The sequence below is a fragment of the Lolium rigidum genome, chromosome 2 (genome assembly GCF_022539505.1).
Source record: "Lolium rigidum isolate FL_2022 chromosome 2, APGP_CSIRO_Lrig_0.1, whole genome shotgun sequence".
Taxonomy (NCBI): Eukaryota; Viridiplantae; Streptophyta; class Magnoliopsida; order Poales; family Poaceae; genus Lolium; species Lolium rigidum.
This window is the reverse complement of record NC_061509.1, coordinates 224868528-224940616: the sequence shown is the minus strand read 5'-3', so window position 1 is coordinate 224940616 and position 72089 is coordinate 224868528. Positions and strand designations below refer to the sequence as shown.

Genomic DNA, 72089 nt, shown 5'->3' with positions numbered 1-72089 from the left:
CTAGTCTAGAGATCCTAGAGAGCTGTCAGGGGTGACATGCCCGACCGGGGGTGGTCAGGGTGTTACAACCTATATATGGTTAAGTGTGCTAGTGCTTTAGTGATGGTGATTTTGATAATTAAACTTAATGGGAAAATGCCTAATAACCTAACAATATCTAATGTAGACTTATCGCTTAAAATAATTTTTTTTATTTTAAACAACAAACTCTCTTAGAAAAAAACTCTCTTAGAAAGGACACTACAAAGTGCTCTCTCCATATCGGTTTAATAGTCTTACACCTGTAATGGCCATTTATTCGATATATATGTTATAAATTACATAACGCAAAATATATACCATTAAAAGTATAGCAACTATAATTTTCTATAGATATTTTTCGTAATATATACCTCATATTTGTTATTAGTCAAATTAATAACTTAGATTACGAGTACAAGACTAGTAAATTGGTAAGACTATTTATAGTAGGAGTAACTTAGCTAGTAAGAGCAATTCCAATAGTGTAGCCAGCTGCTGGCTATAAGCCAAGTGCCATGTCATCTATAGCCAACTTAGAGCTAACATATACAATAGTGAGCTATAAAAATGTAGTACTTTATCAATGTATGATCCACCTTTCACTCTCACAAAGTGCCTATGAGCACGTGCTAGAGTGGGCTCTTGCATCCTTCTCTCTCCTCCAACTAAGCAATAATATACTATTTTAATTCTTATAGTCAGCTGACTAGAACTTATTGTACTTGCTCTAACATCACACATCTCAAAACATTTTTGTGACATGGCATGCCAATAAAAGAAGAAAAAGAGTGAGGTGGTAACTAACTATGTTATCATAACATCACACAGCTCAAAGCAAGATAAATCTATAACATAATAAATGACACAATACATAACATCATATATAAGTTACTGCTCACTGTGAAAGAGCTAGTAACATGGCATAACATGACATATGTTACTAGTAGTATAAGTTATTCCCACTACGACCGGTCTAAGAAAATATGAACGGTCACTGTTGCCAAATTCATACTTGCAAGAACGAGGAGTAAATGCCTAGGGATTCACGACGTACTTTATCGAACTAGGTGTTCTCATTAATGGAACAAGGCAGGTGGCCAAGTTGGTTCTTTATTTGCTGGTTTATTAATCAAATCAATCTACTAGGCGCATCTCGTTTTCTAAAACTGCAACGATCTTGTTCTCTAAGAAAAAGAAAACATCAACGATCTGGAGCACGCGTGCATACACGCACGGACGGAATTTATGCTCCGCGCACGTCGTCTTCCTCCCACGGGAATAAAGCGGAGTCTTGTGGTGGAGGAGGGAGATGGAGTTCGTCGGGCCCCGGGACCTCCGCCTCCTCAAGTCGGAAAGGCAGGTTTTGTTTTCTCGGCATGCATCTGCATGGTTGGTGGGTCGGGTTGATCTCACTTGCATGGCCGCCAGCTCGAGCTGATGTGAAACGGAGCATTCGCTGACAAATTAAATCGCGAAAGCAATACCGGATTAGGGCCCATCGTTCCCATCAACGGCGAGGCCGTCTCCATCTCCAGCGCCGGGCAGTTTGTAGCCACATGAGATGGCGCATCTGGCCGCCGGGACAACTGGACGGCACCCGCCGGAGATGTGTACTGCAGATCAGCAGCGCCCCACAACGTGCGTGTCCCAATGCGACAGATCGGGGTACCAGATCTTACTAGGAGCAGTACGATGATGAACCCCGCCACATGGCCGCGGCCGGCCGGCCAGGGGCAGCGAGTTTGATCGATCGATCGAGATCTACCCCCTGATGTCGCGGGAATAATGCTATGTTGGTCCTCGATCGGACGCGTAAGTCTCGAAAAGAGGGGCACGGAAAGGAGGCTGGAGGAAAACACGCGGACGGAAAAGCAGAGTGGTCGCCTTCGTTCCTAGGATCAGGGGTCCCTTTGGCCATGGCGGACATGATTGCCTTTGCTTCCCTCCAGCTTTTCTTGCACAAGGAATAGTGTGGGCAGATCGAGCCTGATTTCTTAGCCTGAACATCGGGCCATGCCATGCTTTGGGTTTGTGCAATGCGCAATTTAAACAGGGAATGGGCCAGGCACGAGCCTAATTTGTAAGCTCGAAAGTCGGGTAGGCCGGCTTGAGTCTGCCTTTTTAACAACGGGCTTTTCCAGGCCCAGCCTGAGGCCTGGCCCAAGTTTTACCGAGGTCTACTTTGTAGCATGTTGCCCTATACATGGCATGACGACAAAATAGAATGTAGTCTACACCTCATCATGCGCCAAATCGTCGAAGGAATGATCCATAAACTTTTTAGTCGTAGGGAGTTAACCTGAGCCTATAACCAAAGTAATTTGGTTGTGGCTACTATAGGCTTTATCCATCCAGTCTTTTAAAAGCTCTACGGAGATTAGGGAGTGATCATACCTCTTTGGTTGTCGAGATGGGAGTATTAACAATTTCCAAATCCAAACAATTTAGATTTGGAATGTGGTGGCTGCAAATTGGGGGTTTCGATCAGGTGGTGATTAAAGCTTGTCAAATGCCATGTAATTTTCCGAAGGCCATTGATAGATGGCAGCTCAGTCTTAGGAATGTTAGAATGTATATTAAAAGGGTGGTGTGTTAATGTGGAGTCTAGCCAAAGAAAACATATTCAACATTTAGTTGTTGAATATGATTTATTAGACATTTTGTCTGAAACTCAGTGCCTTTCTCCAATATCTAAGGACAAGATGAAATGTATTTTGTGTGAACTGCCAGATATTTGAAAGAAGGAGGAGATCCAAGGCAGGTCGTGGTCCAAGGGAAGACAAATTCTTGAAGGGGATAGAAACATTGCTTACTTCCACTATGTGGCTAACGAGTGGAGAAAGAAGAAGCTGGTGGATTTCTTTGGAGGGTCCTGATGGTAACTAAAACTGCTACTGTATTCTGTATTGTAATTATATGTTTGCCTTTGAGCATAAGATGGATATAGAGCCGGCGTATGATTTTTGGGAGGAGAATTAGAAAGTCTCCAATGAGCAAAATGAATTCTGACATGCCGCCTTCCCTGAATATGAAGTCAAAGGTGTTGTCTTCAGCTCTTGTGTTGAATGAACATCTGGCCTGTTGGTTTTCCCTTTTTTATATCTCCACATTTTTGGATTTTAATGAAGGATGAAATGATGGCTTTATTTGATGATTGGTGCAAACGTGATTTTGATTTATACATACTTAGCTTTTCCTTACTCGCCCAAATCCCAAAAGAACAAAATGTTGTTTCTATTCAGAAATTTAGACCCGTTGCTTTGATAAAATGTTGTTTCAAGATTTTTTTCTAGATCTGCCACAACTAGTCTCGGCTCTCTATGTGAATCTCCCATCTGCCCAAATCAAATTGTTTTCATTAGAGGTTGGTTTATTTTTGAGAGTATAATCGCTGCACATTAAAATTATTCATGATGTGGTTATAAGTTGATAGTCTATTTTTATAAACTATATTACGAAAATATTTATGACATGGTTAATGGGGAATTCCTTCTGAAAATGTTGGCCGCTAGGGGCTTTAGCGCTAAATGTATTCACATGTTTAACCTTATGATATTGCAAGGCTCTGTTGGGTTTAGAATAAATGATACCAATAGTGATTTCCTTGTTGCTGTTAGGGGTAGATAAGGGGACCTATCTTGTTCTTTAATTTAGTTGCAGATGTTTTTTATAGAAACGCTGGTGACACCTGCTATTTATGGTTGTATTACTAGCCTTTTGATTGGTTTTGAACATTATGGAATTATCTGCAGGCTACACGCGTCCTTCCACCATTCTTTTTTTGAGTGCACGAGAGAGAGAGAGGGAGAGAGAGAGGGAGGGAGGGAGAGAGAGAGAGAATGAATGTTGCATCTTCTGTTGATTGCTAGGAGTTTGTTGATGTAATCTTGGTTGACTTTGGATCGCTAAAGTGTGGAACCTCCATGCATGAGAATCACACATAAGTGACCGGCCTATTGGTGGAGTGTATATTAGGCCATTCATATTAGACTGGGGTGATTATCACTAAGTTTCCAATGAAATTTGCAATCAATATGGTTACAAGGTAGGAAGGTAAGTTAACTCCTTTACATGATAATATTTTTTGTGAATCATTTTTGTGAAGACAAGTCAACACATATATCACTTGGTGGATTTTGTTTGTATTTAAATTCGCTTCAAATTTGTCGGCCATGCCATTCCTACTATTGGTCGGAATGTGGTAAAAAAAAATACAGTGTGTTGCCCTGAAGGCGTGGAAACCCAGAAGAATTGTCCAAACACGTGTGCTTCAACCAATTAGCACAAACAACAGACGCTAGGATTTTGACCTAAATTTAAAAGCAAACCAAATGTGATTCAAAAAATTCAAAAATTGGCAAACTAAAGCATGTAGTCATCATTTGTGATATGCTACCTGGGAAAGATACCAAACATGGCCTATATTTTTTTTTGGGAACGCTGCCAAAAATAAGGTGTAGACTATTAGCACTTCAATTTTCACATGTGGTAGATCTTTAAGGATCACCAAATCCAAAGTGTGAGGATTTATATCGATGTGTAGCTATATATGTATTTATTTTTAAGATTTAGTTAACTAATTAAAATTTGAACAATATGTGCATAAATTACAATTCATAAATTTCCTGAAAAGAAATTTGGAGCCGATGTACATTTGCAAGTGTGGTACAACCAAACAATGCCCAAACATGGGTTCTGCGTTCACCTAATACGGCTCAAATCGAAAGTCGATCGAACCAAATATTAAAACCAACCAAATAATGTTCAAATAATTGAAACCTACACATGGTGGAGCCATCACATGCCATGAAGTTCCTAGTAAAAATGCCAAACTGATATAAAGGTTGTAGTGAAGAGTCATTAACAAAGTATGGTACCATGCATATATGACTTTGCTTGGTTTCTGCCGATATGAGCATGCTTCATGCAAGATCCATAGCAACCTTGCTTCACATGATCGAGTCCATTTTTGGCCGAGATGTGAATCTTCTAATGGCCAACAACTTTGCTAATTAAAGATTTCTTGTTTATCTGCAAAAAAATCCTTTTCATTTATACACATAAAGGCCAAAATGAGTGTTATTTTTTTGTGAAGTGGCTACCAAAAATAAGGTGCACAAACTTCTAGCACTTCAATTTTCACATGCGGTGGACCTTTAAGGATGGCCAAATCCAAGCTGTGAGGATTTATCTCAATGTGTAGCTATATAAAGATTTATTTTCGAGCTTTAGCATAAATTCAAATTTGAATTGTATGTTGATGGCTCGTGAAAACGACCACTTTACCTCTATCTAAACCAAGATACTTTGATACAATATGAAATTAATATCTTCCTAGACCAACTAATAAGTGCTAATCAATGTCAAGATGTGTAAATCTCTTGTTATTTCTTTTGTGCATCAATGAAAGTATTTAGGAGGAAATGAGGGCTAATCAGGAGCTAGAAATAACACTAAGTCAACCAGCCTCTAGAGCTGACTCGCATAAGACTTGACGAGCATTGGTACGGTCGTACCATGTGTGAGTGGCTTTGCCTCGTCAAACCCAATATAATACGTGAAGGCACACATGGCACTGGGAACACACGCGCATAGAATAAATCACATTCAGTTGCCATAGTCAGATCCAATCTCCACCAAAGCCCTGTTGCCGTCACCATCGACTTCACCGCTTCATCATCATCATCTCCATCATGTCCCCCTTTACTTGTAATCTTGATCTATTTGTGATCGACGGCTGATCGTAAAAACTATGTGTGTACCAACTCGTTAGGACTCCAAATGCAGGGTGTTGTAGCAGACGTCTTTTCCCACAAGGGTGATTTGAGGGATTATATCAAACTCTCGGGGAATTGGTAAAGTCCTTTTTCTCTTCAAACAACCTACAAAACTAATTATAATGCCTTGTGTCCTCAACTCCACCGTGCGGTTGTCAAGCACAAGGTTTCATGTAAGTAAAATGAAATGAACATATGAATCGATAAAAGTAAAAAAACAATACAATAAAAGTGTTTTTCTATTTTCTAATTTAATAAGTACTGAAATGTAAAGGATGATAAAACAATGTAAATGTGTTTCTTATGATAAAAAAGTGGATTGGGGTTCATGATTTCACTTGTCTACTCTCTTATAATAGGTGCAATGGACATAAAATAATTCACAAGTGACATAATATTGATGGAACTTCTATATGTGTAATTGATGGGATTCACATCATAGGGAACAAAAAAATCCTACGAGATGCGAACGAATTCAAGATCCAATTAACCAATTTAGAGAAATCTAAGATCTAATATCCAATCTATGAAGATGGAAACAATGAGAAAGAGATCAAGATCAACATACCCTTGTAGATCGCAAAGCGGAAGCGTATATTACACAGTCGATGTAGTCGTACTCCTCGCGATCCAATCTGATCCACGCCGCAACGAACGACGCCTCCGAGTTATGCACACATGCAACACAACAACGTATCCTCCTTCTTGATCCAGCAAGCATAGTGGAGAGGTAGATGAGATCTAGATGCCAACAACGCGGCGACGGTGGTGGCTATGGTGCAGAACTCTGGTAGGGCTTCGCCAAGCTAATACGGAGGAGGAGATGGGAGAGGAGGGGCGGCTGACAGGTTTTGTTATGGCCGACCCCCTGCCGTCTCCTCACTTTATATAGGGGCAGGGTGATGGCTGCGAAATACGCCATTTTCCTCACATTTTAACCCTTTGCTAAGTTAAGAAATTGATTAAACTTCTCTCTAAGTGTGCCCACTAATGATTAATTATTGCAAAGGTGTGCAATCATTTCTCTCTTTGTATGGTGTGCAACAAAATCAAGTCTTAATGACAAATGAACCTGCAATTATTGAAGAAAATCTCATCACAAGTGCAGCAAAATCAACTAGAGGGTCGAAGTCGGTTCCAGGAGAGGTTTAGCAGACACTGGTATGGGCAAGCTCTGCCCGTACCGTCGCCCATACTGCGCATCACAGCATTTCTGGGGTCAAACCCTATAAATTTCATGAAGGGAGCCAGATGAAAAAGAGAGCCATTCGTCGCCAACCAAAGCCGCATCCACCAGATACATCTACACCACACTGAAGGAGATCCATCAATATTGTTCATCCATTTCATCTCCAATCTCCTCCATAGCCATAGCCATCACCATTGTAATAGAGATCTCCTTGAGAATTGGCGACCATTGTAAGAATATTATGATTTCAGTCCAAGTATTTGCAACAATGATTTCTATCTTTGATCTTGATATCAGGTGTGAGTAGTCCTCACGGTTTGTGGGTTAGGGTGAATCCTCGCAGCGTTTATATGCATCTAATCTTATGAGTTTGTGTCTAAATAGAATAGGAGCTTTGCAATCTTGTATCTTTGTCTCTTTTCTCGATTTGAGGACCTGCAGGTACACCCATGCATCTCGGGTCGATCAAGGGAATTGTCGTTGCCTAATCGACGGTACCTCGGAGGAGGGATCCTCACGAGGGGGGGAAGAAGTAGGGGCCATAGGGCGGAGTGCACACGGGACGATGGTACGCGAGTTACCCAGCTTCGGAACACCTGCACGATGACAGGGCCTACTGCTGCTTGTCTGGAATTATCTGGGCGCTTTCGCGTTGTTACAATGAGTTGTGGTTGTGCCTCTAGGGCTCCCGGGATCCGGCTTATAAAGGCGCACGGATCTAGGGTTTACATGGAGAGTCCTAGCCGGAATACAAGTTGCCTAACTATGGTACAATGTCTTGCCGTGTACGTCAAGGATCCGCCTTCCTCCAAGTACGTGCTGGATCCGGATACTTCATGGGCCGTCACGGATCCGGCCTCCTTCGTAGGTCGGTAGAGATCCGGCTTCCTGTTCCTGGGCTGGACTTCATCCTTCAGGATCTACAACAACTGGGCCGCCCGATGGGCCACATGCCTCACCACCATCTATGGGCCACCCGGGCTTGCCGGATCTAGGCCATGCCGTTGATATACCCATAAAGTATACCCACAACAGTAGCCCCCGAAGTTCTCCGAGATTCATCATTCCTCCGGCTTCATTCAGCTCGGATCCGAAGAGAATCTTGAAGAGCTTCAAAAACTTCTACTTGATTCCGGGTTCATTCACTCGGAACTCCTTCGTCTTCAGATTAGGTATCGCAACGGAGATTCCATTTTTCCCGCGCACAACCTCCTTTTTTCCCGCGCTAAATTTTCGCAGATGCAAATCTTTAGCCGGAAATTTCGGGAGCGCATGGTTAAGTTACCTCCACGTCGTTTTACCGCATTTGACCTAAGACACGTGTCATTCATCCAACGGTGTGACCGTTCCGTTTCCACCGTTGGATCCGAATCCCGAATCTCCGCGCGCGGCCTATAAATACCCCCGCGGCTCGGTAAATCCTCATTCTTTCACCGCGTCTCACCACTTCATCTTCTTCCTCGCGCCGCGCCGCCCGATAGATCTCAACTCCGGCGAGCCTTCCGCGCGGGAGCTTCACGCTCCGCCGCCTCAAGCCTCTCCTCCAACCAAGATCGCTGCGGTTGACCAAGAAATCAGCTCCGCCGCCGATTCGTGGTCATCGGAGGCTCGAAGCCGCCAGTTTGTTGACCTCCACTTCACCGGAACTTCGCCGGACCGTCGCGCCATTGACGGTACGTGCACCGGACTTGTAGAAGAAGAAGTAGCTGTAGTATAGAATTTCCGGTTACTCAAATTAGTTCGCATGGGTGCAGCCGGAAGCATGCCTCACGGTTCTCCTCACTGCACTGGTAGTTCTCCGAGTAACCCGGAACCCAGTGCCGTGGAACCAATTTGCCCGGATCCCATTGCGTTCCTACCACCATATGTTTCCGACATCCGGCTAGCTCAACCATTTTCCGCATCTTCCAGCACCACTCCAGGCCGGATCCCTTCCCTCAAAGAACTCCAAGAAGAACTTGAAGGCCAAGCAAGGATGGCAACCAAGGTGCAGGAGGCGGAAAACAAGAGGGCTTCAAAAGCTCGGATCCGCGAAGGAGAACGGGGTCAATGGTGGCCCTGTGAAACCACTGATGTGGAGCTCAGAGAGCTTCAGAACGAGGGTATGATCTCCGCCTACTGGAGCTTCATTCGTGACACCGACGTCCCCAAGCCCGGAGCCGATGAAGTGGTCATGACCAAGGCTTGGGTGGAGCGCGGATTGTCGCTCCCTTGTTCAAAGTTTTTTCTCTCCGTCCTCAGCACATATGGGCTCCAGCCGCACAACATCTGCCCAAACTCATACCTCCTCCTCTCCAACTTCGTCACACTTTGCGAAGGGCACCTCGGAATCCGTCCGGATATCAAATTGTGGCAGTTTTTCTTCCGAGTGAAGAAAGAAACAAAGGAAAAAGTAATGGTGAACTGTGGGAGCATGACGTTCATGCTCCGACCTAGACGCATGTATCCGCCTCACGACTCGCACGAATCCGTCCGGTCATCGGAACGCCGGATGGTTTTATGAAAAGAACATCTCAGTTCCGAACGTCCACGACGGCCTGCCCAAGTTCGTCAACGAACCTCCGGAGGAACTTGCGAGCTGGAGCTTCGTTCCCTCACTCGCCCAAACTCCGATCTTGGAGAAGGCAGCGCGGAGAATATCTTGGCTAGTCCACGATGGGCTAACCGGAGCTCAGCTTACACTTAGCTGGTTCACCCGGCGGATCCGGCCTCTCGCGGCATAACGCGCGATTGATTTGCGCATACACCGGGGCGGACGACCTGCTCCGGGCTACCCGCCACGACCTTCCGGCCGACTCTACGAAAGGAGAATCAAGACGCTCGTGAAGATAGGCCGGGGCCAACCGGTCCCGGAATTGATCAAGGACATCTACACCAACGACCAGTGTCCTCCGGTAAACTCAATTTCCTTTGTTACTCCAATCTTCACAAGTTTTCAGATATTGATCTTATGCTTATATGCTTATTTCCTCCAGCTCGATACTCTGGCGGAGGAAAACCTTCGCACCATTCTTCGTGTTCCTGTCAGCGACGACGGGGCGGAGGAGGATCCGGATGACGAAGAAGAGGAGGAGGAACAGGCACCCCGCAAGGCAGCCCCTCGACCTTCGAAGCGTCCCCGCGCCAAAGCTTCCGGTTCAGAAGCCGGAGCCAGCGGCGAGGCCTCCGCCAAGAAGCCAAAGACTGTGAAGCCCCCTCCGCTAAATTCGAAGAGAGCGGAGCAAGCACGTTTGAAAATGCTGGCAACTGCTGGCAAACGCTCGCGCCCCATCATCCCCAGAGCCCCGTAAGTTTCCGAATATGGTACATCTCTACTTGGATAAAATTGTTTATGACGTGAACCCCTTCGCTTGCATGTAGGAATCCAAACACCGCCGCCACCAAGACCACCAACCAAGAGCCCATCACCAAGTATATGAAAAAGTCTCCGGCTGTAGGTCCACCCACTCCAGCTCCGCCAAGCACGTCTCATACTGCTCCCCAAGCATCCCCTTCCCAAGTTGATCGTTCTCCCCCTCCTGCCACCAATGCTGCACCGGAAATTGTTCCGATCAGCAGCGAAAAAGTGGGCGGAGAAGATCCTCAAGACAAAGGACCTGCTCAAGATGAAACAGGAGCACAAGGTCAAGGAGAAACTGAAGTTACTTCTTCCGAAAGAACCGGAGCTGGTACTGGCGACGTTGTCGTGTTTCCGAAGAATTTTGGAGATCCGACTGACCTCACCTCCACCCCCAAGGCGTACGCAACTAAGTTTTTCAACAAACTTACTGAGGCGGAGAAATGGGATCTTGAAAACGCCATGTTGGACAATGCCTGGGGGAAATCTGATGTCGCCACGGTGGAGATTCAGGACTTCAAGAAGAACGTCGGCCATTTCCTCGACAAACTCGTCTGCAAGCAAAAGGTACTCCCCAGTAGCCCCCAAGCATGTAAGCGGAAACGTAGATGTACGTTAGCGCTTAAATGCTTAGACGAATATCACTTCTGGAAAGATTTTAAGTCGATGCAGTAGCCCCCAAGCATTATGGCGGAAAAGTTCCGGCAATAATGCTTTAAAGGAATCCACTGAAGCAGGCGGAATTCTTACTCCGGCTCTGTCTAACTTTACAGAACGAGCAGGCGCTGCATTATGAGCTGCACAAAAACATTGCCCTTCAGCGCCGCGTTACCTTGAGTCAAGCGGAAAATATCCGGACTACGAAAGATGCGAATGCGGATCCGACCAAACAATCGGCGGAAGCCCAAGGTTGGTTTCCGCCCGTGCTTATCACTGAATTCGTATTGCGATTTTAACTTGTGTTATTATAGGTGCATCCTCGTCCCTTGCTACAGCCTCTTCGGAGCTTGAGAACCTGCGCTCCTCGTACCAAGCATTGGAGACGAAGCTAAAGGAGGCGGAACTGAAAAAGGAGCAAGCCGAGAAACAGCTGGCGGAGAAAAATTCCGAGCACGCCAAGGAAAAGGGCGAATTTATATTGAAGAGAAATGCTGACAGCGAGACCATCAAGAGGCAACAAAAAGAACTCACTGGGCTCCAAAAATATATGGAAACCGCGGAACATCATTGGGACGTGCTTAGTGAGAACGTTTTGGGTACTATTCCAGAACCTGCCGGAAGACTTTTTCTCCGACCTTTCTCGTGTGCTCAAACTGTTAACTTATATCCGATTATCTCATGCAAAACCTCTTGGGTATCCGGAAAAGCGTCGGAATTTATTCCCCCGGGACGATCTCCTTCAACTTGCAGGCGATGACTACAAAGACCTCATTTCCGCCTCCCGGAAGATATGCTACAACTTGTCCATCAAAAGGAGTCGTACTTGCAAAGTGCGCAAGCTTATTCAAAAGATGGACGTTCTTCCGGAGCTGGTGACGGATCTTCAAGCATCATCAGCCCGAGGCGCAGCTGCGATGGCCTTGACCATGTGCTTGGCGCATAACCCGGAGCTTGATCTTGACCAGGTGACCGCCGGAGTTCCCTCGGACGCGGATGTCAATGCGCTCTTAGATGCGATGAACGGCTACGACACCCGCATCGCGCGCGGGATCCGGCATGACGAATTCTACGACAAGTTCGTGCTTCCCGCGGACGAACCCCCGGAAGCGAACTTCAAGAGAAGCGCGACGCGGAAGCACGTCCCGCGGAATCCGGCTCCCGGCTTACCTGGACCAGCTCCAAGGATGCTCCCCAAGAGGAACCCAAGGACGGCGCTGCGTCTTCGTCGGAAGAAAGTGACGAGGACGTGTCGTCTCCGGCCAAAGATGCCGAAAAAAGTGACCCAAAGGGCAAGGCTTCTCCTGCTAAAGGGGAGTGAAAACTTTCTTCCTGCGGAAAAAACAATGCATCATTTTGGCCCCAGCGAGGGTTTGTAATAAGACTTTAAATTCTTAAGTAGCTAGGGACGAAACAACTATGCGTGGGCGGAAACAACTTATCCTGCTATCCCTTAATATTATTCTGCATGTTTCGTTTTATTGTGGAAAGCAAGTGCTGATGTCTTTGTTTTCCGGCTTGCTCGCTTGACCTTCCGCGAGCCGGAAGACCTTAGCCGGAAACGCTCGCCGGCGGCGACGAAACCCAATGGTAATCCGTCAATAACCGCGGAAACAAGCCCCCAAGCATAGGTGCCGGAAATCGCTACTAGGAATCCACGAGTTCGCAACAGATAACAATTTAATCAGAAAACTTAAGCTTACGTCCCGAGGGACGATTTTTGAAAATCACAACTTTCATACACGCCTAGGCGGAAATATCCAGCTCTGCGGTTTTAGTCGGAAAACATACACGATCTAAAAATGAACAAGTAAAGGAGGTAAATGACTCATAGAGTGAACCAAAAGCTTTATTTCATTGATCATGTATAATATTGTTACAAGGTATGTAATTCTATGCTAAGTGTGGAAAGGACGTAGGCTGTGCAATGTTCCAAGGGCGATCTGTCTCGTCGTAGATATCATCCGGATCCTCACGCTTGCGTTTCCGGCGCCAATTAGCAGTGTCTGTCCCTCGGCTCTCGGAAATCAACAAGGTAGTACGATCCGTTGTGAAGCACTTTGCTAACGACGAAGGGTCCTTCCCATGGAGATTGCAACTTGTGATCTTTCACCCGGCGAAGGCGGAGAACCGGGTCTTCGGCCATGAACGAGCGATTCCGGACTCGACGACCGTGATATCGTCGGAGCTTCGCTGGTAGATGGCGGAGCGCTGGTCGCCTAAATTCCGAGCTTCTTCGATCAAGTCCACGGATAGCTGTCTCGGCCTCGTCGACTGTTTCTTCATTATAGGCGGAAACTCGCGGCGAATCGTGGATGATGTCGGAGGGAATCACGGCTTCGGATCCGTATACCAGGAAGAATGGGGTAAACCCTGTTGACCTGTTAGGGGTAGTTCGCAAACTCCACAAGACAGCGTCCAACTCGTCAGCCCAGGCTCCAGCTGCTCGTCGCAGCGGTTCCTCGAGGCGTAGCTTGATTCCTGATAATATTAGACCGTTCGCCCTTTCAACTTGACCATTGGATTGTGGGTGAGCCACAGATGCGAGGTCCAATCGAATCCCCATTGTCTCACAATAATCCTTCAATTCTCCCTGAGCGAAGTTTGTGCCATTATCTGTGATTATGCTGTGTGGGATGCCGAATCTCATCACGAGGCTGCAGACAAATTTTAGTGCCGTAGCACCGTCGGCTTTTCTCACTGGCTTTGCCTCGATCCACTTGCTGAATTTGTCAACAGCGACCAATAGGTATTCAAAACCGCCAGGAGATGATCTTTTTAACTTACCAATCATATCGAGCCCCCAGACCGCGAATGGCCAGGTGATAGGTATGGTCTTCAGCTCTTGGGCTGGAGCGTTTGGTTGAGTAGCGTAGTACTGACAACCTCGGCAGGTCTTGACTATCTTGTCAGCATCTTCTTTAGCCGTGAGCCAATAAAAACCTAGCCGAAAAGCTTTTGCAACGAGTGACCTGGGAGCGGCATGGTGCCCGCAGTCCCCTGCGTGGATCTCTCTGAGGATTTCAATGCCATCTTGATTAGAGACGCATTTGAGAAACACTCCTGTTGCGCTTCGTTTATAGAGTTGTCCGTCGACAATTGTGTAGGATCTTGCTCGTCTGATGATCTGGCGCGCGAGGACCTCGTCCTCCGGCAACTTCTGATCGATGAGGTAGTCCAGGAAAAGGCTGTGTCCAAGCCGGAATGGTAGCCAATACCTCTTTGGTCGGAGACACTGCCACTTCTGGGTTTTCCGGGTTAGCGCCCTTCGCCGAGGGTATCCGGAGATGCTCCAGGAAAATTCCAGCGGAATTGGCTTTCTGCCGGATCCGAGCTTGGATAGCATATCTGCCGCTGTATTGTCGTCTCTCCGGACATACTTGACTTTGTATCCTAGAAAGCACTTGGCGATCTCGTCAACTTCGTCTCCGTAAGCCGCCATGACGGAATTTCCGGCGTTCCGGTGTTCCGGCTACTTGCTGTGCCACCGAGTCGGAATCTCCGCAACAGATGATGTGCTTGATCCCTATTTCCTTAGCGATGCGCAGTCCGTGCGAGTAGAGCCTCATACTCCGCCATGTTGTTTGTAGCTTCGAAGTGGATCCGCGAACGTACCTGCAGCTTCTTCTCCGGTAGGGGACTTCGTGGTGACTCCGGCTCCCGAGCCTTGATGCTGCTTGGATCCATCGAAGTGCATAACCCATGTCTCTCGGTTCGGCTCTAGATTAGCATCCGGAGCTTCTGTCCAATCTGCAACAAAATCCGCCAAGACCTGTGATTTAACCGCAGTCCTGGCTTTGTAGCTGATATCGAAGGCGGATAATTCAATGCCCAATTTTGCTGTGCGTCCTGTTGCTTCAGCGTTGTTGAGAATCGTTGACAGCGGAGCTTTGCTCACGACTCATTCTCGGATGTTCTTGGAAGTAATGTCTCAGCTTCCCGCTGCCCGAGAATACTCCGTAGGCAAGCTTTTGAAAGTGAGGGTAGCGCTGTTTGGATTCCGTAAGGACCTCGCTGATATAGTAAACTGGCCTTTGGACTCCATATTCGTGACCTTCTTCCTGTTGTTCCACCACGATGACGAGGCTGATGACCCTGTTGGTGGCTGCCAGGTAAAGGAGCATAGGCTCTGACTCTCCTGGGGCTGCTAAGATAGGTGGGGAGGTAAGTATCTCTTTCAACTCTTGTAGTGCTGCATCCGCTGCCTCGTCCCAGACAAACTTGTCTGTTTTCTTCAATAGCTTGTACAGGGGAAGTGCCTTCTCGCCAAGACGGCTAACAAACCTGCTGATTGCTGCGACACAACCCAGTGAGCCGTTGCACATCTTTGAGACAAGTTGGCCTTTTTATGCACAAAATTGCCTTGATTTTTTCCGGGTTTACTTCAATGCCCCTATTAGAGACAATGAAGCCAAGGAGTTTTCCGTCTGGTACGCCAAAGACGCACTTCAGCCGGATTCAACATCATCTTGTACCGACGGAGATTCTCAAAGGTTTCGTGAGGTCGCCGATCAAGTCGGATCCTTTCCGGGTCATGACCGCGATGTCGTCGACGTAGGCGTGTACGTTCCGGCCGATCTGGTCCTTCAAGCACCGCTGCATCGTACGTTGGTAGGTGGCACCTGCGTTTTTCAAGCCAAAGGGCATAGTAACATAGCAGTAAGTGCCAAATGGGGTGATGAATGAGGTCGCCTTTTGGTCAGACTCTTTCATCCGTATCTGGTGATACCCGGAATACGCATCAAGAAAACAGAGAAGTTCCGCCCCTGCCATCGAGTCAATGACTTGGTCAATGCGCGGCAGGGGAAACGGATCTTTCGGGCAATGTTTGTTCAAGCCGGAGTAATCGATGCACATTCTTAGTATTTCAGTGTTCTTTTTGGGTACAAGGACGGGATTTGCGACCCAGTCAGTATGGATTACTTCTACTACAAAACCTGCCTCTAGTAACTTTGCTAATTCCATTCCTATGGCGCGGCGCTTCTTATCTCCAAAGCGTCGCATAGCTTGCTTCACCGGTTTAGCCCCCGGGTTTATGTTGAGGTAGTGCTCGGCGAGTTCCCTTGGTACTCCGGACATGTCGAAGGTTGCCATGCGAAGATATCCATGTTAGCGCGGAGGAACTCGACGAGCGCGTCTTCCTATTTGGGGTCCATGTTGGCTCCGACCGAGACCTGCTTGGAATCGTCGCCTTCCTTGAAGTTGACTTTCTTGGTCTCTATCGCGGCCCTGAAGGAGTTTTTCTGTTCGGAGATCTGCTTCTTGGTGGTCTGCATCTCAGTCGGATCCACCGCGGCTATGTAGCCTTTCAGCTCTTCTCCGGATATGACAGACTCTGCGAAGGCGGCTTCGCCTAACTCGCACTCGTGAGCCTTTTTGTAGTCTCCGGTTATGGTGATCATACCATTAGGACCCGGAATCTTGAGCTTGTTGTAGATATAGCACGCTCTTGCATGGAACTTGTGGTAGGTGGGCCAGCCGAAGATGACATGGTAGGAGCTCTTGAAGGGCACAACTTCAAACGTGATCTTTTCTTCGCGGAAATTGTGAACATCGCCGAAAGCCACGGGAAGTGTGATGCTGCCGAGGAATTCGCCTTCTTACCCGGAACCACGCCGTGAAACTCGGTGTTGCTTGTGTTTGAGCTGTTCCTTGGTGAGGTTCATCCGCTCCGAGTCTCCGGGTACATGATGTTCAAGCTGGCTCCGCCGTCCATGAGGCACTTGGAGAAGTCATACCCGTCTATGCGGGGACTTACAACCAAGGCGTAGTATTCTTTTGGCACAATGGCGGGATGATCCTCCCTCGTCAAATGTGCACGGAACTTCCGACCACTCGACATACTGCGGCACGGCCGGAACCGTGGCGTTCGGGATCCGGGTAGCTGATTTTGTAGCGCGGATCTGTTGGGGTTCCGAGTAAGGTGTGGTAAGCCCCCACGCTCTTTTTCTCGAAGGGGTTGGATTTACTCGCGGATCCGGCTTTGGGATCCGGCGAGTTATCATCCTCGTCCATCGCCTCAGAACTGTCCTCCTCTTTGTCCTTGTTCTTGCCCTTGCCTCCTTTGCCGCGTGGGCGGTGCTTCCGGGCTCTCTTGTATCCTGCTTCCGGGTCGTTCTTTAGGTCGTTGACCCACTTGCAGTTGCGGTTGGTGTGAGTGGACTTCCCTGTAGCCGGATCCAAGTGGGCCAGGCAGGGCATGTCTCTATACTCCTCGTAGGTTTGCGGAGCGCGGGATCCGCCAGCTGTGACTTCGGTGCCATGCTGCTGACCCCTGCCGGCTCCGCCTCCACGGCCGCGTCCTCTTCCGCCTCCTGAACCTCCGCGTTGGAACGCCATGGCGACCATGTCGGATCCGCCACTCTTCTGGTCATCAGGGTTTTTGCGCTTGTGGCCGCTGTTGTTGCCGTTATCACGGTTCTTCTTTTGTTGGTGCAGGGGGATTGCTGTAGCTGCGATATCACCGCCTGCATCTTCATCGGCGGCAGTGTGGTCACTGGCAATGGAGATCATCTCATCCAAAGTCAGCTTATTGGCGTTAGCCAAACATGTGAGCTTATGCCTCAGCAATCCTCCTCTTTGCAGTCCACCAATGAAGGCGTACATGGCAGTGGTGTGGTCGACGTTTTCGCACTCGTTCCTGCATGCCAACCATCGTGTGAGGAAGTTTCTTGAGGATTCTCCCTTCTTCTGGATACAAGCTTGTAGGTCGCTTGCCGTGGCAGGTCTTTTGTAGGTGCCCCTGAAGTGTTTCTCGAAAGCGGTCTTCAGGTCAAACCAGCAAAAGATGGAGTTTTTCTCGAGGTCACTGAGCCAGATCCGGGCTGGACCTACAAGGTACAACTGGAGCATGCGGCAGGCGATATTAGGGGTTCCTCCGGCGAAGGTTACTGCATTATAGTAATCCTCAATCCAGGTATCCGGCCTTTCGGTGCCATCGTAATGCTTCAAGTTTCCGGGTAGCTTGAGGGAGCTCCTTGGCTTTGGTTCCTCTCGAATCATCCTGCCAAAGCACTTCGGTCCGATGTAGTCGGTTCTGTATTCGTTGAGGCGTTCCCGCGCGTCGCGCGAGCCGTGACGGGGGGACTGTGAGCGAGAGCGAGATCTCCGGCCACCGCCTCCGCCTCCACCTCCGCCGCCACCGCTAGGTGGTGGTGAGGGAGACCTGCGAGGGGGCCGATCCGACCTCTTGCTTCCGCCTTCGGATTCTCCCCGGCCCTCCCGGTGCTGGCTCCGGCTCCTGTGGCTGCCTTCGCCGTGACGCTGGCTGCCCTGGTCGTTCCGGCCCCGGCGGGGCTCCGGGTCGCGCTCCTCATCCCGGCTCCTCCTAGGCTCGGGCTCACGATCGTTGTTCTCATTCCGGCGAGGTTCCGGCGTGCGCTCCCTGCTCCTGTTTCTTGAGGGCAGCACGTTGTCGCGGATAACAATTCCACCATGCCCCCGAGGCTCGGTGTTTCCGGCTGGACTACGGCGGCGAGGGGGACGCGGGTAACCATTAGGCGGAGGAGAGGCGTTGCGGTACTTGTCTCGTCCAGAGTACATTGCATCCTTTCCCTTTCTCGGATCTGACGGTGGCGTCTTTGATGGTACGGGGATCGGATTTGGGTGTTCCCTGGTTTTCCTTCTTCGTTCCGAGGATCCGGTTCGCGATTCGTCATCTCGACGGCGATCGTCGTGGGTGTCCTTCTGCGCAGTGGAGACGCAGTGCTCCGGGTTAGATTCTAACTTGCGCGAAGTGTCTGCCTTGCTCTGTTGTTTAACCGCCGAGGCGACGAGCGTGCGAACGTAGTCGATGTCAATCTCCTCGTTACTTTTCTTCAAGATCTCTGCAGCTTTCGTCATGTTGTCCTTTGGGGTTGCGAACGGCTGCTGCTCCGTTGGAGTTGCGAAAGTGATCTTGCGGGGAGCTATCATCTCACGCCGGACTTTTTCGACCTCCTGGTGGGCTTCAACGATCTTGTCCTCCCAATGCTTTCGGAGTTCCTTGAATTTTGCCAGTCCTTGGTCCACCTCCTGCTCACGCTGGATGAAGTCTTCCACAAAAACTGCGGCGTGTTTCCTTTCCTCCAGCATGGCGGCTGCGGTGACCTTGAATTTCTTGGCTGTGGCCAGCAGCTCCACTCTTTTAGCTTCTAACGCTTCCACGTCTTCGGGAGTGATGGGTTTGTTAAGAATATCCGAGCGATAAACCGCATCCATGCCTGCTTGTGCGACCATCTCTTCGAGCGACGGGAGGCTCTCCGAGGAAGAATCCCTACGGGGCCGCTCCCGCGACATCGGAGATCCGTGGTGGGATGGCTGAGGGTCGGATTGGGTGCCTGCCTCTTCGATCCGTTTTCTCCCAGCGCCGCTACGGTTGCAGGCACCGCTTTGGCTGGGCGGAGTCAACTTCAGGCTGTTCACCGTATCCATATTCCTTCACCTTGCGATCGAACTCTTCAGTGTCCATGGATTGGGTGTCTCCAGAGATTGGGCTTAGATTTCCCAAAATCGACTCTGCAGCCGGAGTTTCGCTTTCTCCGACAGCCTCTTGCTGATCCGGAGCAGCATTGTTTTCCGGGGCCACGACCTGCTCGGGACCAGCTCCGGCTTCTTGAGGGGCGGTTCCGGCGGTATGGGCCAAGAAGTGTACGAAGTGACACCTTTGCTTCTCTAACACCTGGGAGACCCAGGCGGATCCGCATTGGTCTTCCACCGTTATTTCCTGCTCGTGGGCGGATTGGGTGGGTTTTGATTTTTTCGGATCTAAGGCGGAATCTTCGCTAGGAAGTTCCTGCGTCTCAGATCGGATCTTCGCGACTGCGTCCCGCTCAGCGGCGGTCGCGTCAGCGCTACTTACCAGTGGGTTTCCGTCGGAATCGACGGTTTCCCCGATGAAGATGTGTATGCCGCCAACTGGGACGATGGAGAGCTTGACGGGGTCGGTTTTAGCCGGAATCCAACACTCATCCGGAGGGATGATCGGCAGATTTCCGGCGTAAAGGACACGCCCCACAGCGATGGTGTCGTCGTAGCTTCCCATGGCGGAACCCTCCCGGTTCCGGCCTCCGGACGCCGCAGGCCCCACGGTGGGCGCCAACCGTCGTTGCCTAATCGACGGTACCTCGGAGGAGGGATCCTCACGAGGGGAGAAGAAGTAGGGGCCATAGGGCGGAGTGCACACGGGACGGTGGTACGCGAGTTACCCAGCTTCGGAACACCCGCACGATGACGGGGCCTACCGCCGCTTGTCCGGAATTATCCGGGCGCTTTCGCGTTGTTACAATGAGTTGTGGTTGTGCCTCTAGGGCTCCCGAGATCCGGCTTATAAAGGCGCACGGATCTAGGGTTTACATGGAGAGTCCTAGCCGGAATACAAGTTGCCTAACTATGGTACAATGTCTTGCCGTGTACGTCAAGGATCCGTCTTCCTCCAAGTACGTGCTCGGATCCGGATACTTCATGGGCCGTCACGGATCCGGCCTCCTTCGTAGGTCGGTAGAGATCCGGCTTCCTATTCTCGGGCTGGACTTCATCCTTCAGGATCTACAACAACTGGGCCGCCCGATTGGCCACATGCCTCACCACCATCTATGGGCCACCCGGGCTTGCCGGATCTAGGCCATGCCGTTGATATACCCATAAAGTATACTCACAACAGGAATAGGTGGGATGAGGGGAGAACAGCGTGCTATCGCGAAACCTCTGTGACAGAAACGGGAAAGTAGTTGTACACATTTAGTGATTCACTCGGGATCAACGACACAATCATCTAGCTTAATGCTTTGGTCTGTATGTATTTAATTACTTAATAATTATTGTTACTCATGGTTGTGGGGAAAATGGTTGGATCAGGAGACTCTTCTCACCTCTGGTTTTTGGGGCAATAGTATTTACGGATGTACGTGCACCAACAAACCCCCTTCCATCGCTACTTGCAACAGTTGACGTGATATAAGATACCGTGATGTCGGCTTCAATCCTCAAAGGTACCGGGATGAAATTAACAAAAAAAGAAAGGTAAGAGATGTGCTGGTCTATCTTGATTTTGATGAAGATGCCCACAAAAGCTAGACAATACACATGTTAAAACCTCATTTCCTCGTTCGACCATGCACTCACAAAACCTGGAAGGCGGTAGCCATGAGGGGAAATTTCTGAAGTGCTCACTTCAACGTGTTTGTACCATGCAGTGATGCCATCGAGCGGGACACTATGAATCAATCATACGATATCCATGTTTGACATGATGATACTCTTATATATGCGCGTATCTCCTCACATGCAATATGGATGTATTATTATGTTAAACTTGAAAGCTTGAATTATAGTACATGTCAAGTTACATTAATATGTGCTTTTGTTTGCCGTATCGTGATGAACACGCATTGCTCTATTGTTTGGTGAATTAAAAGATACTCTTGTTGAAAACATATTAGGCACAAAAGGTAACCTTTAGTAATAATCAAAATTTCAGCGCTACCCCATGTACCACCATTTCTTTGGGGGTAATAACCCCATGTACATACAAATCGAACTACCTTCCCCACTTGGGCCAAATATTTTACTTTTGGGTTGCCGCTGGCCATCTAGATGGTAATTGATGTTGCCTACTTACTCTGGCGATAAGATCCCAAGCACTTCCAGTGGACTTTTGACTCCCACTCTTTTTGCCCCTTTTCAAATTAAACATGGAGATTGATGCGTGTAGCAAGTTTGCCCCTTTTGACACGTCCGTTGGGAACCCCAAGAGGAAGGTGTGATGCGCACAGTAGCAAGTTTCCCTCAGTAAGAAACCAAGGTTTAATCGAACCAGTAGGAGTCAAGAAGCACGTTGAAGGTTGTTGGCGGAGGAGTGTAGTGCGGCGCAACACCAGGGATTCCGGCGCCAACGTGGAACCCGCACAACACAATCACGGAACTTTGCCCCAACGTAACAACGAGGTTGTCAATCTCACCGGCTTGCTCGTAAACAAAGGATTAGATGTATAGTGTGGATGATGATGTTTGTTTGCGAATAACAGTAAAGAACAATTGCAGCAGTTTGTATTTCAGATGTAAAGAATAGGACCGGGGTCCATAGTTCACTAGCGGTGTCTCTCCCATAAGACAGCAGATGTTGGGTGAACAAATTACAGTTGGGCAATTGACAAATAAAGAAGGCATAACAATGCACATACATATATCATGATGCGTACTATGAGATTTAATCAGGGCATTACGACAAAGTACATAGACCGCTATCCAGCATGCATCTATGCCTAAAAAGTACACCTTCAGGTTATCATCCGAACCCCCTCCAGTATTAAGTTGTAAACAACAGACAATTGCATTAAGTATGGTGCGTAATGTAATCAACAAAAATATCCTTAGACAAAGCATCGATGTTTTATCCCTAGTGGCAACAGCACATCCACAACCTTAGAACTTTCTGTCACTGTCCCGGATTTAATGGAGGCATGAACTCACTATCGAGCATAAATACTCCCTCTTGGAGTCACAAGTATCAACTTGGCCGGAGCCTCTACTAGCAACGGAGAGCATGCAAGAACATAAATAACATATATGATAGATTGATAATCAACTTGACATAGTATTCAATATTCATCGGATCCCAACAAACACAACATGAAGGATTACAAATAGATGATCTTGATCATGATAGGCAGCTCACAAGATCTAACATGATAGCACAACGGGGAGAAGACGACCATCTAGCTACTGCTATGGACCCATAGTCCAGGGGTGAACTACTCACACATCGATCCGGAGGCGATCATGGCGATGAAGAGACCTCCGGGAGATGATTCCCCTCTCCGGCAGGGTGCCGGGGCGATCTCCTGAATCCCCCGAGATGGGATTGGCGGCGGTGGCGTCTCTGGAAGGTTTTCCGTATCGTGGCTCTCGGTCACGGGGGTTTCGCGACGGAGGCTTTAAGTAGGCGGAAGGGCAGGTCGGGAGGCGTCACGAGCGGCCCACACACCAGGGCCGCGCGGCCAAGGGCTCGGGCCGCGCCGCCCTGGCGTGTCGCCACCTCGTGGCCCCACTTCGTCTCTCCCTCGGACTTCTGGAAGCTTCGTGCAAAAATAGAACCCTGGGCGTTGATTTCGTCCAATTCCGAGAATATTTCCTTACTAGGATTTCTGAAACCAAAAACGGTAGAAAACAACGAATCGGCTCTTCGGCATCTCGTCAATAGGTTAGTGCCGGAAAATGCATAATAATGACATATAATGTGTATAAAACATGTGAGTATCATCATAAAAGTAGCATGGAACATAAGAAATTATAGATACGTTTGGGACATATCAAGCATCCCCAAGCTTAGTTCCTACTCGCCCTCAAGTAGGTAAACGATAACAAAGATAATTTTTGAAGTGACATGCTATCATAATCTTGATCATACTATTGTAAAGCATATGAGATGAATGCAGCGATTCGAAGCAATGATGAAGATAATGAGTAAACTAATGAATCATATAGCAAAGACTTTTCATGAATAATACTTTCAAGACAAGCATCAATAATACTTGCGTAAGAGTTACTCATAAAGCAATAAATTCGAAGTAAAGGCATTGAAGCAACACAAAGGAAGATATAAGTTTCAGCGGTTGCTTTCAACTTTAACATGTATATCTCATGGATAATTGTCAACACAAAGTAATATAACAAGTGCAATAGGTAAACATGTAAGAATCAATGCACACAATTGATACAAGTGTTTGCTTCTAAGATAGAAAGAATAGGCAAACTGACTCAACAATAAAGTAAAAGATAGGCCCTTCGCAGAGGGAAGCATTGATTACTATATTTGTGCTAGAGCTTTTCATTTTGAAAATAGGAAACAATTTTGTCAACGGTAGTAATAAAGCATATGAGTTATGTATAAGACATCTTATAAGTTGCAAGCCTCATGCATAGTATACTAATAGTGCTCGCACCTTGTCCTAATTAGCTTGGGTTAACACTGATTATCATTGCATAGCATATGTTTCAACCAAGTGTCACAAAGGGGTACCTCTATGCCACCTGTACAAAGGTCTAAGGAGAAAACTCGCATTGGATTTCTCGCTTTTGATTATTCTCAACTTAGACATCCATACCGGGACAACATAGACACCAGATAGTGGACTCCTCTTTAATGCATAAGCATTTAACAACAGTTATTATTCTCATAAGAGATTGAGGATTAGCTGTCTAAACTGAAACTTCCACCATGAATCATGTCTTTAGTTAGCGGCCCAATGTTCTTCTCTAACAGTATGCATACTCAAACCATTTGATTATGAAAACCGCCCTTACTTCAGACAAGACGAACATGCATAGCAACTCACATGATATTCAACAAAGGTAAAAGAGTTGATGGCGTCCCCAGAAAACATGGTTACCGCTCAACAAGCAACTTACTAAGAAATAAGACACATAAGTACATATTCTTCACCATGATAGTTTTTTAAGCTATTTTATCCCATGAGCTATATATTGCAAAGGTAAAGAATAGAAATTTTAAAGGTAGCACTCAAGTAATTTACTTTGGAATGGCGGAGAAATATCATGTGGTAGGTAGGTATGGTGGACACAAATGGCATGGTTATTGGCTCAAGGATTTGGATGCACGAGAAGAATTCCTCTCAATACAAGGCTAGGCTAGCAAGGTTGTTTGAAGCAAACTCAAGTATAAAAGGTGCAGAAAAGCTCACATATAAACATATTGTAGCTATTATAAGACTTTACATTGTCTCCTTGTTGTTCAAACACCTCAACCGAGAAAATATCTAGACTCTAGAGATCAATCATGCAAACCAAATTTTAACAAGCTCTATGTAGTTATTCATTAATGGGTACAAGGTACATGATGCAAGAGCTTAAACAAGATCTATATGAGCACAACAATTGCCAAGTATCACATTATTCAAGACATTAAACCATTTACCACATGCGGCATTTTCCGTTTCCAACCATATAACAATGAATGAAATAGTTCAACTTTCGCAATGAACATTAAAGATAAAGCTAAGAACACATGTGTTCATACGAAACAACGGAGCGTGTCTCTCTCCAAAACAAAGAATGCTAGGATCCGATTTATTCAAACAAAAACAAAAATAAAAACAAACGAGATGCTCCAAGTAAAGCACATAAGATGTGACGGAATAAAAATATAGTTTCACTAGAGGAACCCGATAAGTTGTCGATGAAGAAGGGATGCCTTGGGCATCCCCAAGCTTAGACGCTTGAGTCTTCTTAAAATATGCAGGGATGAACCACGGGGGCATCCCCAAGCTTTGACTTTTCACTCTTCTTGATCATATTGTATCATCCTCCTCTCTTGACCCTTGAAAACTTCCTCCACACCAAACTCGAAACAAACTCATTAGAGGGTCGGTGCATAATTCATATATTCAGAGGTGACATAATCATTCTTAACACTTCTGGACATTGCTCAAAGCTACTGAAAGTTAATGGAACAAAGAAATCCATCTAACATAGCAAAACAGGCAATGCGAAATAAAAGGCAGAATCTGTCAAAACGAACAGTTCGTAAAGACGAATTTTAAAGTGGCACCAGACTTGCTCGGATGAAAATGCCCAAATTTAATGAAAGTTGCGTACATATCTGAGGATCACGCACGTAAATTGGCAGATTTTTCCGAGCTACCTACGAGAGGCAGGTCGAAATTCGTGACGAGCAAGAAATCTGTTTCGCACGAGCAATCCAAATCTAGTATTAGCTTTACTATCAAAGACTTTACTTGGCACAACAATGCAATAAAATAAAGATAAGGAGAGGTTGCTACAGTAGTAAACAACTTCCAAGACTCAAATATAAAATAAAGTGCGAAGTAAAATAATGGGTTGTCTCCCATAAGCGCTTTTCTTTAACGCCTTTCGCCTAGGCGCGAGAAAGTGTGTATCAAGTAACATCAAGAGATGAAGCATCAACATCGTAGCTCCCCATCGAGGGGTTTGGAGCTTCCTCAACTTTATGCATTGTATCCTATCTATGTAAGCATTTCAGAGGCATACTCTTTTCCATTACTCTTAGGCTTGCTACTTCTCATCAAACAAATTTTCGAGAACCAAGCCAACCATAGCTATTTTCTAGAGCTTCACTGCATTCCTACGAGTCTTGCTATGAGTATCAGGTACTTTAAATCTCCCCTCCATCATTAATATTATTAGTGTACTTTATTTTATCCATGTCCATCTTTTCAAGTGTTCTTGCAAAGTCGGTATAAAAGCCAAGCCTCTTATGCTTAATAAAAACTTTTCTAGCTTCTTTAGCTATATCTTCAAATTCTCTACGGAGGACTTTTAGAACAAAATTTCTCTTTTCTCCCTTTCCATGTCGAGAGTGCTAAGAAACATATGTTGAATTATAGGATTGAGATTAACAAATCTAGTTTCCAACATGTGTATCAAACATGCAGTAGCACTCTCATAAGTAGGAGCAAATTTTACTAAGGGTGTATCTTCAAAGTCTTCATCCATACTAACATTGGTGAAAAATGCTTCTATATTATCTCTCCCAATTATAGACCCACGTCCTACCGGTATGTCTTTCAGAGTAAACTTAGGAGGAAACATGATGAAATAAACTAAAGGTAAATAAAGTAAATGCAAGTAACTAAATTTTTTGTGTTTTTGATATAGAGAACAAGACAGTAATTAAAGTAAAACTAGTAACTAATTTTTTTGTGTTTTGATATAATGCAGCAAACAAAGTAGTAAATAAAGTAAAGCAAAACAAAAACAAAGTAAAGAGATTGAATGTGGGAGACTCCCCTTGCAGCGTGTCTTGATCTCCCCGGTAACGGCGCCAAAAATTTGCTTGATGCGTGTAGTTGACACGTCCGTTGGGAACCCCAAGAGGAAGCAGGTGTGATGCGCACAGTAGCAAGTTTCCCTCAGTAAGAAACCAAGGTTTAATCGAACCAGTAGGAGTCAAGAAGCACGTTGAAGGTTGTTGGTGGCGGAGTGTAGTGCGGCGCAACACCAGGGATTCCGGCGCCAACGTGGAACCTGCACAATGCCCCAACGTAACAGCGAGGTTGTCAATCTCACCGGCTTGCTGTAAACAAAGGATTAGATGTATAGTGTGGATGATGATGTTTGTTTGCGAATAACAGTAAAGAACAATTCCAGCAGTTTGTATTTCAGATGTAAAGAATAGGACCGGGGTCCACAGTTCACTAGCGGTGTCTCTCCCATAAGACAGCAGATGTTGGGTGAACAAATTACAGTTGGGCAATTGACAAATAAAGAAGGCATAACAATGCACATACATATATCATGATGAGTACTATGAGATTTAATCAGGGCATTACGACAAAGTACATAGACCGCTATCCAGAATGCATCTATGCCTAAAAAGTCCACCTTCAGGTTATCATCCGAACCCCTTCCAGTATTAAGTTGTAAACAAGAGACAATTGCATTAAGTATGGTGCGTAATGTAATCAACACAAATATCCTTAGACAAAGCATCGATGTTTTATCCCTAGTGGCAACAGCACATCCACAACCTTAGAACTTTCTGTCACTATCCCAGATTTAATGGAGGCATGAACCCACTATCGAGCATAAATACTCCCTCTTGGAGTCACCAGTATCAACTTGGCCAGAGCCTCTACTAGCAACGGAGAGCATGCAAGAACATAAATAACATATATGATAGATTGATAATCAACTTGACATAGTATTCAATATTCATCGGATCCCAACAAACACAACATGAAGGATTACAAATAGATGATCTTGATCATGATAGGCAGCTCACAAGATCTAACATGATAGCACAACGGGGAGAAGACGACCATCTAGCTACTGCTATATGGACCCATAGTCCAGGGGTGAACTACTCACACATCGATCCGGAGGCGATCATGGCGATGAAGAGACCTCCGGGAGATGATTCCCCTCTCCGGTAGGGTGCCGGAGGCGATCTCCGAATCCCCGAGATGGGATTGGCGTGGCGGCGTCTCCGTAAGGTTTTCCGTATCGTGGCTCTCGGTCCGGGGGTTTCGCGACGGAGGCTTTAAGTAGGCGGAAGGGCAGGTCGGGGAGGCGTCACGAGGGGCCCACACACCGGGCCGGCGCGGCCAGGGGCTCGGGCCGCGCCGCCCTAGTGTGGCGCCACCTCGTGGCCCCACTTCGTCTCTCCCTCGGACTTCGGAAGCTTCGTGCAAAAATAGGACCCCAGGCGTTGATTTCGTCCAATTCGAGAATATTTCCTTACTAGGATTTCTGAAACCAAAAAACAACAGAAAACAACAACTGGCTCTTCGGCATCTCGTCAATAGGTTAGTGCCGGAAAATGCATAATAATGACATATAATTGAGAACAAGTAAGTGCGTGGTACTAGGGCCATCGCTGAGCCTATCCACGATAGCGAGGTGCCGCGCACAGGCTGGGCGTTTGGCGAGCAAGGAAAAAAAGAAGGCGTCGTGAGGGTTGGACGAGCGAGAAGAAAAAAAAACAAAGAAAGGATTACCGACGCGTTTTCCTTCTCTCTCCCCATACTCTTTCCCTGCCAAACCCTATTTCCTCTCCCGTTTCACTCTCCCTAGCAGCGGCGGCGGCGGCGGCGGCGGCTAGCACGAGTAGCGGCGGCGAGCGGGTAGTCGGCGGCGGTGAATGGCGAGGGCTGACCAGTGCATCTCTCCCCGGTATATCTTCTCTCCTCGTGTATCCTCTCTCTGTCTCACTGTGAGAAGTGGTGGTGGGGACGAACGGGCTCTCCTCTCTTCCATGTTCTCTATCTTTCTGGGTGCCAGTGAGGAACGGTGAACACTGCCGCCTAGAACGGTTGCGCTCATCTTTTCCCTCTTCCGCCGGGCTCCCATGTCTCTATTCTTACCCCTCTCTATCTTTCTGCAGGAGCACCAGATGGTGATAGAGGACTGAGCCAGCGACCAAGAAGAAGCTCAGCAGCAGCCTTCTTCATATTTGGTGATTTCCCCCCTTAAAATCAGAGCTACTACATAATTTGTCAGAGTTTACCCTTATTTGTATGTTCCTAAGATTTGGCAAAGTTGAGTCTGCTTGTGGACGTATCAAAGGTTGTGGCCTTCATAATTATTTGTATAATTTGTATAATATTTTGTTGTAGGTGGACTAACCAAAGAATCAAAGATACTTTGCAACAGAACCTCGCGACAGGCAAGGGGTACGCGAAGTCTCACTTCTTGTCGATAGTGAGGTACTACTTTACTGATTTGAATAAGGGGTGGTGATGTATCATGGATTGTTCAATGTGCATTGAATGATCAAGGGTCTGCGCTATGCCGATGGTTGCAGGAAGCAAAGAGGCGGATGCGGGACGGAGAGAATGGAGAGTCCTGCGACGGTTATGGAGAAGACGTTGAAGCCTTGAATTGGTTCACACGGATACCGCACATGTTCTGTAAGAAGCTCATGGATTCAGACACTACCACGCACGGTGGCATTCTCCGTGCTGTGCCGCAGAGGACTGCATCCAGCTGCTGCAACATTGAGTAAATAGAGAAGAGAGCAGTAGATTGATGGTTATCTGCATTTGGTTTCATTCATGAGGTAATCTTTTGGCTCTGATCCTTAAATTTTTACAATAGCCATTTTTGTTTGTAATTCACTGGGCTTGGCAGGTTTTTTAGGTGTTTGCAATGCCGCCGGTGCTCATGCTAGCTACGAACAAACTTTACTAGAAGATATCTCATTAATCACTTCAAAATTGCTAGGATGCATGGAACCAATAGATATAAATAGTTTTTAGGTAATGGAATCAAGGTACTGAACAAGAGTTATTTCTTGGCTGTCATAGTGATAGTGAGTTTTAAGTGCTTCCCCTGAAATTATATGTCTTGCCTCTTTTGTGTGTTTGAAGTTCTGACTTTTATTTTTTGCCTCCTTTCCTCAAATTTGTGGTGTTCCTAATTTTGTAATATACCGACCCAATGTTTTGTTCAGCATGCGGAAAGGGGCCTGCAGATTTGAGGCCGAGGGCCATGGCCGGCGCGGTGGTGCCTTGTCATTCTCATGTAAACGCGGAGGTTGCTCGTCATTCTCTTGTGGAGCGCGACGCATGAGGAAGCATCTAGCATGGATGGAGGAGGGCACGGGAGAGGAGTAGGTTGAAGGATTTTGACAGAGAATGGTGAGCAGGTAACACCTGAGGATACACAATATTGTTTCCATTCTCTTGCAAAACATATTGGCTAAAAAACAGTTCTACACAAACCCATCAATATTTGGAGTTCGTCTAATTAATAACCTTTTAACAGCATGCGTGTATTATTAGGTGTTCTGTCCAGCACTGAATGTGCTTGTTAATCTTGTATGCCCCATCCTTCATTCAGGAACCAGCCATCCTCAACTGCCAATCAGCAACCTGGGAGTTATTCAGCAAGCAGAGACAAGAATGCTGAAAGAATTACTTCAGAAAGAAATATAGCAGCAAACCAAGGTGATTCTGGCACACCTGTAGTGCCATCTGGAGTTGTCGGTGATAAGAGAGTATCACTAGGCGTAGGAGCTTGGGGTCCTGGTCTTCATGCTCAATTGGAACAAGGGTATCGCCAAGCTCGAGAAGTAGTCAGATCCAATAATGGTATATAGATTCTTTCACAGCTTCTTAGTGCTCGGATGGTTACACGTCCTGCGGCTATTGATGCTATTCAGTCCCTTGCTTTTTGTGTACTGCTTGGCTTGGCTAGAGATGATGCAATTGCTCATATACTGACAAAGCTTCATGTATGGTGGACTGCAGAACAATTCATTTATTTTCATGTGTTTTCTCTTACTTTTGCATGACTATAATTTCAGCAACGGGTAGCTGCTACCAACCATTCCCTTTGTTTCACATATAGGGTATGTTCCTTTTTCTTCATGCTTTGTTTTGAAATAGCCGTAGTCAATGAGGTGTGTAACCTTACTAAGGTCGAACGGGCTACCTAGCTACTCAAACCTAATTGTGGGAAATTGGTTAGACATCATCTCATTTTTCTCCCTTCTCATTTTCTCTGTTACTTGGTCTATGCAAAATGCTGTGAGATGAATTGGACGGAGGGGTAACCAATCCTTTTCTTTGTTGTGAATAATAGAGTTGGTAAACTACCTCTCTCATCTCTCTGATACCCTTCTTTCACCCTCTCTTTACATATCTGTCCTGTAGGTTACTTTGTTTGTTGCGTGTTGCCTCCTAGGTAAGTAACTAACTAACTCTTAACCTATTATTCCAGATATGGAAGAAATTATCAGAACTGATTTGTGACACCAGTACCCAGACATCTGGAAGTGATAATGCAAGATGGATAAATGAACTGACCCAAGTGGCATTGAACTTATTGTGGTAAGAAACGGCCATTGTTTGATGTTATTTTCAGTTGCTCAGGTTTTTATATATGTAGAGCTTTGTTTGCTGGTATTCTGCTGTTTATCAAGTCGATGAGCACTCTGTTTTTTTGTAGCTATTTAGTACTCCATGGTAACATGCAAATATTTTATAATCAGAGTGGTGTTTATAAAAGTTAAAAGTAGTGCTGATGTGGGAAAATAACCTTTGCTCCTATTATCTCTGGTACACAACTTGTGGAGAATTGCTCTCAGTGTGAGAGTCTCTTTAGTGCAACCAGTCATATTTCAGATTTTCAGTATCATTCTGGCACTTGGACCAGAAATTCTTAGATCGCAATTCATGGTCAGAAGATCACTCTACTTTCTGTGCAGGTCTTCCTCACAATGCATTTGGTTATTTTTCCTATGTTGTTTCAGTTTTAAATTTTCTGACTTCATATATAATACCTCCTAATTATTATAGGCCTTCTCCTTATGTCCTATCGCACCATCTCGGTAACCTTCTAGGAATTGTCTGGACTAACTTTTTGTTCTAAGAACAGATATGCTGAAACTAAGGTTGCATATTTTTCCCTCTCCATATGTAATGTGTTGTGGATTTAGACCAGGTGTTCTAAAACTTCACAACTCAACTAGGATTCAAGTGGCGTGGAACGGGGGTTTACACATTTTTAGCTTGCTAGCAGATCTTTCGCAATGACTGCTCTCTCATTCCCTTTGTGTCACTGGTCCTCTAGCTTCGAGTAAAATTAGAACTGGCGCAAGGTTCTCTGGATATTGTTTCAATTGGTGACGTTGTGGTCAGATGTATATTTGTTCTCTCGTTGCAACTAATCTTTTTTGATAACAAAGATACTCATAATTACCATCACAAAAAGGGAAAAGATGTTAGAATATAAATATGTTTCAATTGATAATCTCAGAAATGGTGAAGATGTAGCACATTTTTTTTTACAATTCTGAGCTTGCTCCAATTGCTCACTGAAAGTAGAGGCCTCTTTTGTGCCTAATTTTACTCTATGCTTAAAATACTTTTATTGCAATTTGTTTGGTTTACCAGCATGGCTCTGTATTTTATCAGCCAATGTGGTTAACACTTTCCCTATGTAGCACTACAGACGAAGTGTGCTATTTATTTAATTTTATGGATAGGCCACTGCAAACATACATGTACATATGCCAGCTGGAAGCAATTACACTGATGTACTTAGGATGGTATTTCATAATAATGTCCTAACACCCGGTACTTATTATCCATCAAGGCTTACAAACTTTTTGGAGAAATATGTTGGTGCATATTGGTCGACCGACTTCAGAATGTGTTGAACGAACTGAAAGATTGTATTTTCCGTCGACTTGATGCACTTAAGCTAAATAATGTGAAGCAAAGCTATGGAAAAGGCGGTGTATCTTACATGAAGGTATGGTTTCAGTTTTATCCACTTCTACTTCAAACCATTTAGGATCTTACGACAGGGCAAACAAAACTTTCATGCCTCATTTGTGACATTAATGTTTATTATTGTGGCAAATACATTAGTGAAATTGTTGGTGATGTTCAGTGTGTAGGCCATAGCATACACGGAAATCATTGTCGTCATTGAGTCAGGTGTTCGTAAAATTACCAAGAATCCTTGTATTTTAGCATGATTACCGGGTTGGTTGCTTTATCCTTGGTACTTAAGGTATTATAAAATATCAGGGGCATATGCCTATGCATCTTTTAGTGTTTGTGCTCAAACTTTAGTAGATCTCATGTATATTAGTATACTTTTTAAGCTATGTTTATTATGAAATAATATCTTAACAGAAAATGACTTTGTATGCTGCTGTTAATTTGTATTTGGTCTTAGGTTTCTCTTATTGCTTGAGAAATGCGTGTTTAGCTTATTCTTTAGCTTCAGCTGAAAGCTTGTCAGAAATCTAATGAGTTGTAATGACTGACTGCTCTTGACAATGTTTTTCTTGGTGACAGTGCCTGCAACGACTGTAGATAAGGCACAATAGAGACTTCACCCTTGATACTTCAACGTTCATGAACATGGAGTATTGGGAACAAAGGGAGTCACTCCAAAATATGTGAATTAGCAATGAAAAATATCAAAATCATGACTCTCTTCAGCCTAAGTGTCACGTTGAAGGAAGAACCAAGACTCAGGTTTTCAGTTAAATGTACTTCGAAAATGTATGTATCTCCCGTTACTGGGGTGTTGCTGAATTTGAGCAAGCACCCTCATGTAAATATAGGTACACGACCCTAGCATATTGTATTTTCCGAATTTGTCAGGAGGCACAAAAATTTTTGTATCATGTCTTGAAGTTATCAATATTTATAGTATGTGGTCTGTGGTATATGTATGTGCTTTGAGTCTTTGTGATTTACAGATATGTTGCTCCACCTCATCATTTTTACATGTATAAGGACAGTAAGATCTCAAACACAATGGTTTACTTAACTTGGGTAGTTGGGTTGACTATTACAGTACAAAACAGCAGTTGTTGGCATGGATTGTGGCATTCTCTGGAATAGGATTGGGGCGCAGAAGACCGGTCAGGAGGCGCCCCATGGGGCGCCCCAGCCACTAGTGTGTATAAAACATGTGAGTATCATCATAAAAGTAGCATGGAACATAAGAAATTATAGATACGTTTGGGACGTATCACAGGTGTGGAGAGTTATTCTTTCCTATCTGAGAAATTGGAAGGTTCCTTTCAAGAATCAGGTGTGGGAAGAAGTTGACCTCTTCATGAAGCATCTGTCAAACAAGATCAGAGCACCACTGGAGTTGGAGCCACCCTGAAGTGTTCTTCCTTCGACTGGATTTCCTCCTGGGCTCATGCATCCAAAGCTTCTCATGGAGGGCAAGATTCGCTGGAGTTCCTGAAGGAACATCCAGAGGAAGACGCTTCAGTTCATGTTGTGATGTAGTTTCAGCTCTGCAGTGGTGTTTGCGAAGAAGAATAGTTCTAGACTCTCCTGTTAGCTTTGTTATCTCGTGCTGATGTGCCGTGGAGGTGGTAGTTTTTTGGATTTAGGTTTTAATCTGTATGTGGTGCTTTTGGCTGGAGTTTTGGGCGGCAGGTCTTAGCCTACTCCCTCTGGAGGTTCTTTGGATGACATTTTATCTCGTACTTTTAGCTTTTGGTTTGGGTGCTTGTAAGCAGTGAGGTGTGGAGTGTGTTGAACTTTGGTTTCATTTTATCATATGAAATGGAACCGGGGAGATGTCTCCCTGAGAATCTAAAAACTAACATCACGTGTACACAGACTACACAGTCCTCATACAAAAGAGAGGTCCAGAAAAGGCCATTGCCTATCCGTGGCGAGAACATATGCACGTCTATGAGTGGAAAAAGCTGGCGGTGTTGAAGATTTTGACCTTGAAGCCAACATCTTGGAGTTTGAACTTCAAGATGCCGTTCGCGTGAAGTCCATGTTTATAGACATATTCATTCCAGCCCTGGAAGGAGACTACCTACCCGAAAAAATCTTGGACCTACACCGACCATTCACACCAACAAGTCGCTAGCGGCGTACACTTGGGAAAGTTGACCTTGAGATTGAGGGTGTGCTTCATGGAGGCATGGGTGTCGAAGGCTTGACCAACATGTGCAGGTCATCCAGGTCCGGTCGTCGAGGCACCAACTCTTTGGCTATGTGGCCGAGTTTGTGAGGGCGCCTTTTCAGCACCCTGATAAACATGATTTTTTGTCCAACGGTTCCAGCAGATCAAGTCTTGCAGGCTGATGGTGTGTGCGTTTTAGATCTAATCTTGTCCCACTCAGTCTTGATTACCCTATCATATAATGTGGGATTGGTGATTGTTTGTGAAAGTTGTTTGTTGATCCGTGACATTGATGATCACCGAAATCATGTTGACAGTGACATTTGTGATCATTGAAATCATGTTGATTGGTGACAAGAGTGGCTAGTGCATGTCATGTTGTGTTGGGTATGGCATGTCATGTAAACTCCCAACACAACTTGACATGCACTAATCACCCTTGCCAATGTTGGATTTAGTCCTCATACATATCATGATAAAATCATAACCGCTAACCCCAAACGAACAAATCTAAGCATCAACAGATGCCAATATGCAAATCATACATAAGCGCCTACACAATGTACAAATGTACACAAGATAGAATCTACACATGCAAGGTAAAACCCTAACCATTAACCCGGACCAACTAAATCAAACTCTAAGAAAAACAATGTTGGTTATCGGTATACTTACATAGGCTGGGGTGATGGAAATGGTGCCATTAGGGGTGGAGAGGATGTCACATGCATCGTTGCTAATGTTTCCATTGTTGAAGGCATGTTGTTGTTGCGCATGTCCCCACTAGGGAATCGACCCCTACTTATATTACCACCATGGTTGTCCTTGGCCTCATTGTTACAGATGTCGCTGGCTTCGATGTGAGTGGCTGAAACGATCATACTAAATGGCCTCAAGGTCGGCGATGGCGGGGCTAGTCAGACCCACCTTCCCGCTCGCGGCTTGGGTGGTAGAGGGGCTCGAGGTGAATCCTCCATTAGATAGACCGATGGATAACGGTGACACATAGCGGAGCAGTGAGAGAGGAAAAGAGTGAGAGAGGTAGTTATGGATGAGGACGATACATATCTGGTACTTATCTCATGTGCAAACACGAGCTAGCCATGATGTGCCCGCTAGGTCTGACTTGCTAGAAAAACCAAATCAATTGTTCGCAGTGGGTTTTGTTGCAAGGCATGACCCAGTTTGTTGCATGGGCAACCAAACACCGTTAGTTTGCGTCCAACGGTCTAGTTGGGTTATATGCTAGCAATCAAAGGTCCCAAGCACCGTAAAGTTCTGGGCAGTGTAACTAGACCCTACTTAACTTAGACGATCTAAGTTATATGATTATCAACTTATAATTGGGTGTATATTTCCACTATATTGCAAATTGCATGAAGTTCCTCCTCTATATGGAAGCACCTTCTACCGGACTTGTGATATTTAACCTCCTTTGTTATCAGCCACCACATCCCTATAAATAAATGACCATCGTCATAGTGGCACAATCGACTACAAATGTTTAAGCAACTTGCGACTTGACGCAATATTGAAACTTTCTTGAGTCTTTGCTGTTATGCTCAATTTATAAAGTTTGAATCAAAGTGACACCTCCACGATATATGTTGTACCAGGATGACATTGCAATATGTAACAATATGCTCATCTCTGTCATCATCCATATTAATGAGGACCATGCTTGACTTATGATAATTAACTTTAGTCCAGTAGAGGTATACAAAAGTGCTTTAAGGCAAGCAAGCTGGGAAGCATCTGCTTGCATAATGATAAGTGTACCATCAACATATTGCCCAACACATAAATCTTCACAACAAGAGGCATATGCATCAATCCTTGCAAACATGGTTTTATTCAGAATGGACTGAAGCAAATATGCAATAAGTACAAAGAGCAGAGGTGATCTCCTTGTCTACGCCACTTCTACAATAAAGTTTCCCGCGAACTCAGTTGAGCAAAACCGATAACCTCCCACACTGCAAAATTATTTTGATCTAGTGTTTATCTATTTTTTCAAACCCCTTGGTTTTTAGAATGTTAATAATTGTAGAATGCTAAATCTTGTCAAATGCCTTTTCAAAATCCAATTTGAAAAATATGATCTCATTTCTTGATTGTTGGCATTGGAAAAAATACTCAAAGGACCACCGCAAGCAATCTTGGAATGGTGTGCTTTTCAAAGAAACCATATTAGTTTTGTGGACTATCTTCAATATAATTTTTTGCTCACTGTTTGCCAGTAGTTTAGTGATAATTTTATGACACTGTTAAGGACAACCTGAAATCATTTGGACTAACCAGTTTGTTGATCTTTGGAATGAGAATGATGAAGGAGGAATCGATGCTTTCCAGAGATACTTTATCATCATAAAAATATTGGATGAGCTTCTTGCAATCATTACCAGTAATTGGCCAACAAGACTTGATGAACTCATTTTTAAAACCACGTGGACCAGGGGATTTCTACTACTGCCTCGGTTTCTTCATCTGTGAAAGGAACCTCTAATTCAGTAAACATTTCTTGGTTTTCTTGTGTTCTGTAAATATTTTGCAGTTCAAACAACATTTTAGGATTTGCATATTGTCCCATTCTTTTTCCGAAGGCTTCCCAGATGATAGATGATTTATCATCATGAGTACTTCCTACTGATTATTATTATAAAGCATTGCAATGTGGTTTTGTCTGTAACTAATTGTTGCACTTGTTGTGTGAAAAAAAACATGTGCATTCATCACCCAACTATACCCATTTGATGTGTCTCCAATATGTTCTTTGGTAGCGTACCAAAAAAAAGGTGTGAACAACACGATTAAAAGATTTGACCATGCCACACATATTACAGAGAAAAAACTATGATTGTAGGCAAAAGATGGCCCAAATTAACAGAACTGAAGTTCATATTAGATTACTGCACTCAAAGGAAGGCGTCCTAATTTATGCATTTTGCTTGGTTTTATATCGATAATAATCAGCATTCCAGCATTGAGATAGGCCAAGTTTTGACTACTACTACATAATGGCAACGATTTACGATGAACCAACTAGCCAAAGATCCATCTAAAAAAAAGATAACTGCTAAGTATCGGCCATTTTTCCAGCATATACTTTGCGAAATCACCTTAACATATCCTAACCTCGTACGAAACCTGCACATAAAAATACCCGCAAAGCCAAACATTTGCCGCAATCCCGATGCGCGCACTCGACGAATGCACCCGACATGAAGAATTCTTTCACCTCCAAAGTACTCCTCGTCCAGCTTTATCCCTCCCGGTAGATCTCCCCCCTGATCGATCCGTCGAAGCCTTTCACTTTCCCACGAGTTTCTTTGCCATATTTCGGTGTCCTCCCGCTTGCGTGCTCCTGCAAAGCTCCCAGACCCAGCCTCCACTCCCAAGTTTCCTCTTATTCCCTCCCTCGCAGCCCCTCTCTCCTGTTGGGGAAGAAACCTATGATTCGGCGAGATTGCGCCAGGTATATATGCACTGTCGGAGGGACAGCAAGGTCCTACTTTACACTTCTCAGTTCGTCAGGTAGCTATCGGTCCATCGATCCCTGACTTTGTTTGAAGCAGAGAGCGAGCTCGATCTTGAGGGAGGGGGAGATCGACATGGGTCGTCTTCTTAGGACGTCGAACTGCATTGGCTACCTTCTTGTCATCCTTGCCTTATGCTGCGGTGAGTTGCGTGCCCCTGTTCATGAATTCTCTGCTAGCTTTCTACTTTCTCGAATGTGGTGTGCCTAAGGTATGATATGATAGGGGATGTGATGGTGTTTTATGCTCGCATTTTTTTACCTAAAGCATACTCCCTTGTTCTTGTAAAAGTCTCTGCGTTTGGTACTTGAACAAACATAGATCTAGCTACATGCTGCATGAGGAATTGTGCATGAGCGGTGGGAGAGAAAGTGACTTGACATTTGCCAGAGGACTCGTCAGAAATCTTTTCACCTCACAAGTTTCATTCATCCGATCCCAACAGGAACAGATCACCAGAGAGTGGAAGCATCCAACCGACTCGCGGAACACCCAGCCCATGGGACGAAACGAAACAGGATCCTGACCACCGTCTCGGTGATGAAGCCATCCTACCCGACGGTCACCACGCCCACCTCCGCATCCTACGCAATGCCGGCGTCCACGCCGATGAATCCGTCCTCGATGTTTCCTTCTCTGGCGGACGCGAACGGTGGCGGTGGCGTCGCCGGAGGTGGCGTCGGCGGGGGCGGTGCTGCGGGAGGCGGCGTCGGTGGAGGTGGCGTCGGCGGTGGCGGTGCTGTCGGCGGTGGCGGTGGAGGTGCCGTCGGCGGTGGTGCAGGAGGCGGTGTCGGTGGCGGTGGCATCGGCGGAGGTGGCGGCGGCGGCGGGACGTGGTGCGTGGCGAGCCAGAGCGCGAGCGCGTCCGCGCTGCAGGTGGCGCTGGACTACGCGTGCGGCTACAGTGGCGTGGACTGCTCGGCGATCCAGACAGGCGGGAGCTGCTTCAACCCGGACACCATCCACGATCATGCGTCCTACGCCTTCAACAGCTACTACCAGAAGAACCCTCTCCCCACCAGCTGCGACTTCGGCGGCACGGCCACCGTCACCACCACTGATCCCAGTAAGCCCAAGAGACGCGATCATACATTATGACGCATTTCCTGCCCATCTCTGAACTTCAGTGATTCTCAGTAAAGTATTTCTGTTCTCACACGAATTCTTTCCAACCTTGCAGGTTCAGGGTCTTGCCAGTATCCAGCTTCAAGGTATGTTCTTGCCAATCCAAACGAAAATGCAATCGAAAGATTTGTTATTACATTCCTGGAACACAAGAGCTGATATATTTGTTGTCCTGATGTGAAATGGCAGCGGCGGCGCTCAGGGAAACATGATGCCCCCGCCTTCACCGACCACTCTGACGCCGATGAGTCCGTTCCCGATGACCCCAACGACGCCGATGAGTCCGTTCCCGATGACGCCAATGACGCCGGACACCGGTACCACCGGAACGCCTACGTTTGGAATGAGTCCACCAGACTTTGGGTCGTCGTCCCCTCCTGGCTCTGGCTTAGGATCAGATTCACCACCGGATTACAACGACGTCGGCGCCGCCCCACCCACGGCGATGGGCAGGGCGGCGTTGGCCCTCGTATCCATCCTTGCCGCCACGATATATTTGAGCATGGCCACATGAAGAATACGCGCATTTAAAGATATATATTTCCAGATGGCAATCCTATGCAGCAGTCCAAGAAGTTCAAGAATGCAGAGAGGTGCTCGCCGCAGGATGCTGCCATATGAGCGCAAACTTGCACCGCAAAACCTCCCTGCAGCAACACTTTGCAAAGCAGAGGTGCCCCATTTGTTTAGTATCGTCAGAAATCAGAAGCATATGCTGATGCAGCTTCTAGCCCCGCCCTAGTTCTAGTGGGGGCAGCAGATGTTTATATTGCCGATTATACTTCTACTGTACTTAGAAATTTATTGGGAAGTTTCGTTTCAGTTCACTTATTTGCTACGATCTCAGAACAGAATACAGTCAGCTGACCAATATAACAATCCAGCCGTCTTACCCTTCGAGAACTCTGAAATTTTTGGGGAAGTTTCGTTTCAATTCAGTGATATTATGATCTCTGAACATAATACAGTCAGCTGACCAATACAAAAAAAACGCAGCCGTGTTACCAATTCAAGAAAATCTTACGAACAAAATAAAAGAAGAAAAAAGGCGCAGAGTAACACAAGAGGTAGGCTTAAGTATAAGCATGTACAGATTTTCAAATTTTGTAAGTACACAATCATTTGTATTGTATACGCATTCCATCTCCTGCAAGCTCAATCTTTGTTCTCTTTTCTTTACTACTACTAACTGGGAAAAATTCAAAAACGCCATTTTAAAGTTTTTAAATTTTTTGAAAGTAAATATAGATTTAGATGATGTTGTGTTCTACCAAAGTGTAAAATTTCAACTTGAAATACCATACATTCGGGGCTGTGAAAAATGACAAAATCTAACGTCTATAGTAGTGAATGGTGCATAATTTCAAAACCTCAAAATTTGTCAGATTTTGTCATTTTTTGCAGCCCCAAATGTAAGGTATATTAAATATAAATTTGCATGTCGGTATAACACAACACTAATTAGATCTAGATTTTCTTCATATTTTTTAAAATTGAAAATAAAATTTTCGAATTTTCAAAAAAAAAGAGCTACATGTAGGTCACGCTACAAAAGCCCACACTCAACATTTTGAGGGATAAAATCTTGTTGCCTACCTAGTGTGCGGGTTACAGAGTTCATTCTATTTGGTTGTAGATGTGCTTCTCTCATTATATTTTTTTCATCAAAAAGGTGGTTAAGACACCGCATCTGCATCGAATTCATGCATTTGGCATATATATTAATGCTCGGTCAGCAGATGCCTACAGAACATGACTTCTACCAAGATTTATTGAGCTGGTAATAAGCTTATTCCTGCCTTACATTCGTGTGTGGGAAACTAGGTACTCACTCCGTTATTATATATAAGGCCACTAACCCAAATATTAGGTACCAAAAAAAGTATGATATAATAAATGACATTTTAACCCACTTCCAAAGGACATACTAGCCAGCTCCTCATTTGTGTAGGAGCTAGTTATGCACTGGACCAACAGATTTTTATCCCTAGATTGGACGCATGCTACGGGTTTCTAGAGTATCTAATAACCAATTAAGTGCCTTCATAAATCAAATATCATCAATTTTTTCTTCGTGAAAGACAGTGGCTTTATATATTGGCAAACTATAATTTTAATATTGGCTATATATAAAACTGGAGGGAGTAATTAAATCGTGATGAATTCTATTAGAGATATATTTAGTATAGATATTTGATAGTCTATGATTTCTAATCAACCTATCATATCTCTAGGGGAGCTTCTTAGCCTCCAAATCTTGTACTCCCTCTGTCTCAGTTTATTAGTCTTTTCCGTATCCCTAGGTCACCAATTTGATCTATATAATTTAAATTATTTAATGCAAAAAATTATATCATTAGAAAATAGAACATCTAAACTTTCTAATGATATAATTTTTATTACATATAACTAATGCTAACTTGATCAAATTTGCGACCTAGGGATACGCGCACGCCTAATAAAATGTGAGAGAGGGACTACTCTATATATACTTGACCGAGAGGCTCAATACAAACATCCACCACATTACACCAATCTCTCTCCCTCTCTATTGTTCTACAAATTCTATAGGTTTAATGGCTTGGGTTTTGATGGATATGAAGAAATTTATCTCCTTCTTTCTAACATAAAATAAAATAAAATCCGAGTGGTCCAAAATAAAAATATAAAAATATATATTAAAGTAACAATCTACAAGAAAAGGGATAAAAATGAAAAATGAATGGAAAAGGGAAAAGGAAAAGGACATAAAAATAGAAAATAACAATCATGTTTTTTTTTGTGAATCAATAACAATCATGTTTCCTCTCAAAAAAAAAACAATCACGTTTGATAGGCCGGCCTAGTAGCGTGCATTTATGTGACTGATCAGGACCAGCTTACATGTACCCCTCAAGAAAAAAAGACAAACTTACGGAGTACATGTTTCCGGCTGGATACAAGATCAGAAAAGCGAGCCAAACAAGGACCAAACAATATCTATAGCCGTGGTGTGCAAGTGAGGCAGACCTAATTAGCAAAAAAGGCCCATTGATGGAGCCTAAATGCAGTTCAATTTACTTACACGGGTACTACAGAGCCCAAGAAGCTGAAGCAGGGTCCACAAAGAAAGTCGAAACTCGTAATTGCGAAAGGCTCCTTTGATTCATAGAAATTGCATAGGAATAGCGTAGGATTTGAATCCTAAAAAAATTCTACACATGTTGTTTGATTCATATGAACATATCGTATAGGAGGTGTAGTGTAAATCCTATAGAGAAAGAAAATGAGATCATACTCATGAAAAATTTCCTTTGCTACAATTAAACACACTTCATTTTCCCATAAGATTCAAGTAGCCATGGCATTTCAATCCTACACTCTTCATATTCCTTTGATTTTTTTATCCTATAAATCAAAGGAGCCCTAAAACAGATGTACATGTCACGTTTTTGGAACAAGGGCTTTCTCCCATCTTCGCCAAATGTTTCGTCTAGAGATATAGACTAGAGCAGGATGGATAGCTCCTGCGACTCCGCGGGCGACCCCGGCAACGCGCCCCGCGCGCTCGCGGCGGCGGCCGAAACCACCGACGGTGGCGCCCTCTGCCCCCATATCCTACCCACACACCAGCCTCAGTCGCGGACCGTCCAGGGCCCTGGCTCCACCCAAGCAGCGCTTGCAGTGCGCAAAAAACCCCCCGCCACCGCGGGCTGCACCGCTCCGGCCGCCTGTGTCCACCCTCTCTCCACGGCCGCTCCGGACCTTGGCGGCGGAAACTCGGTAGGTCCCTCTACTTTGGGTGGCGCGGCCGCCGGCACCCATTGCAGGCGCCTCGTTGCCCGATCTGGTCCAGGTAAGGTGTTCCAGTCCTATGTCCTGTCGCGCTTCTCCTCGTTCATGTCCTTCTGTCCTCGATGACCTTGCCTAGCCGGCGAGATCTGGGTTACACCGCCCTTCTCTTCGCCGTGCTTCAGTTCTGCCACCGTCGGGAACATCCTGTCTTTCTTTTTTCTGCGATGCCGATGACTCCGTCGTGGCCGCCGCCATCGCCGACAACGTGTTCCACGTGGTCCTGGCGTCACGCGAGCTCGCCTCCTTCGTCCTCCGCTCCGGTGCCAAGCACTGCGAGCGTTTCCGCCTCGGGTTCCATGCCACGCTGGCAGCCGCGGTGACGTGTGCTGCTGAGCTGTCCGTGGAGGCCCCGCTTGTCTCCCCCCGCTCTCGTCGTCGTGGACGTCGCCCTAAACCCTCCTGGTCTCGCCTTCCCGCGTCGTGCGCTGGGTTCGGTGGAGAGGGTTTAATTCCTCTTCCTCGCGCCCCTTCTCCGCGTCATTTACTGCCGCCGTCCGACGTCGCGTCCACCGTCGCGTCCCCCTTCAGGGAAGACGCGTCTGCTACAACCCTACTCCGGAGCTCCGCGGCCAGCCCATGCCTCCCTCGATGCCGGCGCCGTGACTGGTGAGTCTCCAGGTTCTCCGGCCACCTGCCTGCCCACCTCGTTTAATGAGGGCTCTCCTGCCCGGCCACGCTCCTATTTGGAGGCTGCTAGAAGCCCGCCCCTGGCCTTCCCTCCCACCCCGCCCGCTCCGTTCAAAACCCTAGACCTCTCCGGCTGCTTCCGCTGTCTCTCCTCCCTGCACAAAGTTAGAGACTGCCGCGACCCCATCCGCTGTCGTGGGTGTGGCCGCTCCGGTCACCGGCTCCGCGAGTGCACCATGCCTTTCCCTCAGCCCACTTTTGTCCCCACGGTCACCACTCCCCGCCCGGCCGCCCCATCCACCACCATCCCCCGCTGTGCCACGTCGTACCCCTCCGAGCTCATGTTCCCTCTCTCGCCGTCGCCTAGCGCTCTCCGGGCGCGCTCCGCCTCTCCTACCCGTCGCATGGGCTCTCTGTTTGAGGCTGGCGAGTCCTCGCGTGCGGGCGCTGCCCCCGCGGTGGAGCGTGTGATCCACATGGTTGAGCCGCCGCTCCATGCGCGTCTGGCATCCCCTGGCCCGCCCAGAGAGGACGAGGAGGACGTTGAGTCTGACGACCTCTTTGAGCAGCCTCCGATGGAGGTTTTCATGCCTCCTGGTGACTTGGGCGCTGCGCGTCGCATGGCCGTCGTTTTCATCGACTCGCTCCCGCCTTTCGCCTCCCCGGGTGGAGCCGTGGTGGAGGCCTTGTTCGCTGAGCTGCCTGGGCTGCACGTCTCCGTCGTGGCTTCCTCCATCGGTGACCTCTACCTCAAGTTCCTCTTGGAGGAGGACATGGAGCTTGCCATCCTTCACCAGTCCTTCGTCTCTGGCGGCGCCTCCTTCCGCCTGGTGCGCGAGGAAGAAGCAGGTCGCATCCCTTGCGACATGAAGTGGGTCGCGTTGGTCCTGGCGCGCCGCATGCCGGTTGAGCATCTGAGCCATCTCAACGTGGCAGGGTTGTTCAGCTGCTTCGGGGAAACCCTTGAGGTGGACGCTGCCTCTTTGACTGGCTCTGATTGTGCTGCCGTGCGTGCGGTCGTCCGGCTCAAACAAGCCCAGTTCGTGCCCTCCGAGGTCCTGCTGACTCGCAAGCCGTGGGGCTCGCGCTTGATCACCATCCGCAAGATCCGCGTGTGGCGTGTGGAGGACTCCTTCAACAGCGACGGGGAGTATGTTCCCTTCTTCAGCCCGCCGCCGTCGCCGCTGTTTCAACGGCAACTTGGGCGGCTCCCGCTGGTCCCTGCCCCTCTCCCACCGGCCCCACCTGCTGACGACGCCTCCCGCGGTGAGCGAGCCCTGGGCGGGCTCGATGATGCTGCCTTGGCCCATGAGGCCTTGCTGGCCATCCTTGACAGCGTCGCCGGCTCGCCCCGCTGCTCCATCTCCAGCTTCCCCTCTTCCGCGTCGTCCTCCTCGTCGCTCACCATCTCTTGGGGTGACGGGATGGGGTCGGTGGAGGGCTCTGGGTCCCTTGGCTCTGGCCCACCCTTGGCTCTCACGCGGCGCCGCGGTGTGGTGATCACCGAGATCGTTGACGATCCCGTGGTCACCGCTGCCACTGCCGTCCCTGCTGTGCGCGCTCCCCCGCCCGCCGCCCTGGTGAAGAGGAGCTCCCATCTGGCTTCCAAGGAGCCCCAGATGTACGAGCCTGTCGAGGCGCGTGCTGTCAAGCTCCGCGGCCTCAAGGGCGCTCTCGGAGGGTGCACTGCCGCGCTTCAGAAGCAGGTGCTGAAGCACAAAGCCCTGGCGTCGCGGGCAAAACCCCTCCGCAAGACCGCGGTTGCCGCTCTTGCGGCCTCTGTCTGTGTGTCCTTGGTGCCTGCGGGTTCCGATGATTAGACGCCCTATCTGTTGTACCCTGTGGCGCCGCGATTGGCGGTGCGATGTGTGCTCCACCCCCCTTGTTCCTTCCCGCCTGCGTGTGCGTGCGTGTGTGCTCCTCTGTAATGTGTGCCCCCCGTTTCTCTCGTGTTGCCCCTGTAAAATCCTTGGTGCTTTCCGTTTTAATGATTAGCCGTCTTCGTGATGTTAAAATCGAGTCTTGGAACACGCAGGGCTTAGGTTGTCTTACTAAAAGGCCTCTTGTTCGTGACGTGATCTCTTCCGCCGCCCCTTCTGTGATGTGCATTCAGGAAACCAAGCTGCGTTTGTCAATAGAATCGTGGCTAACTCCTTCCTCCCTCCCCAGCTCTCTGACTTCGCCACTGTCGATGTTGTTGGAAGCTCCGGTGGCATCCTTACAGCCTGGGACCCGAAGTTTTTTTTTAGCTTAGTCTCCTCTCGTCGTGATCGCTTTTCCCTCACCACCGTTCTTCAGTCCGCCGTCACCGATCTCTCGTTTGCTGTAACTAATGTCTATGCGACCGCTGACCACTTCCTTACGCCTCTTTTCCTGACGGAGCTTGAGATCCTCGGTCCGCTGTTCTCGCTGCCCTGGCTCATCTTAGGCGATTTTAATCTCATCCGAGCCCCTTGTGACAAGAACAATGCAAACTTTGATCTTGCCCTAGCCACATCCTTCAACGACTGCATCCGCGCCCTCTCGCTGTTTGAGCTTCCGCTCCTGGATAGGTGTTTTACCTGGTCAAATAAGCGTGACTCTCCCGTCCTGGCGCGGCTCGATCGTGCCTTTTTCAACCAGGCCTGGAACGTTGCCCTACCCAACTCCTCCCTCACTTCCCTCCATAGGCCAACGTCTGATCACGTCCCCATCCTCGTCACAGCCTCCACCTACATCCCGCGCACGGCCTGCTTTCGGTTCGAAAACGCATGGCTTATCCACCCCCTCTTTCTCCCCACTACCCTTCCTGCCTGGACCAGGCCTGCTCGTGTTGCTGATGCTGCGGGCGACTTGGCTGCTCGCCTGAAATCCTTCCGCAATGCCGCCAAGGTTTGGAAATGCTCCCACCTTTTTAATCCTAAATACGAAAATAACTGCAAATTCCTCATTGACTTGTTGGATCACTTTAAAGAATTTCGCCTCCTCTCCGAGGACGAGCTCTCCCTCCGTGTGCTATGCAGGACCACGCTTGCTAGGTTGGTGCTGGAGCGGGCGGCAAGGTGGAAACAGCGCGGCAAGTTTCGCGCCGTGGTTGAGGGCGACGGAAATTCTCGCTTCTTCCATGCACGCGCCTCGCAGCGCATGCGCGCAAACTCCATCCGCTCCCTGGAGGTGGACGGCGTTGCCGTCGCCTCCCACGACGCCAAGGCCGAGGCCATGTTCTCCTTCTACAACAATTTGCTTGGGCGGCGCTCTGATGTCGCCTGGGATTTCAACTTGGATGAGCTCTACTCTGGCTGCCCCAGGATCGACGGCGCTGCTCTCGTCGCTCCCTTTTCGGCCCAAGAGGTGGAGGAGGCGGTGAACTCTATGGACCGCTCAAGCGCGGCGGGCCCTGATGGGCTTAGGCCCAGTTTCTACCGTGCGGCCTGGAGAGAAGTGAAGCCCACCATGTTGCGGCTTTTTGAAAATTTCTGCTCCCGCTCCGTCGACCTCGCCCGCATCAACAGAGCACACATTGTGCTCCTCCCCAAGACCGCCGGCGTGCTCACCCCCGGCTCCTTCCGGCCGGTCTCCTTGCAGAACTGCTCGGTCAAGGCCGTCAGCAATGCTCTTACTATCCGTCTCCAGCAGCAGATTGGCTCCATCATCGACACCGATCAGACTGGCTTCCTCGCCGGCCGAAGCATCTTCGAGAACTTCGTGTATGCGACGGAGCTGGTCCAGACTTTCTACCGTCGTCGTGCCCCCTGCATCGTCCTCAAGCTGGACTTCGCTAAAGCCTTTGACTCGGTGAGTTGGGCCAGCCTCCGCTCGGTAATGCTTGCTCGCGGGTTCCCGGAGTTGTGGTGCGATTGGATGGACATGTTGTTCACTTCCTCCCGCTCCGCCGTCCTCCTCAACGGAGTTCCTGGAAAATGGATCCGCTGCCTCCGCGGGCTGCGGCAGGGCGATCCCCTGTCCCCGTACCTCTTCCTCATCACCGCGGATGTCCTGCAACGGCTCGTCCGCCGCGACGATCTCCTTCAACACCCGCTTGTCGACGGCGCGCCCTGCCTCGTGCTCCAGTACGCCGATGATACGTTAATCATCCTGCGCGCGGACGTGGGGGCGGCTCGTCGTCTTCGCCTCCTCCTGCAACAATTCAAGCGCGCGACGGGCCTCTCCATCAACTACGGCAAGAGCACGCTCGTGCCCATGCATGTGCCCGCTCCAGTCACGCCATCGAGGACGTACTCCGATGCAAGGTGGAGGGCTTCCCCGCACGTACCTGGGGCTCCCTCTCTCGGCTGAGAAGCTCCGGCTGGCCGCCTTTGCGCCCCTCATTGCCAAAGTCGACAAGTACTTATCTGGCTGGCGGGCTTTGCTGCTGTCTTCCGGCGGTCGCGTCGTCCTCCTAAATGCCGTGCTCGACGCCCTCCCCTCCTTCTCCATGGGCGCTCTTGAGCTCCCGCCTGGCATCCTGGCTGCTCTGGACAGACTGCGTCGGGCCTTCCTCTGGTCTGGCTCTAACAAACTGTCTGGCGCTCAGTGCCTGGTGGCGTGGGACTTTGTCTGCCGCGCCAAATCGGAGGGTGGCCTGGGCGTGCGCTCTCTCGTGGACCAGAACAAGTGCCTTCTGTTGAAGCTGCTCCACCGCCTCCACTCCGCCGTCGATGAATCTTGGCCGCGTTGGGTCTGGTCGACCCTCAACGGTGCGCCTCTGGATGCGGTCAGCGGAGACGGGGTGCTCTGCGGCTCACACTGGAGCTCCCTCCTCCGGCTCCTTCCTCTTTATCGAAGCATCTCCAGAGTTGCTGTTGGCGACGGCGCCCGCACCTCCTTCTGGATGGACTCATGGCTCCCTGTCGGCCCCCTGTCGTCGGCCATGGCGGAGCTCTATGATACGTCTCTAACGTATCTATAATTTCTTATGTTCCATGCTAGTTTTATGACAATACCTACATGTTTTGCTCACACTTTATATCATTTTTATGCATTTTCCAGGACTAACCTATTAACAAGATGCCGAAGCGCCAGTTCCTGTTTTCTGCTGTTTTTGGTTTCAGAAATTCTACACAGGAAATATTCTCGGAATTGGACGAAACAAAAGCCCACGGCCCTATTTTCCACGGAGTGTTCCAGAAGTCCGAGGGAGAGACGAAGAGGAGCCACGAGGCGGCCACACCATAGGGGGGCGCGGCCCCACCTCTGGCCGCGCCGCCATATGGGGTGGGCCCCTCGGGACTCCACCGACGCTGCCCCTCCGCCTATATATTCTCCCAGGTGCGAAAACCGTAAGGGCATCAGTCATATTCCATGAAGAGTTCCGTAGCCGCCGCCATCGCGAAGACAAGTTTCGGGGGACAGAATCTCTATTCCGGTACGCGGCCGAGATGGGGAATTGCCCCCGGAGTCATCTCCATCGACACCACCGCCATCTTCATCGCCATTGCTGTCTCCCATGATGAGGAGGAAGTAGTTCTCCCCCGAGGCTAAGGGCTCTACCGGTAGCTATGTGGTTCATCTCTCTCTCCCATCGTGTGATCTTTATGTGATCATGAGCTTTGTGATGTAGTTGAATATGTAGATGTTACTCTTGTCTATTATGCACTCTAGAGGTTACTTTAATATGAACTCCGGAGTCACTCTCCACGGTGTGATGGTGACAGTGTGCGCATCGTGTGTGATTCCTTTATGACGTTGTGGAGCTTGTTTACTCCGGCTTGAGGTGTGCTTTTGTAGCCCTACACAATGAATAGTGTTTGTCATCCAACAAGAGAGTGTTTGAGAGTAGCATTTATTTATTCAATTATGTGATCATTGTTGAGAGTGTCCACTAGTGAAAGTATGATCCCTAGGCCTTGTTTCTAAGCATTGAAACTCCGTTTCCAACAAGTTCTGCTACATGTTCGCTTGCTGCCATTTTTATTTCAGATTGCAATTACTACTTATAATCATCCATATTACTTGTATTTCACTATCTCTTCGCCGAACTAGTGCACCTATACATCTGACAAGTGTATTAGGTGTGTTGGGGACACAAGAGACTTCTTGTATCTTAATTGCAGGGTTGCTTGAGAGGAATATCTTTGACCTCTACCTCCCTGAGTTCGATAAACCTTGGGTGATTCACTTAAGGGAAACTTGCTGCTGTTCTACAAACCTCTGCTCTTGGAGGCCCAACACTGTCAACAGGAATAGAAGCGTGCGTAGACATCAAGCTATTTTCTGGCGCCGTTGCCGGGGAGGTAAGGTAAAAGGTATTCACATCCTCCGACTACTAAGCTATTTCCTAGCACTGTTGCCGGTGTGTGAGTGCTCGAAGCTATTTCCTTTAGATTCTGCAATTATATCTTTTTGTTTCTTGTTTTTATTTCACTAGTTAGGCTTAATGGAAAACAACAAAAATATTAGAGATCTTTATAGTATTTATCTTGAGTTAGGACATGAGGTGTTTGAAGAGACAATTAAAAAACCTATGGAACTTTATATGCATGCTAATGGCAATGTTATTAGTATGAATGCTTTGAACACCATTGTTGCTAATGCTATGGAAAATTCTAAGCTTGGGGAAGCTGGTTTTGAGGAGCATGATATTTTTAGTCCCCCAAGCATGGAGGAGAAAATTTACTTTGATGATACTTTACCTCCTATATATGATGATTAGAATGATGACTATCATATTTTCAGTCCACCTACTATTGAGGAGAAAATTAATTATGATTACAATATGCCTCCTATATATGATGATTATGGTGATGAGAATAATAATGATAGCTATCTTATTGAATTTGCTCCCACTACAATTAATAGTAATGACTATGCTTATGTGGAGAGTAATAATTTTATGCATGTAGCTCATGATAAGAATGTTTCATGTGATAGTTATATTGTTGAGTTTGTTCATGATTCTACTGAAAATCTTTATGAGAGAGGAGAATATGGTTGTAGGGATTTTCATGTTACTAAAACACCTCTCTTTTTGCTTAAAATCTTGAAGTTGCGCTTGTCTTTTTTTCCTATGCTTATTGCATTATGCTTACATGACTTGTTTATTTAAAAGATTCCTTTTCATAGGAAGTGGGTTAGACTTAAAAGTGTTTCTTATTTGCTTTTGATGCTCTCTTTTGCTTCAACTCTTATTTCTTGCGAGAGCATCATTAAAATTACCGAGCCCATCTTAATGGCTATAAAGAAAGCACTTCTTGGGAGATAACCCATATTTTTATTTTACTACTGTTTTGTTGTGTCTTGGAAGTTGTTACTACTGTAGCAACCTCTCCTTATCATGTTTATTTCGTTTTTGTGCCAAGTAAAGTCTTTGATAGAAAGTTGATACTAGATTTGGATTTCTGCGCAGGAACAGATTTTTAGCTGTCACGAATTTGAGTTGATCTCTCTTTAGGAAACTCGTAAAATCCTGAAAAAATTCATGCGTAATCACAGATATGTACGCAACTTTCGTTCAACTGGAGCTTTTCCATCTGAGCATGTTAAGTGCCTCGAAAAAAATCGTCTTTACGGACTATTCTGTTTTGACAGATTCTGCCTTTTATTTCGCATTGCCTCTTTTACTGTGTTTGAGTGGGTTTCTTTGCTCCATTAAATTTCAGTAACCTTGGGTCATGCCCAGAAGTGTTGGGAATGATTGTGTCCTTGCTGAACATGTGAATTTTTGATTATGCACTAACCCTATAATGAGATTGCTTTGAGTTTAGTGTGAAGGAAGTTTTCAAGGATCAAGAGAGGAGGATGATATAATATGATCAAGAAGAGTGAAAAGTCTAAGCTTGGGGATGCCCCCATGGTTCATCCCTGCATATTTCGAAAAGACTCAAGCGTCTAAGCTTGGGGATGCCCAAGGCATCCCCTTCTTCATCGACAACTTATCAGGTCACCTCTAGTGAAACTATATTTTAATTCCGTCACATCTTATGTGCTTTACTTGGAGCGTCCGTGTGCTTTTATTTTCGTTTTGTTATTTTCATTCTCTGAATAAATCGGATCCTAGCATGCTTGTGTGGGAGAGAGACACGCTCCGCTTTTTCATTTGAACACTTGTGTTCTTCGTTTTACTTTAATATTCACGGCGAAAGCTGAAAGCCTCAGCATTGATTGTTATTTGGTTGGAAACAGAAAATGCTTCATGTGGTAATTGGTATATTGTCTTGAATAATTTGATACTTGGCAATTGTTTTGAGCTCTCAAGTAGATCATGTTTAAGCTCTTGCATCATGTAGTTTAAACCTATTAGTGGAGAACTACCGTAGAGCTTGTTGAAATTTGGTTTGCATGATTGGTCTCTCTAAGGTCTAGATATTTTCTGGTAAAAGTGTTTGAGCAACAAGGAAGACAATGTAGAGTCTTATAATGCTTGCAATATGTTCTTATGTAAGTTTTGCTGTACCGGTTCATACTTGTGTTTGCTTCAAACAACCTTGCTAGCCAAAGCCTTGTACTGAGAGGGAATGCTTCTCGTGCATCCAAAACCTTGAGCCAAAACCTATGCCATTTGTGTCCACCATAACAACCTACTATGTGGTATTTTGCCATTCCAAGTAAATACTTCATGTGCTACCTTTAAACAATTCAAAAGTTATTATCTCTTATTTGTGTCATTGTTTTATAGCTCATGAGGAAGTATGTGGTGTTTTATATTTCAATCTTGTTGGGCAGACTTTCACCAATGGACTAGTGGCACATCCGCTTATCCAATAATTTTGCAAAAAGAGCTGGCAACGGGGTTCCCAGCCCCAATTAATTAACCTTCATTAATAATTCTCTTCACATGTTTTGCCCTGATTTATCGTTAAGCAACTTAATTTTGCAAATAGACACTCCTCCATGGTATGTGAATTGTTGGAAGGCACCCGAGGATTCGGTTAGCCATGGCTTGTGAAAGAAAAAGGTTGGGAGGAGTGTCATCTATAAATAAAACTAAAGTACATGTGTAAACAAAAGAGAAGAGGGATGATCTACCTTGCTGGTAGAGATAACGTCCTTCATGGGAGCCGCTCTTTGAAAGTCTGTTTGACAAGGGGGTTAGAGTTCCCACTACCATTCGTTGACAACAACAAACACCTCTCAAAACTTTATTTTTATGCTCTCTTTATGATGTCAAAACTTGAAAAGCTCTAGCACATGATTTAATCCCTCGCTTCCTCTGCGAAGGGCCTTTCTTTTACTTTATGTTGAGTCAGTTTACCTACTTCTTTCTATCTTAGAAGCAAACACTTGTGTCAACTGTGTGCACTGATTCTTACATGTTTACTTATTGCACTTATTATATTACTTTGTGTTGACAAATTATCCATGAGATATACATGTTGAAAGTTGAAAGCAATTGCTGAAACTTAAATCTTCCTTTGTGTTGCTTGATGCATGCAATTGACACACGTCCGTTGGGAACCCCAAGAGGAAGGTGTGATGCGTACAGCGGCAAGTTTTCCCTCAGTAAGAAACCAAGGTTTATCGAACCAGTAGGAGCCAAGAAGCACGTTGAAGGTTGATGGCGGCGGAGTATAGTGCGGCGCAACACCAGGGATTCCGGCGCCAACGTGGAACCTGCACAACACAATCAAAGTACTTTGCCCCAACGTAACAGTGAGATTGTCAATCTCACCGGCTTGCTGTAAACAAAGGATTAAACGTATTGTGTGGAAGATGATGATTGTTTGCGAAGAACAGTAAAGAACAATTGCAGTAGATTGTATTTCAGATGTAAAGAATAGGACCGGGGTCCACAGTTCACTAGTGGTGTCTCTCCCATAAGATAAACGAGATGTTGGGTGAACAAATTACAATTGGGCAATTGACAAATAAAGAAGGCATAACAATGCACATACATATATCATGATGAGTACTATGAGATTCAATCGGGGCATTACGACAAAGTACATAGACCGCTATCCAGACATGCATCTATGCCTAAAAAGTCCACTTTCAGGTTATCATCCGAACCCCTTCCGGTATTAAGTTGTAAACAACGGACAATTGCATTAAGTATGGTGCGTAATGTAATCAACACAAATATCCTTAGACAAAGCATCGATGTTTTATCCCTAGTGGCAACAACACATCCACAACCTTAGAACTTTCTCGTCATCGTCCTGCATTTAATGGAGGCATGAACCCACTATCGAGCATAAATACTCCCTCTTGGAGTCACAAGTATCAACTTGGCCAGAGCCTCTACTAGCAACGAAGAGCATGCAAGAACATAAATAACATATATGATAGATTGATAATCAACTTGACATAGTATTCAATATTCATCGGATCCCAACAAACACAACATGAAGGATTACAAATAGATGATCTTGATCATGATAGGCAGCTCACAAGATCTAACATGATAGCACAATGAGGAGAAGACAACCATCTAGCTACTGCTATGGACCCATAGTCCAGGGGTGGACTACTCACACATCGATCCGGAGGCGATCATGGCGATGAAGAGACCTCCGGGAGATGATTCCCCTCTCCGGCAGGTGCCGGAGGCGATCTCCGATGACCCACAAGTATAGGGGATCGCAACAGTCTTCGAGGGAAGTAAAACCCAATTTATTGATTCGACACAAGGGGAGACAAAGAATACTTGAAAGCCTTAACAACGGAGTTGTCAATTCAGCTGCACCTGGAAACGAGACTTGCTCGCAAGAGTTTCTCGATAGTAACGAGTTTTATAGCGATAGCGATAGTGAAATAACAAGCAGCGAGTAACAAAGACAGCAGTGGTGATTATAGTAAACAGCAGGATTAAAATACTGTAGGCACGGGGACGGATGACGGGCGTTGCATGGATGAGAGAAACTCATGTAACAATCATAGTAGGGCATTTGCAGATAATAATAAAACGCTATCCAAGTACTAATCAATCAATAGGCATGTGCTCCAATTATAGTCGTACGTGCTCGCAATGAGAAACTTGCACAACATCTTTTGTCCTACCAGCCGGTGGCAGCCGGGCTTCAAGGGAAACTACTGGATATTAAGGTACTCCTTTTAATAGAGTACCGGAGCAAAGCATTAACACTCCGTGAACACATGTGATCCTCACATCGCTACCATTCCCTCCGGTTGTCCCGATTTCTGTCACTTCGGGGCCATTGGTTCCGGACAGCGACATGTGTATACAACTTGCGGGTAAGACCATAAACAATGAATATCATGATGAAACAATAACATGTTCAGATCTGAGATCATGGCACTCGGGCCCTAGTGACAAGCATTAAGCATAACAAGTTGCAACAATATCATAAAAGTACCATCTACGGACACTAGGCACTATGCCCTAACAATCTTATGCTATTACATGACCAATCTCATCCAATCCCTACCATCCCCTTCGGCCTACAGCGGGGTAATTACTCACACATGGATGGGGGAAACATGGCTGGTTGATGAAGAGGCGTTGGCGGTGATGGCGGCGATGATCTCCTCCAATTCCCCGTCCCGGCGGAGTGCCAGAACGGAGACTTCTGGCTCCCGAGACGGAGTTTCGCGATGTGGCGGCGTTCGGAGGGTTTCCGGCGACTCGACTTCTCCCCGTGCGTTTTTAGGTCGAGGCCGATAAATAGTCCGAAGGAGGGCGTCGGAGGCCGGCCGAGGGGGCCACACCATAGGGCCGCGCGGGCCCCCCCTAGGCCGCGCCGCCTTATGGTGTGGGGCCCTCGGGCCTCCACTTGATTTTCCCTTCTGGCTCCGTCAGTATTCTGGGAAAATAGGGCCTTTCGTCAAAATCCCGAGGTTTTTCCTGAAAGTTGGAGTTCTGCACAAAAACGAGACACCAGAACAGTTCTGCTGAAAACAGCGTTAGTCCGTGTTAGTTGCATCCAAAATACACAAATTAGAGGCAAAACAATAGCAAAAATGTTCGGGAAAGTAGATACGTTTTGGACGTATCAACTCCCCCCAAGCTTAGCTTATTGCTTGTCCTCAAGCAATTCAGTTAACAACTGAGCGATAAAAGAACTTTCACGAACACATTTGCTCATATGATGTATATATTCTCATGATATTGCTAATACTTAAGTAGTTCATAATTAGATACATGCAAATAAGATCAACTAACAGCTATGTCAATCATGAAGAGGTACCAACAATTAATAATAAGCATCATGAATCATGTATATAAGCAGGATTGCAATGTTCATAAGAGAGTATGATAAAGTGGTATCTCGCTTGCCTGTATTTGATCGGCAAAACATAAATGCCCGGGCACCTCTGGAGTTCATAGAAAGACTAGAAGCAGTGATTGTCAAAGATAAAGGCATCAAAGTTATACCACAATCAATCATATTTTGACACAAGCATATTATACTAAGAATGACAGTTGTGCTCTCAAGAAAGTGCTCAAAGAAAGGATGGAGACACAACATAAAAGTAAAAGATTGACCCTTCGCGAGAGGAAGCAGGGGATTAACATGCGCTAGAGCTTTTTATTTGTAAAGCAGGAGTACAATTATTTTGAGAGGTGTTTGTTGTTGTCAACGAGTGGTAATGGGTACACCAACTACCTTGCCAACCGGACTTCCAAGAGCGGCTCCCATGAGTTATTTGCATTTTTATGTGGCACTCCTTCCAACCTTTCTTACACAAACCATGGCTAACCGAATCCTCGGGTGCCTGCCAACAATCACATACCATGAAGGAGTGCCTCTTTAGTTTAATTTTATTATGATGATGACACTCCCCCAACCTTTGCTTACACAAGCCATGGCTAACCGAATCCTTCGGGTGCCGTCCAACAATCACAAACCATGGAGGAGTGTCTATTTAAGTTAATTAATTTGGGACTGGGAATCCCATTGCCAGCTCTTTTTGCAAGATTATTGGATAAGCGGATGTGCCACTAGTCCATATGAGCGTCCGTCAAAAGTAAATGACAAGGTTGAAAGCTAAACACCACATACTTCCTCATGAGCTATGAAACATAAACACAAATTAAGAAGCATTTTGAAGGTTTTAAAGGTAGCGCATGAGAATTTACTTGGAATGGTTTGAAATGCCATGCATAGGTATTTATGGTGGACACTCGGAATAACTTGGTTTTCATGTATTTGGAAGCACGAGCAGCGTTCCCGCTCGGTACAAGTGAAGGCTAGCAAAAGACTAAGGAGCGACAAATCAAGAGAGCAATAACCGTCATAATCATGCTTGCGGCAAAATAAATTAAGCGAGGCATAAAAGTGATACAAGAACTCTGAAGCAATGTAGATCATTGAGGCTTAATTGACTTTTGTTCAGTCATATGCATGCGTGAGCATGTGCCAAGTCGGTATAAATGAATTATTCAGAGGAGGATACCACAATGCCATACTTACTCATGAATAAAACAATGCAAGCAAACATCCATGACATGCTACTCATATTAATAAATTGGAGCTAATCATGAGAGATCATGAACTACTAGACTTTCTTAAATAACATATACCTCACATGAACCAACTAAGCATGCTCACATGGATGAGTATACGTACAAAAATGAAAACAAATAGAGTTCATACCAGCCTCTCACCACAATCAGATTGTCGTAGATCGTCATTATTGCCTTTTCACTTGTGTAGCTTGGATAATATGAAATGAAAACCACGCTCCAGCCACCGAAGACCATTGAACTCATAATGAACTTTACAAACCAAAGAAGAACAGCAAATATTTTTGGTGTTTTCGAATTTGAGAATAAGAACAAAAGGAAATAAGCAAACAAGGCAAAATCTTTTTGGGTTTTCTTATAGCAAACTAGCAATAGCAAATAAAGCGAAACAAATGCAAGAAACCAAGATAAACAAATGGTGAAGAGAAACAACAGAAATATTTTTGTTCTTTTTGTGTTTTGGGAAAGAAACAAAGTGAAAGCAAGAAATAGCAAACTAAAAGAAACACAGAAAAGCGAGATGGCAGAAATCTGCCAAAACCTGACAGCAGTACAGAAATCGATTTTTACAAAAATCTTACTTTGCTCAGCTCGAAAAGTGTTCAACTAATGAATGTTAGATAACAACCTGGGGAACATGCACAAAAATTGGCTTCGCAAAATAACGTTCTGGCTGTGTGCACGAATTTTTACGGTAACAGCCCAGAATCAGTTTTCAGGCAGCACTTCCCCAAATATCATCTTCCTCTCATTAGAAAACCACTCAAAGAGACTAAACAAGTATGTACAAGTATCCAGCAATCATAATATGCAAAGAATGAGTGATGCCGGTATACCTCCCCCCAAGCTTAGGCTTTTGGCCTAAGTGGAGTTCAACCCCATCGAGGGTCTGGGTTCCACGCCGGTGGATCATACATGGAGTAGTCGTAATAAGGTACCGATGCAGAAGAAAAACGTGGAGGCTCCTCATGCCCAATGTGTTGATGCGAAGAGCTTGCTGCATCTGACGACGAGTCGAGGTGTTCCTCGACCTCATCCGTGTTGTCTCGTGCACGATGGCTTCCTCCCTCGATGTATGCATTAACTGCACTTTCCGTGACTGACCAATCCTCCCTGGAATCAAGGTTAAACAGAGAAGGCGCAGGCAACCCCACTAATTTTTCAACTTTCTTAGTCCTTGTCCAAGATTTCTTGTAACATGTTATTCTATAAGACAGGTTCCCTAAATTAGACGAACCAGAAAGAAATTCATGCTTAATCATGGAAGCTATGTCAAGTTTCTCCATGGGGAGCGGAATATCAAGATGGTGAGGTCCCACATTATGCATAGCTAATAAACGAGAGGCGATGAGACCCCCACAAATTCCTCCCTTCTCACGGTTAATGGCAAGTCTGTTGGCTATCAAAGCTCCCAAGTTATAAGTCCTATTACCTTGTAATGCAGCAGCTAGAAAGGCTAGATCCGGGATAGTTACTTTACCTCCATTCTTTCTCGCTAGAACGCAATTGGTAATGAAATAAGCGAAGTAACGAATAGCTGGGAAATGAATACTACTGATTTTACCATCATCCTCTGAGAAGCTTCTTCCATGACAAATCATCTTGAAGAGGTCCAAGAGCTCTTGCGGCGATCCCTTTATCTTCTCGCATGATCCCCATTGCGGCACTCGATTGCCGCACAAAAATCACCGAACGGCAAGTTGACTTGTTTTATTATAAATTTTATACTTGAACCATGGGGTTAGATCGTGACCAATTGAATTTAAAATCTTGCACTACCGACATAGTCGGTTTCACATATTGGCATGGTTCCCCATCAACAAAATCATCCAATCTCGCACGAGAGATTAAATTTTGGACGTCTCGCAAGATCCCCGCACTTCTCATGAAATCCGCACACGGATAGTAAGTGGGATATACTCCTTCTTCCCGGTGAACTCTCATGACCTGTGGCACCTCCAACTCATGTTGGTTTAGTTGGTGCCTACCTCCTTCCATTTTCTGAAATTTTCAACAAACAATATAAAACTTGATTTGGTGACATATAATTGAGGGAAACTACCATAGGAACTTGCTAGAGTACTAATCATGCATCAAAACTAATTTCTACCACTTAGAACAAGCATGCAAGCTCACTAAACATGTTACCTACAGCAGCAAAATATTCAAGATATACTCAACCAAACAAAATTCTATTTGGATAATCGAAGGAGTCACATACCGGAGAGCAAATGTGCCAAATTTCAAACAGAAATCTGGGCTGAGCAAAGAGATCGAAAAATCCTGAGCTCTTGAGCAAAAACGCGAGTGAGAGAAAGTTGGTTCGAGTTTTTTCGGGAGAGAGAAGATGCTGGGAGAAAGAGATGAAGAAGTGGGGCAAGGAGGGGCCCACACCACAGGGTGGCGCGCCCCCCTCCTTGGCTGCGCCGGCCTGTGGTGTGGCACCCTGTGGTGCCCCACAGGTCATCCTCTGGTGCTCCCAGGTGCCTCGTCGAAAAATAGGACCAACGGTGTAATTTTCGCGAATTTTTGAAAACTTTGAAAAATGCACATTTCTGGGTATTAAATTTATTATTATTGGCCAGGAAAATTTTTGAAAACTCTAATCAACTAAGAAACTTTGCAAATTAAAAGTACTACAGCAACTAAAGCAAGTGGAGGAAGAAAGAGATGTTGTTTACCTCCTCTATGCATATAAAAGGTATTTGTTAACAAGGTTGATCAAGTCTTGCCACCAAATAAATTTTACATAGCATATGAAGAAATAAACCTCAAATCAATCATGTTACCTTGAATTGTATTGATATGGATCCAATCACAAGAGTTTGATATTCTTCTTTAGGCTCATATATGGGACAATCAATAGTTCCCACTTCGATAGTTCTCACATGAGAAATAGTATTAACTCCGCACGCTTTCTCAATCCTCTTGGGGAAATAGATGGTGTGTTCCTTATCATCAACATTGAAAGTAACCTTTCCTTTATTGCAATCAATAACAGCCCCTGCGGTGTTAAGAAAAGGTCTCCCAAGAATAATAGACATATTATCATCTTCGGGCATTTCCAACACAACAAAATCAGTTAATATTAAGCAGTTATTAGTAACTTGAACAGGAACATCCTCACATATACCAACAGGGATAGCAGTAGATTTATCAGCCATTTGCAAAGATATATCAGTAGGTATCAACTTATCTAAGTAAAGTCTCTTGTAAAGAGAAAAAGGCATAACACTAACACCGGCTCCCAAATCACATAGAGCGGTTTTAACATAATTATTCTTAATAGAACAAGGAATAGTAGGTATACCGGGTCGCCCAACTTCTTTGGAACTTTGCCATTGAAAGAGTAATTAGCAAGCATAGTGGAAATTTCCTCATTGGGGATTTTCCTTTTGTTAGTAACAATATCTTTCATATACTTTGAATAAGGAGGCAATTTAATAGCATCGAGTCAAAGGGATTTGCAAGAATAAAGGTTTCATCCAATCACAGAATTTATTATAGTGTTCTTCTTCCTTTGATTTTAGTTTCTTAGCAGGAAAAGGCATTTGCTTTTGCACCCAAGGTTCTCTTTCATTACCATGTTTCTCGAGCAATAAAATCTTCTTTAGTATACTTTTTATTTTTAGCATGCTTTTCAGGTTCTTTTTCAACCTCTTCTTTATCAGGAGCATCATTCTTATCATTATCTTTATCATGTTCATTACCACTTTCAGTTTCAGCATCAGAAATAGAAATACTATTAGGATCATTAGCAGGTTCAGAGGATTCTACAACATTCTTATGTTTCTTTTTCTTTTTCTTAGATGGAGCTCTAGGTTCAATGCGTTGAGAATCTTGTTCAACTCTTTTGGGATGCCCTTCAGGATATTTCCTAGCAAGTCATTTTGCACTTTAGTGAGTTGATCAATTTGAGTTTGAACCATATGAAAATGTTTAACAAGCATCTTAACATCATTGGAGGTTCTCTCCACAATATCATGCAATTGACTAATAGCTTGAGAATTTTCCATTAGATGATTCTCTACTCTCATATTAAAATTTTCTTGCTTAACAATATAATTATCAAACTCATCTAAGCATTGTGCAGGAGGTTTTGAATACGGAATATCTTCCCTAGTAAAGCGCTGAAGGGAGTTTACCTCAATCATGGATGAAGGGGGAATTATCTCACATATATCTTCTATAGGGGGTAGATTCTTCACATCTTCAGATTTAATACCGTTCTCCTTGAGAGACTTCTTGGCTTCCCTCATATCTTCATCATTCAATTTAATTAAACCCCTCTTCTTCACTATTGGCGTTGGAGTTGGTTCAGGCGTAGTCCAATCATCATAATTCCGGCCTATTTTAGCCAATAATTCTTCGACCTTCGTCCGGAGTTCTTTTCCCGAAAACACAACCAGCACAACTATCCAGGTATGCCCTAGACTCAATGGTTAGTCCACTATAAAATATATCAAGTAAACCATGCTTTTCCAAATCATGGTCGAGCGGAGCTCTAATAAGAGAGCAAAATCTCGCCAAAGCCTCAGGCAATTTCTCTCCATCTCCCTGATCAAAATTATAAACTCTCCGCAAAGCAGCATGTTGAGCACTAGCAGGAAAGTATTTCCGGAAGAAAACATTAAGCAATTCTTTTGGACTTTTAATAGAACTAGGTGGCAAACTATTATACCAAGTTTTAGCGTCATCCTTTAATGAGAATGGAAAGATTTTAGCAACAAAGTAAGTACGCTTCTTAACATCATCGAGAAAATAAGCTACTCGTAGTAGATAACTCAGTCATGTGTTCAACAACACTTTCTTTTTCAGTACCACAAAAGGGTGTTTTCTCGACAATAGATATATGAGATAGATCAAGAGAAAAATCATAATCTTTATCCTTAATGTTTATAGGAGATGTGGCAAATTTAGGATCAGGGGACAGTTTATATCTAACAGTATGTTCTGCAAGCAATTTTTTAATTTTTCCTGCATCAGTAGTAGCATGGCATTTTTCAATAAAATCATCATCAAGTTCCACATAATCTTCATCAAGATCATCACTAGAGTATTCAAGTTCAGGTGAATTAACGAGGTGTAGTAACATCAGGAGTTTCAGCATTTTCAATTTGTCTAGACCTAGCAATTGAAGCATCTAGAAAAGTTCCCAATGAACCACTATCATCAAGCACAGCAGAAATATTATCAGTATTATGAGAGTCTTCAGATTCAGCAGAAGTACCAGCATTTGAAGCATGTAGCGGTGAAACAAGTTTATCAATCACAGATGGTGAATCAAGAGCAGCAGAGGTACTCAGAGTTGTACCTTTTCTTGTAGTGGATGGTAATATGGCGACCTTAGTATCGCGAGTTTTACCCATGATGGAGAATTTGCAGCGAACAATATCAATCCAAGTGAACTTCCAAATAAAGCTATGCTCCCCGGCAACGGCGCCAGAAAATAGTCTTGATGACCCACAAGTATAGGGGATCGCAACAGTCTTCGAGGGAAGTAAAACCCAATTTATTGATTCGACACAAGGGGAGACAAAGAATACTTGAAAGCCTTAATAGCGGAGTTGTCAATTCAGCTGCACATGGAAACAGACTTGCTCGCAAGAGTTTATCGATAGTAACAGTTTTATAGCGATAGCAGTAGTGAAATAACAAGCAGCAGAGTAACAAAGACAGCAAGTGGTGATTATAGTAAACAGCAGGATTAAAATATCGTAGGCACGGGGACGGATGACGGGCGTTGCATGGATGAGAGAAACTCATGTAACAATCATAGCGGGGCATTTGCAGATAATAATAAAACGGTATCCAAGTACTAATCAATCAATAGGCATGTGCTCCAATTATAGTCGTACGTGCTCGCAATGAGAAACTTGCACAACATCTTTTGTCCTACCAGCCGGTGGCAGCCGGGCCTCAAGGGAAACTATTGGATATTAAGGTACTCCTTTTAATAGAGTACCGGAGCAAAGCATTAACACTCCGTGAACACATGTGATCCTCACATCGCTACCATTCCCTCCGGTTGTCCCGATTTCGTCACTTCGGGGCCATTGGTTCCGGACAGCGACATGTGTATACAACTTGCAGGTAAGACCATAAACAATGAATATCATGATGAAACAATAACATGTTCAGATCTGAGATCATGGCACTCGGGCCCTAGTGACAAGCATTAAGCATAACAAGTTGCAACAATATCATAAAAGTACCATCTACGGACACTAGGCACTATGCCCTAACAATCTTATGCTATTACATGACCAATCTCATCCAATCCCTACCATCCCCTTCGGCCTACAGCGGGGGAATTACTCACACATGGATGGGGGAAACATGGCTGGTTGATGAAGAGGCGTTGGCGGTGATGGCGGCGATGATCTCCTCCAATTCCCCGTCCCGGCGGAGTGCCAGAACGGAGACTTCTGGCTCCCGAGACGGAGTTTCGCGATGTGGCGGCGTTCTGGAGGGTTTCTGGCGACTTCGACTTCTCCCCGTGCGTTTTTAGGTCGAGGCCGATAAATAGTCCGAAGGAGGTCGTCGGAGGCCGACCGAGGGGGCCACACCATAGGGCCGCGCGGGCCTCCCCTAGGCCGCGCCGCCTTATGGTGTGGGGCCCTCGGGCCTCCACTTGATTTGCCCTTCTGGCTCCGTCAGTATTCTGGGAAAATAGGGCCTTTCGTCAAAATCCCGAGGTTTTTCCTGAAAGTTGGATTTCTGCACAAAAACGAGACACCGGAACAGTTCTGCCGAAAACAGCGTTAGTCCGTGTTAGTTGCATCCAAAATACACAAATTAGAGGCAAAACAATAGCAAAAGTGTTCGGGAAAGTAGATACGTTTTGGACGTATCAATCTCCCGAATCCCCTGAGATGGGATTGGCGGCGGCGGCGTCTCTGGAAGATTTTCCGTATCGTGGCTCTCGGTACTGGGGGTTTCGCGACGAAGACTTTAAGTAGGCGGAAGGGCGGAGTCGGAGGCCTGACAGGGGGGCCACACAGTAGGGCGGCGCAGATTATCATTGCATAGCATATGTTTCAACCAAGTGTCACAAAGGGGTACCTCTATGCCGCCTGTACAAAGGTCTAAGGAGAAAGCTCGCATTGGATTTCTCGCTTTTGGTTATTTTCAACTTAGACATCCATACCGGGACAACATAGACAACAGATAATGGACTCCTCTTTAATGCATAAGCATTCAACAACAATTAATATTCTCATAATAGATTGAGGATTGATTGTCCAAACTGAAACTTCCACCATGAATCATGGCTTTAGTTAGCGGCCCAATGTTCTTCTCTAACAGTATGCATACTCAAACCATTTGATCATGAAAACCGCCCTTACTTCAGACAAGACGAACATGCATAGAAACTCACATGATATTCAACAAAGGTAAAAGAGTTGATGGCGTCCCCAGAAACATGGTTACCGCTCAACAAACAACTTATTAAAGAAATAAGACACATAAGTACATATTCTTCACCACAATAGTTTTTAAGGCTATTTTTCCCATGAACTATATATTGCAAAGGCAAAGAATAGAAATTTTAAAGGTAGCACTCAAGTAATTTACTTTGGAATGGCGGAGAAATACCATGTAGTAGGTAGGTATGGTGCACACAAATGGCATGGTTATTGGCTCAAGGATTTGGATGCACGAGAAGAATTCCTCTCAATACAAGGCTAGGCTAGCAAGGTTGTTTGAATCAAACTCAAGTATAAAAGGTGCAGCAAAGCTCACATATGAACATATTGTAGCTATTATAAGACTTTGTATTGTATCCTTGTTGTTCAAACACCTTAACCAGAAAATATCTAGACCTAGAGATCAATCATGCAAACTAAATTTTAACAAGCTCTATGTAGTTCTTCATTAATGGGTACAAGGTACATGATGCAAGAGCTTAAACATGATCTATATGAGCACAACAATTGTCAAGTATCAAATTATTCAAGACATTATACCATTTACCACATGCGGCATTTTCCGTTTCCAACCATATAGCAATGAATGAAATAGTCCAACTTTCGCAATGAACATTAAAGATAAAGCTAAGAACATATGTGTTCATACGAAACAGCGGAGCGTGTCTCTCTCCCAAACAAAGAATGCTAGGATTCGATTTTATTCAAACAAAAACAAAAACAAAAACAAAAACAAACAGACGCTCCAAGTAAAGCACATAAGATGTGACGGAATAAAAATATAGTTTCACTAGAGGAACCTGATAAGTTGTCGATGAAGAAGGGATGCCTTGGGCATCCCCAAGCTTAGAAGCTTGAGTCTTCTTAAAATATGCAGGGATGAACCACGGGGGCATCCCCAAGCTTTGACTTTTCACTCTTCTTGATCATATTGTATCATCCTCCTGTCTTGACCCTTGAAAACTTCCTCCACACCAAACTCAAAACAAACTCATTAGAGGGTCAGTGCATAATTCATATATTCAGAGGTGACATAATCATTCTTAACACTTATGGACATTGCACAAAGCTACTGAAAGTTAATGGAACAAAGAAATCCATCAAACATAGCAAAACGAGCAATGCGAAATAAAAGGCAGAATCTGTCAAAACAGAACAGTCCGTAAAGACGAATTTTTAAGAGGCACCAGACTTGCTCAGATTAAAATGCCCAAATTGAATGAAAGTTGCATACATATCTGAGGATCACGCACGTAAATTGGCAGATTTTTTTAAATTTTCTACAGAGACTACTGCTCAAATTCATGACAGCAAGAAATCTGTTCCTGCGCAGTAATCCAAATCTAGTATTGGCTTTACTATCAAAGACTTTACTTGGCACAACAAATGCAATAAAATAAAGATAAGGAGAGGTTGCTACAGTAGTAACAACTTCCAAGACTTAAATATAAAATAAAGTGCAGAAGCAAAATAATGGGTTGTCTCCCATAAGCGCTTTTCTTTAACGCCTTTCAGCTAGGCGCAGAAAGTGTGTATCAAATATTATTGAGAGATGAAGCATCAATAGGTATCTTAGATGCTCCCCCATCCGTAGTGGTGCTAAGGGCTTTGTCAATTTTAGGCCAGTAATAGCTTTTTGGCTTAGGCACTTTAGAGGCATACATGAATTTTTGCTCCTTACTGATACGTCTCCGACGTATCCATAATTTCTTGTGTTCCATGCCACATTATTGGTGATATCTACATGTTTTATGCATACTTTATGTCATATTTATGCGTTTTCCGGAACTAACCTATTGACGAGATGCCGAAGGGCCAGTTGCTGTTTTCTGCTGTTTTTGGTTCCAGAAATCCTAGTAAGGAAATATTCTCGGAATCGGACGAAATCAAGGCCCAGCATCCTATTTTTCCACGAAGCTTCCAGAACACCCGAGAGTCGCCGGAGGGGGGCCACAGTCCCACCACACATGACCCTGGCGCGGCCAAGGGGGGGCCCGCGCCCCCCTATTGTGTCGTCGCCTCGTTGACCTTCTGACGCCGCCTCTTCGCCTATATAAAGGTCCCTGACCTAAAACTTCGATACGGAAAAGCCACGGTACGAGAAACCTTCCGGAGCCGCCGCCATCGCGAAGCCAAGATCTGGGGGACAGGAGTCTCTGTTCCGGCACGCCGCCGGGACGGGGAAGTGCCCCCGGAAGGCTCCTCCATCGACACCACCGGCATCTTCATCAACGCTGTTGTCTCCCATGAGGAGGGAGTAGTTCTCCATCGAGGCTCGGGGCTGTACCGGTAGCTATGTGGTTCATCTCTCTCCTATGTGCTTCAATACAATAATCTCATGAGCTGCCTTACATGATTGAGATTCATATGATGATGCTTGTAATCTAGATGTCATTATGCTAGTCAAGTGGGTTTTACTTATGTGATCTCCGGAGACTCCTTGTCCCACGTGTGTAAAGGTGACGAGTGTGTGCACCGTGTGGGTCTCTTAGGCTATATTTCACGGAATACTTATTCACCGTTATGAATGGCATAGTGAAGTGCTTATTTATATCTCTTTATGATTGCAATGTGTTTTGTATCACAATTTATCCGTGTGCTACTCTAGTGATGTTATTAAAGTAGTTTATTCCTCCTGCACGGTGTAATGGTGACGAGTGTGTGCATCCGTGTTAGTACTTGGCGTAGGCTATGATTATGATCTCTTGTAGATTATGAAGTTAACTATTGCTATGATGGTATTGATGTGATCTATTCCTCCTACATAGTGTGAAGGTGACAAGTGTGCATGCTATGTTAGTACTTGGTTTAGTTGTGTTGATCTCGTCATGCACTCTAAGGTTATTTAAATATGAACATTGAATATTGTGGAGCTTGTTAACTCCGGCATTGAGGGTTCGTGTAATCCTACGCAATTAGTGGTGTTCATCATCCAACAAGAGAGTGTAGAGTATGCACTTATCTATTCTGTTATGTGATCAAAGTTGAGAGTGTCCACTAGTGAAAGTCTAATCCCTAGGCCTTGTTCCTAAATATCGCTATCGCTGCTTGTTTACTCGTTTTATCGCGTTAGCTACTCGCTGCGTTACTACTCGCCCATATTCATTCATACCACTTGTATTTCACTATCTCTTCGCCGAACTAGTGCACCTATTAGGTGTGTTGGGGACACAAGAGACTTCTTGCTTTGTGGGTGCGGGGTTGCATGAGAGGGATATCTTTGACCTCTTCCTCCCTGAGTTCGATAAACCTTGGGTGATCCACTTAAGGGAAACTTGCTGCTGTTCTACAAACCTCTGCTCTTGGAGGCCCGACACTGTCTACAAGAATAGAAGCACCCGTAGACATCAAGCTATTTTCTGGCGCCGTTGCCGGGGAGGAAAGGTAAACGGCACACACACACCGGACCCCGGCAACTAAGCTATTTTCTGGCGCCGTTGCCGGGGAGGATAGGTAAAAGGCTCTCATACTCCGGTCCCAGGTAAAGTACTTTTCTGGCGCCGTTGTGTGTGTGCTCGAAGCTATTTCCTTTAGATCCTGCAATTGCATCTTTTTGTTTCTTGTTTACACTAGTTAGGCATAATGGACAACAATGAGCTTCTTATTCTATTTCCTGATTTAAGACATGGATGGTTTGATGCGAAAATTAAAAAACCCATGGAACATATTAGCATGAATACTTTGAATACCATTGTTGCTAATGATATGGAAAATTCTAAGCTTGGGGAAGCTGGCTTTGATGAGCATGATATTTTTAGTCCCCCAAGCATTGAGGAGAAAATTTACTTTGATGATACTTTGCCTCCTATTTATGATGATTATAATGATATTGGTCTTTTAGTACCACTTTGTTATGGAGGATAAATTTGATTATGATTACAATATGCCTCCTATATTTGATGATGAGAATAATAATGATAGCTACTTTGTTGAATTTGCTCCCACTACAACTAATAAAATTGATTATGCCTATGTGGAGAGTAATAATTTTATGCATGAGACTCATGATAAGAATGCTTTATGTGATAGTTATATTGTTGAGTTTGCTCATGATACTACTGGATATTATTATGAGAGAGGAAAATATGGTTGTAGAAATTTTCATGTTACTAAAACACCTCTCTATGTGCTGAAATTTTTGAAGTTACACTTGTTTTATCTTTCTATGCTTGTTGCATCATGCTTCATGAATTTGTTTATTTACAAGATTCCTTTTCATAGGAAGCATGTTAGGCTTAAATTTGTTTTGAATTTGCTTCTTGATGCTCTCTTTTGCTTCAACCACTATTTCTTGCGAGTGCATCATTAAAACTGCTGAGCCCATCTTAATGGCTATAAACAAAGAACTTCTTGGGAGATAACCCATGTGTTTATTTTGCTACAGTACTTTTATTTTGTATTTGAGTCTTGGAAGTTGTTACTAGTGTAGCAACCTCTCCTTATCTTAGTTTTATTGCATTTTTGTGCCAAGTAAAGTCTTTGATAGTAAGGTTCATACTAGATTTGGATTACTGCGCAGAAACAGATTTCTTTGCTGTCACAAATTTCGACCTGCCTCTCTGTAGGTAGCTCAGAAAAATATGCCAATTTACGTTCGTGATCCTCAGATATGTACGCAACTTTCATTCAATTTGGGCATTTTCATTTGAGCAAGTCTGGTGCCTCAATAAAATTCGTCTTTACGGACTGTTCTGTTTTGACAGATTCTGCCTTTTATTTCGCATTGCTTCTTTCGCTGTGTTGGGTGGATTTCTTTGTTCCATTACCTTCCAGTAGCTTTAAGCAATGTCCAGAAGTGTTAAGAATGATTGTGTCACCTCTGAACATGTGAGTTTTTGATTATGCACTAACCCTCTAATGAGTTTGTTTCGAGTTTGGTGTGAAGGAAGTTTTCAAGGGTCAAGAGAGGAGGATGATATACTACGATCAAGAAGAGTGAAAAGTCTAAGCTTGGGGATGCCCCGGTGGTTCACCCCTGCATATTTTAAGAAGACTCAAGCGTCTAAGCTTGGGGATGCCCAAGGCATCCCCTTCTTCATCGACAACATTATCAGGTTCCTCCCCTGAAACTATATTTTTATTCGGTCACATCTTATGTACTTTACTTGGAGCGTCTGTGTGCTTTTGTTTGTGTTTTTGTTTGAATAAATGCTTGTGTGGGAGAGAGACACACTCCGCTGGTTCGTATGAACACATGTGTTCTTAGCTTTTAATGTTCATGGCGAAGGTTGAAACTGCTTCGTTAATTGTTATATGGTTGGAAACGGGAAATGCTACATGTAGTAATTCTAAAATGTCTTGAATAATTTGATACTTGGCAATTGTTGTGCTCATGTTTAAGATCTTGCATCATATACTTTGCACCTATTAATGAAGAAATACATAGAGCTTGCTAAAATTTGGTTTGCATAATTGGTCTCTCTAAGGTCTAGATAATTTCTAGTAAAGAGTTTGAACAACAAGGAAGACGGTGTAGAGTCTTATAATGTTTACAATATGTCTTTTATGTGAGTTTTCCTGCACCGGTTCATCCTTGTGTTTGTTTCAAATAACCTTGCTAGCCTAAGCCTTGTATCGAGAGGGAATACTTCTCATGCATCCAAAATCCTTGAGCCAACCACTATGCCATTTGTGTCCACCATACCTACCTACTACATGGTATTTCTCCGCCATTCCAAAGTAAATTGCTTGAGTGCTACCTTTAAATAATTCAAAATTTATCACCTCTGATTTGTGTCAATATTTTATAGCTCATGAGGAAGTATGTGGTGTTTATCTTTCATTCTTGTTGGGCAACTTTCACCAATGGACTAGTGGCTTCATCCGCTTATCCAATAATTTTGCATAAAGAGGCTGGCAATGGGATTCCCAGTCCCAAATTAATTAACCTAAATAGACACTCCTCCATGGTATGTGATTATTGGACGGCACCCGAAGGATTCGGTTAGCCATGGCTTGAGAAAGCAAAGGTGGGGAGGAGTGTCATCATAATAAAACTAAAATAAAAAGGCACTCCTTCATGGTATGAGATTGTTGGCGAGGCACCCGAGGATTCGGTTAGCCATGGTTTGTGAAAGAAAGGTTGGAAGGAGTGCCACCCAAAAATAAAAATAATTCATGGGAGCCGCTCTTTGAAGGTTTGTCTGGCAAGGGGGTTAGAGTGCCCACTACCATTCGTTGACAACAACAAACACCTCTCAAAATTTTACTTTTATGCTCTCTTTATGTTTTCAAAACCAAAGCTCTAGCACAAATATATCAATCGATGCTTTCCTCTTTGAAGGACCTTTCTTTTACCTTTTATGTTGAGTCAGTTCACCTATCTCTCTCCACCTCAAGAAGCAAACACTTGTGTGAACTGTGCATTGATTCCTACATACTTGCATATTGCACTTGTTATATTACTTTACATTGACAATATCCATGAGATATACATGTTACAAGTTGAAAGCAACCGCTGAAACTTAATCTTCCTTTGTGTTGCTTCAATACCTTTACTTTGATTTATTGCTTTATGAGTTAACTCTTATGCAAGACTTATTGATGCTTGTCTTTAAGTGCTATTCATGAAAAGTCTTTGCTTTATGATTCATTTGTTTACTCATGTCATTTACCATTGTTTTGATCGCTGCATTCATTACATATGCTTACAATAGTATGATCAAGGTTATGATGGCATGTCACTCCAGAAATTATCTTTGTTATCGTTTACCTGATCGGGACGAGCAGGAACTAAGCTTGGGGATGCTGATACGTCTCCGACGTATCGATAATTTCTTGTGTTCCATGCCACATTATTGGTGATATCTACATGTTTTATGCATACTTTATGTCATATTTATGCGTTTTCCGGAACTAACCTATTGACGAGATGCCGAAGGGCCGGTTCTGTTGTTTTCTGCTGTTTTTGGTTCCGAAATCCTAGTAAGGAAATATTCTCGGAATCGGACGAAATCAAGGCCCGAGCATCCTATTTTTCCACGAAGCTTCCAGAACACCCGAGAGTCGCCGGAGGGGGCCACGGGCCCACCACACATGACCCCGGCGCGGCCAAGGGGGGCCCGCGCCCCCTATTGTGTCGTCGCCTCGTTGACCTTCCGACGCCGCCTCTTCGCCTATATAAAGGTCCCCGACCTAAAACTTCGATACGGAAAAGCCACGGTACGAGAAACCTTCCCGAGCCGCCACCATCGCGAAGCCAAGATCTGGGGGACAGGAGTCTCTGTTCCGGCACACCGCCGGGACGGGGAAGTGCCCCCGGAAGGCTCCTCCATCGACACCACCGCCATCTTCATCAACGCTGTTGTCTCCCATGAGGAGGGAGTAGTTCTCCA

At 45.3% G+C, this 72089-nt stretch overlaps 1 protein-coding gene and 1 long non-coding RNA gene across 5 annotated transcripts; both read left to right on the top strand.

Annotated features, from left to right (window-relative positions):
• The first annotated feature begins 28551 nt into the window (after positions 1–28551).
• LOC124693048 lies at positions 28552–33653 on the top strand. 4 transcript variants are annotated; one of them, XR_006999845.1, is made up of 9 exons: positions 28552–28630; positions 28842–28913; positions 29074–29163; positions 29262–29516; positions 29910–30104; positions 30299–30549; positions 31181–31290; positions 32558–32716; positions 33271–33653. It is a non-coding gene; the product is annotated as an uncharacterized LOC124693048 (long non-coding RNA). The 4 variants fall into 4 exon arrangements; XR_006999844.1 differs by adding an exon at positions 29588–29715 and having other exon boundaries at positions 30299–31290; XR_006999843.1 differs by having other exon boundaries at positions 29910–30096; positions 30299–31290.
• A 5284-nt stretch (positions 33654–38937) lies between these two features.
• LOC124690605 (PLASMODESMATA CALLOSE-BINDING PROTEIN 1-like) lies at positions 38938–40337 on the top strand. Its single transcript, XM_047223969.1, has 3 exons — positions 38938–39463; positions 39578–39608; positions 39712–40337. Exons 1-3 carry the CDS (start codon positions 38938–38940, stop codon positions 40034–40036), a joined length of 882 nt encoding a protein of 293 aa, XP_047079925.1. The 3' UTR covers positions 40037–40337.
• Positions 40338–72089: the final 31752 nt, after the last annotated feature.

What these genes read in the sequence shown, in the direction of transcription:
- LOC124690605 (XM_047223969.1), top strand. Translation starts at nt 38,938, where the DNA reads ATGAAGCCATCCTACCCGACGGTCACCACGCCCACCTCCGCATCCTAC. An exon ending in CGTCACCACCACTGATCCCA is followed by an intron (nt 39,464 to 39,577) that starts GTAAGCCCAAGA and finishes CCAACCTTGCAG; the next exon opens with GTTCAGGGTCTTGCCAGTAT. An exon ending in TGCCAGTATCCAGCTTCAAG is followed by an intron (nt 39,609 to 39,711) that starts GTATGTTCTTGC and finishes GTGAAATGGCAG; the next exon opens with CGGCGGCGCTCAGGGAAACA.